General features: G+C 39.5%; 2 protein-coding genes and 1 long non-coding RNA gene across 5 annotated transcripts; 1 reads left to right on the top strand and 2 right to left on the bottom strand.

Annotated features, from left to right (window-relative positions):
* Positions 1-21,600: 21,600 nt before the first annotated feature.
* Positions 21,601-28,204, bottom strand: LOC107789980 (putative NAD(P)H dehydrogenase subunit CRR3, chloroplastic). Of its 2 annotated transcripts, XM_075246729.1 has the most exons (4): positions 27,755-28,204; positions 27,505-27,632; positions 23,609-23,676; positions 21,601-21,760 (listed from the first exon to the last, which is right to left on the bottom strand). In XM_075246729.1, the coding sequence occupies exons 1-4, from the start codon at positions 28,003-28,005 to the stop codon at positions 21,629-21,631; spliced, it is 579 nt and encodes a 192-aa protein (XP_075102830.1). In that variant the 5' UTR covers positions 28,006-28,204; the 3' UTR covers positions 21,601-21,628. The 2 variants fall into 2 exon arrangements, with proteins under 2 accessions (XP_075102830.1, XP_016467348.1); XM_016611862.2 differs by lacking the exons at positions 21,601-21,760; positions 23,609-23,676 and adding an exon at positions 27,232-27,431 and having other exon boundaries at positions 27,755-28,197.
* A 333-nt stretch (positions 28,205-28,537) lies between these two features.
* LOC107815129 (uncharacterized) lies at positions 28,538-60,035 on the bottom strand. Of its 2 annotated transcripts, none has more exons than XM_075246130.1 (9): positions 59,595-60,035; positions 57,436-57,786; positions 57,138-57,353; positions 55,703-56,349; positions 54,652-54,748; positions 54,514-54,567; positions 54,321-54,421; positions 30,809-31,017; positions 28,538-29,389 (listed from the first exon to the last, which is right to left on the bottom strand). In XM_075246130.1, the coding sequence occupies exons 1-9, from the start codon at positions 59,814-59,816 to the stop codon at positions 28,758-28,760; spliced, it is 2,529 nt and encodes an 842-aa protein (XP_075102231.1). In that variant the 5' UTR covers positions 59,817-60,035; the 3' UTR covers positions 28,538-28,757. The 2 variants fall into 2 exon arrangements, with proteins under 2 accessions (XP_075102231.1, XP_075102230.1); XM_075246129.1 differs by having other exon boundaries at positions 58,857-59,998.
* Positions 60,036-60,377: 342 nt separating this feature from the next.
* On the top strand, positions 60,378-68,509 carry LOC142177444 (uncharacterized). Its single transcript, XR_012705876.1, has 2 exons — positions 60,378-60,526; positions 68,022-68,509. It is a non-coding gene; the product is annotated as an uncharacterized LOC142177444 (long non-coding RNA).
* The last annotated feature ends 3,580 nt before the right edge of the window (positions 68,510-72,089 follow it).

The raw sequence follows: 72,089 nt of genomic DNA, 5'->3' as shown, positions 1-72,089 counted from the left end.
TGAAAGATATTGAGGTTAATACAATTGTATTTATGTTACCTTTGTGTGCAAATCAAATCAAAAATGTTTTTGGGAGCATCATTAGCAAAACCGAGGAAGGGTGGGTCATAAGGCTCACATCTGAAACTACACATGCCGGTGTAGGGGTGGATTAGGAATATTCCCCTTATTTCAGATGAAATTGGAACCTTTGGGAAATTGTGATATTATTCCCCTTAATTGGGATGAAACTAGAACCTTTGTTGATTGGAAAAGTCAACCCACACGGCATATGTGGGAAGGTGGCCTAGCCGATCGGGTGGAGATCGGACGCCATATTGCGCACATGGTGGTACTACTCTTGGTAACAACTTTCTTTCTCATCACTTGTCAAACCACATTGTCCGTGGGGAGATGGCCTAGCCGATCGGGTGTGATCGGACTCTGTGCTAACAAAGACGATGGAATATCGGTGCTAATGATCTCCCGACCAAAATTATATATGAAGTACGTATTTTGAAAATTATTATGTTTTTAACTGGACATTTGTATATTCTATGTGTTGCCTTTTCTTAAATGGATATTCTATTTTGAAAGAGGATTTTTAGCTATACATACTAGTGCTATTCGACAGTACTAACGTCCCTTTTGTCGGGGGCGCTGCATCTTTAATGGATGCAGGTGGTTCTACAGCAGGCGGCATTGATCAGTGATAGTAGTACACTCATTTTAGCTGATTTGGTGAGCTCCACTTCATTTCAGGGTCATGTATCTTTTGTTTCTCATGTACTGTATTTTGAGGTATAGCCGGGGCCTTGTTACCGGCATTTCCATATTACTCTTGTATTGTACTTAGAGGCTTCGTAGACAGGTTGTGGGTTGTGGTTGATGTTGGGAATCGAACTAGAAATGTTTGTATTTGGAAATCATATTTTTCATTAATTCTATAAACTCGTGATATTTTGGAAATTATGAATGAAGCTGCTAATGGGAATGGAAAGGAAGGTGTTATTAAAAATCTTTTCAGTGTTTGATTAATGGAGTACATCTCCTCTTTATTCATGGATGATTTTGATAGAAGGAAATCTAACAGGCTTGCTCGGCCGGGTTCTCTCGATTGAGCGCCGGTCGTGCTCCCCGAGTTTGGGTGACATTCTCATCTATTGCAGCACCTTTGACTAGATTGACCCAGAAGGGTGCTCCGTTCTGATTGTCCGATGATTGCGAGACAAGATTTCAGAAGCTCAAGATAGCATTGACTACAGCACCGGTGTTAGTGTTGCCTTCCAGTTTAGAGATGTATATTGTGTATTGCAACGCTTCACGCGTTGGCCTGGGTTGTGTATTGATGTTGAAAAGGCGAGTTATTGCATATGCTTCACGGTAGTTGGAGCTCCACGAGAAGAATTACCCCGTAGATGATTTGGAGTTGGCCGCGATAGTTCATGCTCTCAAGATCTGGAAGCATTATCTTTATGGGGTGTCCTGTGAAGTTTACACCAATCATCATAGCTTGCAGCATTTATTCAAGTAGTGGGATCTTAATTTGAGGCAGCGTAGGTGGCTTGAGTTACTGAAGGACTATGATTTCACCATCTTTTACCATTCGGGCAACGCGAATATGGTTGCGGATGCCTTGAGCAGAAAGGCCGAGTGTATGGGTAGTTTGGCACTTATTTCAGAAGAGGAGAGGCCATTGGCCTTGGACATTCAGTCCTAAGCCTACAGACTTGTGAGGCTGGATATTTCAGAGCCCAGTCGAGTTCTTGCATGTGTTGTGGCTCAGTCTTCATTATTTGAGCGGATCAAGGCTCATCAATACGATGATCTGCACCTTCTGCTTCTGAGAGAGACGGTACTATGTAGTGGTGCCAAGGAGGTTACTATCAGCAAGGATGGCATTATGCGACTCTAGGGTTGCCTATGTGTTTCTAATGTTGATGGCTTGAAGGAGATGATTCTAGAGGAGGCACAAAGCTCTCGATATTCTATTCTTCCAGGTGCTATAAAGATGTATCGCGACCTGAGGCAGCATTATTGGTGGAGGTGAATGAAGAAGGACATAGTTGAGTATGTAGCGAAGTGTCTAAATTGCCAGCAGGAAGTATGAGCACCAGAGGCCATGTGGCCTACTCCAGCAGATGGTTATACCAGAATAGAAATGGGAGCGGATCACTATGGACTTTATAGTTGGGTTTTCGCGGATGTTAAGGAAGTTTGATGTCGTTTGGGTCATTGTCGACAGGCTGACCAAGTCAGCCACTTTATTCTGGTTGTGACTACGTACTCTTCAGAGAGATTGGCCCAGATTTACATTCAGGAGATTATGTGGTTGCATGGTGTGCTTATATTCATCATTTCAGATAGAGGCCCTCAATTGACTTCGCATTTCTGGAGAGCAGTACAGAGCAAGTTGGGCACCCGAGTAGAGCTCAGCACAGCCTTTCATCCGCAGACCGACCAGCAGTCGGAGTGGATAGTTCAGATTATGAAGGATGTGCTCAGAGCGTGTGTGATTGACTTTGGAGGGCAGTGGGATCGATTCTTGTCTTTGGCCAAGTTTGCTTATAACAACAGTTATCAGTCCAGCATCGAGATGGCTCCATTTGAGGCTTTATATGTTCGACGATGTCATTCGCCCATCGGATGGTTTGAGCCCAGAGAGGCTAAGCTATATGGCACTGATTTGGTGAAGGATGCCTTGGAAAAGGTAAAGTTGATTCAGGAGCGGCTTCGCACAGCACATTCTAGATAGAAGAGTACGCGAATCAGAAGGTGCACGATTTATCATTTATGGTGGGCGAGAAGGTTCTCTTGAAAGTCTCGCCGATGAAGGGTATCATGAGGCTTGGGAAGAAGGGAAAGTTGAGCCCAAGGTTTATAGGGCCATTTGAGGTGTTGAGGAGAGTTGGGGAGGTTGGTTATGAGCTTGCTTTGCCTCCCAGTCTATCGGGAGTTCATCAGGTCTTCCATGTGTCTATGCTCTAGAAGTACCAAGCCGATAGGTCGCATGTGTTAGATTACAGCACGGTTCAGCTAGATAAGAGCTTGGGTTATGAGAAGGAGCCAGTTGCTATTGTTGACAGGCAGGTTCGCTAGTTGAGGTCCAAGAAGATTTCTACGGTAAAGGTCCTATTAAGGGGTCAACCAGTCGAGGAAGCGATTTGGGAGACCGAGGAGGACATGTGAAATGTCCGCATTTATTCAGCACTCCAGGTATGATTATAGACTCGTTCAAGGACGAACGTTTGTTTAAGAGGTGGAGAATGTAATGACCCGACCGGTCATTTTACTTTATAGATACATGTTCCCCTAATTAAGACTTCTCGTATGTGTTTTTACTGTTTTATGACTTGCGGGGATGGTTGGTTTAGGTTTGGAAGGGTTCGGGTTAAAATCGGAACACTTAGTTCCTTAATAGTAGCATATGATGGCCAAGTTTGACTTGAGTCAACGTTTTGAGTAAACGATCTCGGAACCGGGATTTGATGGTTCCAATAGGTTTGTATGATGATTTTGGACTTGGGCGTGTATTCGGATCAGGTTTCGGGTGATCCGGGAGCGTTTCGGCACTTAATGTTGAAAGTTGGTTCATTGAAGGTTTTCTAGTTCTTTACATTTGGTTTGGAATAGAATTTGGTGTATCAAGGTCCATTTGGGATTCCGAGCCTGGTAATAATTCTGTATGGTGATTTATGATTTGTACGCAAAATTTGGTGTCATTCCGAGTAGTTTAAGTATGATTTGGTGCTTTCGGAGCTAGTTGAGAAGTTTGAAGTTCATAAGTTGATTCAATTTGGTTTTGGATTCTTAATTTCGTTGTTGTTTTACGTGTTCTGAGAGATCGAACAGGTCTGTATTATGGTTATGGACTTGTTGGTGCAATTGGACGGGGTCCCGTGGGGCTCAGGTGCGTTTCGAGCTGCCCGGAGCTAAGTCCAAAACTGCTGGTCTATTGGTTTTGGTTTCCTTCTTCACGAACGTGGAAGGACCCCCGAGTTCGCGATGAAGCATTTGGGGACTGGGTGCTTTTTCTCTTCGCGTTCGCGAAGAGGAGGCCGCGTTCACGAAGGACCTGTGGCATTCGCATTCATTATGGCCTAGAAGCGTTCGCGTAGAAGAAGTTGGGTCTAGGGGTCACTGGCCAGTTGCCCTTCACATTCGTGAAGGTATGGCCGCGTTCGTGAAGCTTTGGTTAGGAAAGCCTTCGCGATCGCGGGGCTTTCTACGCGTTCGGGATGTATATTTATCTGGGGCCTGGGCAGTGGACTTTATTAAAAACGGGACTTTGGCCTATTTTTCTCATTTCACTCATTTCTTGGTCGATTTTAGAGCTTTTGGAGAGGGGTTTTCACCTAACTATTGGAGGTAAGTGATTTCTATATGATATAAGCTAAATGCATAGATTATAGGTAGATTTTAACATGAAAAATGTAGAAATTTTAGGAGTTTGTTGAAAAACATAGATTTTTTATTAAAAAATGAGATTTGCCCATGAAAATGGTTATGGAATTGAGTATAAATTATATGTTTGTGTTCATGAGGTTATGGGTAATAATTATTTACAAAATATTTTAGAATCCGGGCATGTGGGCCCGGGGTGAATTTTAGGAATCTTCCAAATTGGGTTGGGTAATTACTCTAATAGTTAAATTATGAACTTTTGAGCAATTATTGATTAGTTTATACAACCTTTGGCTAGCTTCGGATTGTTTGGAACCGACTTGAGACTCTTAGAGTGATTTGTAGACCGCAAACGTGGACTTGGGGACGAGGTAAGTCTCTTTTCTAGCCTTGTATGTGGGAATTAACCCCATAGGTGTTTAAATTCGTTATTTGCTACTAAATGTGGGTGCTACGTACACACAAAGTGAAGATAGTCGTGTGTATCTAAAATTCATGTTATGTCAGGGTAGACTTAGGCCTTTATTATGCTATTACTTGCACTATTTGAACTCAATTTGCTAATTTAATTGCTTTAATTAATAAGTAAAATTTGGTTAAAGATTATGATAAATCAAGCTTCATTACTTAGAGATTTGGTGGAGTGTTTAATCATTGATGGAAATTTATATTCTTTTATGGGCTTACCCTGAAGTTGTAATTACAAAACTTGTAATCCGAAGAGTTTTCCTATTCCTGTTGTAAGGCCCCGTGAAATGTTTCCTTAAAACCGGGGTTCCGTGATGCCGGGGTAGGCGTAGAGGTTAATAATAAGTAAACTTTTTGGATTGAACAGTACGCTGGAGAGTTGAAGGAAAATATTTGGCAAAAATAGGCATTTCTGCGGCCCATTATGCGGCCACATAAACACTCTGCGGGCCGCAGAATGAGTGGAGCAGCTACTTGGGCCATTTTGATGTCAATTCGCGGCCAGTTATGTGACCGCACAACCATTTCGCGGGCCGCACTTTTGTCGTATAATCAGCCTTAGAATGTTTGCGGAGGGAGGTTCTACGGCGCATTATGCGACCGCAGAACAGGCCTGTGGGCCGCATAACTACCGCAGACCCAGGCAGATTTTTTCCAGTTTTTGGCACCAAATTATGCAGCCGATATGCGGAATGCATATCCATTCTGCGATTGCATATGCGACCGCATACCCTGTTCTGAAACTTCATTTTTGGGATTTTTAAACCCGACCCTATTTTGTTAAAACATATGCTATAGTCCATTTTTGAGCATATTTCTGATATTTTTAGAGTGATAAAAAGTTCTTAGAGTGGGGAAGTAACCTTCAACCTAATATCCAACAATTCTTTCTCAATCCTTGAAGATCATCAAGAAAGTCCTCATCTTAAAGGTAAGAATCTATGCCCTAGCTCTTAATTTCGAAAATCTACTAAAGGGGGGATAATTAGAAAGACAATTTTTTGGTGTGGGAGTTGTTACCTTGCATGCATGTGTTATCAAATAATGTAGGAAGGTTGTGAGCTAAAAATGGTAGAGAATGGGTTGAGGAATGATATAATCTTTCCATTAAGGGCCTTAAAAATATTAATGCATATCTAGTGTTTGATAATGTGCTCAAATGAGCTAGAATCATGATCATCTATCTAATTTTGGTCCAACTTGTTATATTTCTAAAATAGATCGAAGTGCTAAGAATTCCGGAACGTTTTAAAAGTTTAAGGAAGCTCAATTGAGGTATGTTAGCTAAACCCCCTTCTTCTTAGAATCGAACCCCGCGGTGTTCATGTAATTGGTGTAAGTCCCAAATTGATCATTATAGAATTGGCTATTCCTAATGTGTTTGTGTTGAAGGATGTATGCTCAATGTTTATTCTAAATGCTTCATCATGTCATCTTTCCATTTGAGAATGTGTTCCAAATGTGGAATATGTGCTAGACATGTTAAGACTTCATGTCAAGATCGAATAAAGGTTGTTATGCCAAATTGTATGAAAAGTCTCTATGTGCTTAGGATTCCCAAATTGCTCATATGTGTTCTAGTGACTTAAATGGTAGGCCTTATTGTTGTTGATGATGATAATGATGTTTGAATGTGGAAAGAGGAAACTAGAATTATGAAATACGGCCAAGTGCCAAGAATAACTTTCTAATTCGGGCCACTCGTGCCAATAAATTGAAAAGATATGAAATAAGTATGAAGTGAGATGATTGATTGAAAAGGTAATGTCTCGGGTGAGACGGCCTAGCTGATCGGGCCGTGATCGGACGCCATGCCGCACACATGGTGGTGACTTTGCTGGAAATTATAATTGAAATTGTGGTTATGGTTGATGTCTGAAATGAGATGACCTAGCCGATCGGGTCGTGATCGGACTCAGTATAAGAATACGGTGGTATTGTGAATTATGGTATATCGACTCTAAAGATCACCAAGCCTAATAACATGGAAATTGACTTGAGAACTTATGTGATCCTAACTTGATGTTTTAGTATTGTTTGAAGCTCTTATTGAACTCATGACTGTTCCCCCCTTGTATTATTATTCATTCTATTGAGATGGTGTTTAGTTTTATATACTAGTACTATTCGACAATACTAACGTCCATTTTGCCGGGAGCGCTGCATCTTTAAATGGATGCAGGTGGTTCCATAGCAGGCAGTGTTGATAAGCGGTAGTGGTACATCCTCTTCCCAACAGACTTGGTGAGCCTGACTTCATCCTGGGGTCATGTATAGTATCTTTTGTTCATATTATTATCATGTTTTGAGGTATAGCCGGGGCCTTGTTTCCGGCACTATCATAACACTCTTTTGTATCTTTTAGAGGCTCCGTAGATACTATGTGGGTTGTACATGGGTGCTAAAAAAGTCAAACAGATTATGTTATATTTTGATCTCTTGTTCCACTCGAATCATATGAATGTGTGTATCTTGAAACTTAAAAATGATGTAACTAATGAGACGATTTAGTATAGTATATATGATCTTCCTACTGTCTAATTAATGAAATCATGTCTTATCTTGATCATGGGTAAGTTGGGTAGAAAGTATTTAACAGGCTTGCTCGATCGGGTTCACTCAGTTGAGCGTCGGTCGCGCTCCCCGAGGTTGGGGCGTGACACCTGTAGATTGGGCTGAACGCCTCAACAATATTTATATATATTATGGGATGCATCCATGGATCGGGTCGTGCGACCACGGTAGTGTATGTACACGATTATTATGGATTGGGTTGTATGACCTCGGCATAACTCGTGCGTGTTGTCACTCGGAGTCCGATTATACTTGATATGTCTTTCATGACTTGAGGATTTATAAATACGTGTTGAGCCTTTACTTGTTGAGATTAGTATGTGATATTTTGGGACTTTGAATTGTTATTTGTTAAAAGATCATTTATTATTGCCTCTTATTCCATTAGTGATATTGTATTTCATGCCTATTAAATATTCTTGTACATTATGTATATTGCCCAATAGTAAGTGTCGATGCCGACCCTTCGTCACTACTTTTTCGAGGTTAGACTAGATACTTATTGGGTGCACTTTGTTTACATACTCACGCTACACTTCTTCACATATTGTGCAGGTTATGAGGCAGGTGCATCTGGAGTTCGTCCGGGCGCGCATCCGCATTACCCGGAGGCTTAGTTGTGAGTTGCTTCTAATTCTCCATTCTGCAGCACCCGGAGCCTTCTCTTCTTATATTTTATCATTTCTCTCTATTTTGTTTCAGACAGTAGTTCTTAAAGAGTTTTGTATATTCTACTAGATGTTCGTGCACTTGTGACACCGAGTTTTGGGAATTCTAGTAGACACTCATAGGTTTTGATTATTTAATTCACTATCTTACTTTCCCGTTTAGTTTATGCTTTACATTACTATGCTCACTTACTATTTTTTTCCGTATTAAATAAAAAAAATCAAAGACTCTAAAAATATTAAAATGAGAAATTAAATGGGTAGTTCACCATTGGCTTGCCTAGCGGCAACATTGGGCGCTATCACGGCCTATAGTGGAAATTGGGTCGTGACAACCTCGTGCCACAATATATATTGTATCTGTGTCAAGTACCAATAAAATGTTCAAAGAGTTAAAGTAAAGCATGACAACCATTTAAATAAAGCAAAGCATCAAATGAGATAATAAGTTTTTTTTAAGAATCAAATAAAGTAAAGCATGATAAGAATTTAAATAAAGTAAAGCATCAAATGAGATAATAAGTTTATTTTACGAATCTAATAAAGTAAAGCATGATAACTATCATGACCCAAAATCCAATTAGTCGTGATGGCACCTTACCCAACCCGTCAGGTAAGCCAATTAACAACTATCCAATTTAATGAGATTTATTAAGAAAAGAAATAATAATACAACTGCTTTTATACAAGAATTTCCCAAGGACTGGTAGTACAAATCATGAGCTTCTAAGATATAGAGTTTACAAAGTTGGTTTAAAATAAAATACATCATCTGTTTGAAATATACATGAACAGATCTGAAATACTAAAGCTACCAAGATCAAGAGGCAGCTATGACTGGAACGCTGGTACATCTTCAGATCCAGTTCCCGCCATACACAGCTACATCAGCATCCAACACCTGCACGCAAGGTGCAGAAGTGTAGTATAAGTACAACCGACCCCATGTTCTCAATAAATAACAAACCTAACCTTAGGTTGAAAGTAGTGATGAGTTGGGCCAAGGGTCATAGTCCAACTCCAATAACCAGCAACAGTTCATAAAAATATAATAAGAGGGTACATGAAAATAACTCAGAGGTAAGATGCCCAACTCATTCACTGTTACGGAAAAATAGACATGCTTTTCAAGTATAATAGTAAATCCCGAATCTTTCACTGAAAACCCCAAAAGCATATGAGTAAGTTTGAAAACTGTGATTTCTCCAAAAATCATTTAACGATAAATAAGATGTTTCATTTTCAGATAGCATGAGGAGAATACATCTCTATGCCTACATGTTAATATACAGGTGAAATCATGAACGTCATCAAAACCGGGTAGCAGAAGGGAATGTATCTCTATGCATGTATCTCAAGTACGCATGTCAAATGCAATGTATCTCAGTGATGAACTCATGTACTCACACTCTCAGAGTACTCAATCTCGCATTCTCTTTTACCATGCTCAATATGCAGCACACTCAGTCACTCAGCACTGTACAATACATGTTGCGACGTGCAGCCCGATCCATAAATAGCCATAAGGCTTGTTGCGGCATGAACCTGATCCACATATATATAGCCATAAGGCTTGTTTCGACGTGCAACCCGATCCACATATATATAGCCATAAGGCTTGTTGCGGCGTGCAACCCGATCCACATATATATAGCCATAAGGCTTGTTGCGTCGTGCAACCCGATCCACACACATATATATATAGATAATACTTGCTACAGCGTGCAGCCCGGTCCCTCAGGCCCCAACTCAGTTATCAATCTCTCTAGTCTTTCGGGCTCACAAATCTCATGCCAATCAGCCCAAACTAAGTCACCAATATCTCAAGTATCTCGGGCTCACAATGCTCGTACTAAGCATCCTTAATCAATGATACGAGATGTGACAATATACAATAACAGAGACTGAGATATGATATGAAATGATGAATGCGACTGAGTACATAACTGCAATTAAGAAAATAACGCAACAGCGAAGAACGACCATTGTGGGTCCCAATAGTGCCAGCATATAGCCTAAACATGATTTCTAGCATAAATTGCAGCTCAAGTGCTCTAACACATAGTGTATAGTAAAAATGTTCAGATAAGATGGTACACAGTTCTATGGAATCAACTAAATCACAATTCACACAGTGCACGCGCACACGCCCGTCACCTAGCATGCGCGTCACCTCCACATCAATCACATAACACGTAATTCGGGGTTTCATACCCTCAGAACCAAGTTTAGAAGTGTTACTTACCTTGAACAAGCCAAATCCAATACCGAGCAAGCCAAGTAATGCTCTAAAAATGCCATCCCGTGCATACCGGCCTCCGAACAGCTCGAAACTAGCCAAAAGCAACTCAAATACATCAAATAATGCCAAAGGAAACAAGACCAATCGATAAAGGTCGAATCTTTAATCAAAAGCCCAATATCAACCCAAAAGTCAAACCCGGGCCCGCGCCTCGAAACTCGACTAAACTTATAAAATCCAACAACACATTCAATTACGATTCCAACCATACTAGCTTCACCCAATTCCAACTCCGAATCGATATTCAAATCTAAAAAACTCACTCAATGAAGCTTTAGGCTAAAACCCCCATATTCTTTTTAAAATTCATAATCCAATTGCCAAAAATGAAGATAGATTCGTGAAATATACTCAAAACCGAGTGCAGAACACTTACCCAAATCCACGTGATGAAAATTGCTTCAAAACTCGCCTCAATCCGAGCCCCAAATCTCAAAATATGATAAAAAGAACCAAACTTCGATATATAATGAGTCTGCCCAGAACACCCGTATTTGCGGACAAAATGCCGCACCTGCGGCCTCGCAATTCCGAGCTAAAACGTCGCATCCGCGACTTCAACCTGAAGCACCATGATCGCACCTGCGGAACACCTTCCGCGCCTATGATTCCGCAGAAGCGTATGCACCACCGCAGAAACGGACTCCCAGCTCACATCCACTCTCGCAGAAGCGTTCCAGACCCCGCAGAAGCGCTTGCGCATCTAGGCTTATTCCTCCGCAGAAGCGAAACTCACCAAGACACTTCCAATTCACAGAAGCGAGAATTTCATCGCATAAGCGCGTCCACACCTGCGGCCAATTTTGCGCAGGTGCGATGAACCAGCACTAGAACTGCTAATATAACCAAAATAAGCTGAAACTTGTCCGAAACATGCCCGAGCCCCCTCGGGACCCCGTCCAAACATGCCAACAAGTCACATAACATAACACGGACTTACTCGAGTCCTCAAATCACACCTAACAATATCAAAATGACAAATCGCACCTCAAACCAAACTTGAATGAACTTTGAACTTTCAACTTCCAAAACTTGTGCCGAAACATATCAAATCAACTCGGAATGAACTCAAATTTTACACACAAGTCCCAGATAACATAATGAAGCTATTCAAATTCCCAGAACCACAATCCGAGTCCGATACCATTAAAGTCAACTCCCGGTCAAACTTGTAAACTTTCGAAACCTTCAAGTTTTCTACTTTCGCCAATTAGTGCCGAATCCTTCTAGAAATATCCAAATGCAAATCCTGGCATATGCCTGAGTCCAAAATCACCATCCGGACCTAACGGAACCATCAAAACTCCATTCTGGGGTCAAATTCACAAAAGTCAAACTTAGTTAACTCTTCCAACTTAAAGCTTCAACAATGAAATTCATTCTTCCAAATCGATTCCGAATAACCTGAAAACCAAAATCGACGATTCACACAACCCATAATACATCATACGAAGCTACTCATTCCCTCAAACTACCAAGCGAAGTGCAAATGCTCAAAACGACCGGTCGGGTCGTTACATCCTCCCCCACTTAAACATGCGTTCGTCCTCGAACGTGCCGAGAGTCACTCCAAAGCCATCAAACCGTCGTGTAACCTTACCATGCACATACCCTGGGGTGATCCCACATCACCTTATTCCATATAAGCCCGACAACACAACATAACTGAAGATCATTACGTCGACCTTAGCCCGTAAACCTTAGAATCCAATTTACAACATACGAAATTTCCTATAAGACCTAAATCTCGCATCTACACATTGTATAAGTCTGAAACAGCTGCATCAAGTCATAACCATAACCCAATACAAAATCACATGATATACTACATAACTCAAATACTCATAGCAATAACTCCTGATCACAGTAGCTGCTAAAAACAAACATGGTACCGGTAATAAACCTCATATCAAACAAAACCTCGCTCTAAATCCTTTGTACACTGCCGATGATGAAATAAACATACAGAAACTCATAACAACTCATCAGATCAACAAGCCATGGAGCTCCCTCTCCTTCAACAACAACTATAGCCAATTTGTAAGCTTATCAGCAATGTTGTCCTTTCAAATATACCGCAATCAAATCCGATAGCACCCATTCTAGATCCAACGGCCTCCTCTTATCAAATACAAGCTACTCTACTGACACGCCACACCAATACTACATAGAGCCACAAACCAAGAAATATGTACACCAATACGCAACAATTCAAATGTATTCAATCATGGAAAAATGACTCAAATGAGACAACCGTCCCGCAAGTTCAACAAGTACCACTACCTCCACAACGCCATGAGTCCATCATAAATGGTAGAACCAAGACACACGAATCCAACACAAAGGATCAAATCTCAACATAACTCTGTTGTTGTCACGCCTCAAACCTGGGGGGTGAGACCAGCACCCGGTGCCTCACTTAGACTAGCGTACCAACTTGCGACTGAGGGACTCTGAATATACAATGTCATACTTTGGCCATGGTGCCACATTGCAAGAAAATTTGTGAAACAAAATATAAAACTGAATGGAAACTAGCTCTGACTAAACATCAATATAAAGCTGGGTTGACAAGGCCGTCATAACTACTACAGCTGACAAACCAACAAAATATACATACAAGGCCTACAAGCCCAACATACTGCAATAACTGGAAGGATATGTCTACAAGACTCTATTGATGGATATACTGTGATCGGAACAGGGCCCCGACCTACTCATATCATATATACATATATACATAATATGTACTCAAAACCCTAGACCCGGCAACTCCGAAGGACGTGGAGCTTACTGATCAAGCTGATCACGGATAGCACCTATGGAGGAGGTCTACCAAGCTGTTTATCCAAACCTGCATACATGAAATACAGCGTCCCCAGGAATGGGACGTCAGTACGAAATAATGTACCTAGTATATAAGGCAATAGAATAACTGAAAGCTGAAACTAAATTGATAATATAATATCTGAAAGTAACTGGTAGTCAAAGATGATCTGGAGATATACTTACCTGTTGATACTAACTCAACTCTCTCAATATAGTAAGTAAAATAGTTGTCCGGCCCTATAAGGCTCGAAACTTGAAACTGCTTTGCGGTAGTAGGCTCGCTCATAGGTGATTGGCCATACTAGACTCTATATATCGGCCATTCTGGGCTCTCTCATAGGCACTCGGCCAATGAAGGCTAGGTATATAACTTACCATCTGATCAGAGGTTGCCCAATAAGGGCCTGCCCATCGATTATAGCTCGATGGTGGTGAAAATACTGTAATACTGTATATATATATAGACCCTCTGTTCTCTTGACTGGAAGGAAACAATACTTAACTGAATATAAAGTCCCGATAAGGGAGAATACTGTAACTTCTAAAACTAGTGTAATGTGAATAAATTCATGAATTAACATACCTTATCACAATCTTTCCAATCACCAAGTTGAACTCGACTCTTCGCACCTTAATCTACAACAACGATAATAATACTATCATTAAGTTACGAAAGGTAAAACTAACGCATAATGAACGACAAGCTTATTTTGTATTAAAACAGGCAGCATCTCCCCTATAATCCTTACTCCCTCCAAATTCAAGATAATACCAACAACACAAGAAAACAATAATAACAACATATATACATTATTTTCCAACCTTATATACACCACAAAATACTACAAAACAGCCCAAAACATCCCAATCTCTTCATACACAAAACGATCACCATAGTAATGTCACATCCCGAAAGTGTTACGACGAACGACCAGCCCACCACCGTGAATTTATGTGGTGTTTCTCCACACCATTTATTCTCAAAAAATCCATAAAACAGGAGCAAAACACGCAATCCAATAGCAATATGAAATAGTCCACAAAACAGTCCGCTACAAGTGAATAACTCGAACTCACGGCTTCCGATCACCGTCCCGTTAGTTCTTACAATTATAGAACGACTTTGCATACATCTCCAGCAGAAAAAATGGATGAAAGAGATAAATAAACTTACCTTATTTGTTGAATAACTCAGCTCCTATCTTGGTTCTTCAAACTCTAGGTTTTACCTGCAACTAGAACTTGAAAAGGAGAGAAAATCAATTAGGGTTTCTGTGCAAATTATGGGAGGATTTTTGCAGGAGCTTATATCTGGTTATTATGCACTATTATTAGTGTAATATATGAAGTAAATAGGCCTTTAAAAGGTCTCTTTGGACGACCCGAACTAGCCCATTTTTGGACATATATAATCCTCTCATTTAAGCAAGTAGGTGACACACCTACTTGTCACCTAGCAGTCTGCGCAGTCTCGCAAAAATGTATATATCTCTCTACCCCAATGTCGTTTTGACAAACAGTTTAATGCGTTAGAAAATAGAATCATAGATCTTCCATTTGATGGGTGGAACACCCCGTAACTCTAAGTATATTGGGATAAAATTGCAGTTATATTTGACCCCAAATTTTGGTAAAACTTATGAACGTAACTTGTGATGACTTCCATCGACTTTTGTTCCACAACTCGCTTGACCTCAAAACATAACACACGACTATCATACAACTAACATAACTCATAACATAACCTTATTATTATGTTAAGAACCCTAGTCTCACCCCAAAGGTACAGGTTATAACATTCCTAACTTGTCGACTTTCGACGAAACATTATTTTCTTTAATTCCTTAGCTTCTGAACCTTCCAACCCTCTTTATACTTGTTGTTCATGATCTTCAATATTTGTAACCTCTGAGGTAACATGATAAATTACTTTATATACTTCCAAAGATGATCTCATTTTGGGTCTTACATTAGTTTGCATACGACGCACTTTTACATACGAATATATGGGGTGTAACATCATTCCCCCTTAGGAACATTCGTCCTCGAATGTCTACTCTTAGAGACTTGGGAAAATTTTTCCAGAGTCTCCTCTGTACTCTAGAGTAAAACCAACTTGCACGCAGACAAAAAACATACTTTACATGCCACACATGGCCAATGTCTATCAATAGCAACACTTGGCCTCACACAGCCGTTAATTATAAATACTGAAAGTCAAAAATAAGAGCTTACATGATGACATACTGGCCTGAATAGAGTTGTGCTGAAGTATCCCATCTCGAGCCATATCTTTAGTTTGAAATAGGTGGGGATATTTAGACTTCATTTCTTCCTCCACTTCCCATGTCATATCTTCCACGTTCTTGCTTCTCCATAAAACTTTCATGGAGGTTACCTCTTTTTTTCGTAACTTGCATATTTGTTGGTCTAGGATGGCAACCGGAACTTCCTCATACAATAAGTCCTCCGTGATCTGTACATCATCAGTGGGCACCACTCGGGTATGATCCCCAATGCACTTCCGTAACATTGATACGTGAAAAACCGGATGGACAGACTCCAATTCCGAGGGCAAATCTAACTCATAAGCTACTCGTCCCACTCTTTGAATAATCCTATAAGGCCCAATATACCGTGGGCTAACCTTGCCTTTCTTGCCAAACCTCATCACGCCCTTCATAGGCGATACCTTTAAGAATACCCAATCATCAACCCTGAACTCCAAGTTTCGTCGCCGCACGTCAGAATATGACTTCTGACGACTCCCCAAAATCCTAATCCTCCACCAGTACCAACTCCTCCATAGCATCATCATCATCTGACCCAGCACCCACAAACTACCACCTACCACACTCCTCAAAATGCACCACAACCTACTCCTGATCCCCAGAACTCAACCAATGATCTCCACTACATCCAAATCCCTGGAGTCTACCAATGTAACCCCATATACGTAGAAACCTTACCCCACATTTCACAACAAACCCCGTATGCACCAGAATCTGCCGAGAAGGACCTGCTCATCAAGAACATGGCGGAGGAACTTAAGAAGCTTACAAGTCAAGTCCAAGGTGTCGAAGGTGGTAAAGGCATCGAAGGTTTGAACTATGAGGATTTATGTATTCAACCGGACGTAGAACTATCATAGGGTTACAAACCTCCTAAGTTCGAAATGTTCGAGGGGATAGGTGATCCAAAGGTATATCTAAGGACGTATTGCGACAAGCTCGTAGGGGTTGGTAAAGATGAAAGAATCCGCATGAAGCTGTTCATGAGAAGCGTCACTAGAGATGCCTTATCTTAGTACATCAGTCAAAATCCAAAGAAGTAGATTAATTGGGTAAGCATGGCGTCAGATTTTATGGATCGGTTCAGATTCAACACAGAAAATGCACCAGACGTCTTCTATATCCAGAATCTTAAGAAGAAGCCGGCAGAAACATTCTGCGAGTATGCTACTCGGTGGAGATCAAAGGCTACAAAAGTAAGGCCAACATTGGAAGAAGAACAAATGAACAAATTCTTTGTCCGGGCCCAGGATCCGCAATATTATGAGAGGTTGATGGTTATTGAAAATCATAAATTCTCCAACATCATCAACTTGGGAGAAAGAATAGAAGAGGGAATCAAAAGTGGGATGGTAACAAATTTCGAGGCACTCCAGGCTACGAACAAAGCCTTGCAGTCGGGGGGCATATCTAGAAAGAAGGAAGTAAAGACTGTGATGGTAGCCCAAGGTCTGAAGTCTCCTCTCACATAACAAACACCTCCACCCACATATCAGCCTTCACCTCCTAGATATCAATAACCTGCTACCGCCTACCACACTTACAACACTCAGCCAGCACATTACCACTCACCACCAGCCCGCCAAAACTACCAGAAACCCAGGTCAAATTTTGACCGTAGGCCGCCCATACAATACACTCCTATTGCCGAACCTATTGACTAGTTGTATGAGAGATTGAAAGCTACCGGTTATGTCACTCCCATTCCCGCTGTCGCCATGAAAAATTCCTCTCAATGGGTCAATCCGAATAAGATGTGTGCTTACCATTCGAGCATGATGGTTCACACTATTGATGAATGCCGCACTCTGAAGGATAAGATCCAGATGCTGATTGATACCAAAGTTATACAAGCAAAGGAGACTGCACCTAACGTCCGCAACAATCCCCTCCCGGATCATAGGGGCGAGAGGGTAAATGTGATAGAAACTGATGAAGAATGGGACCCGGAGGGGTCAATTGGGCTCATTCGAGAAGTGGATGATCCCAAACTGCCTCCAGTCACTCTCACGCCTATTGTGGTACAGATACAGTCACCGATTGAAGTTGAGGTAGCCGCACCGACTCCGTTCGAGGTTGAAGTAACAACACCCTCAGCCACGCCAACTCCGTTTGAAGTAGAAGTGACCACACTATTCACCGTAACGGTAGCACCCATACCATCCTTTAATTCCAGTGTTGTGCCTTGGGACTATACTGTAGAAGCAAGAAGAAAAGGAAAGGGTAAAATGTAAGAAACTGGTACAAGACAAGGTATGACCAGAACCGGTAGGATTTACACGCCAGAGCATTTAGGGGGAACAAGTAAAGAAGCCGCTTATAGGTTGCCCTTGCGCTTCTGTGCACCATTTGCTGCTTCTGCGGCCGTTCTCAGCTCCCTCTTCAGTCGCTTCTGCGATGGTCGCACCTGTGCTAATACCGCAGGTGCGATTCCAATAGCTGCTGCCATTTTCCAGCAGCTTCCTTCAAGTCCAATTTGCTCCGTTAACCATCCTAAATCTACCCGAGGCCCTCAAGACTTTAACCAAATATACCAACATGTCCCAAAATACAATACGGACTTAGTCGAAGCTTCAAACCACGTCAAACAATGCCGAAATTATGATTCGCGCATCGAATCGAATTATGAGTTTTCAAATCTTCCAAGGTCTATATTTTTGCGCCAAAATGTATCAAATCAATCCGGAATGACTTCAAATTTTGCACACAAGTCATAAATGACGTAATGGAGCTATTCAAATTTCCGGAATCAAAATCCAACCTCGTTATCAAAAATTCAACCTTCGGTCGGACTTTCCAAAAATCTTCAATTTTCCAACTTTCTCCAAAATGTGTCGAATTGTCCTACGGACTTCCAAATCCAAATCCGGATACACGCCTAAGTCCGAAATCACCATACGAAGCTATTGACATCATCAAAGTTCCATTCTGGGATCGTTTTCTTAAAAGTCAACTCTTTCCATTTAAGCTTCTAAATAGGAATTGTTCTTTTAATTTAATTCTGAATCTTTCGAAAACCAAACTCGACCACACCCGCGGGTCATATTACATATTACGAAGCTGCCCGAGACTTAAGTCACTAAACGGGGCTTTAATTCTTAAAACAACAAGTCGGGTCATTACATTCTCCCCCTCTTAAACATACGTTCGTCCTCGAACGTGCCAAGAATCTTTCTGATGACATTAAATTACTGAGTGCATTATTTCACACATACTCACCGCCGATTCTACATCACCGTAAATTTAACAAGGGTCCGACAACATCATCTCAGTGGAGATTATTTCTTTTATTCACACTTATAAGCCTTTATCCCAATTCCTTACACTCCAAATAAATTTCGACTTCCTGACATCAACACACGGTATTAGTCTCAACCGGCTATAGCAGTTCATGCTTACGCACGCATCATATGTATGCCCATAACCACATCTCTGGTCATAATAGTTGTTCATAATTAATTCCAGCATCCTCAATTAATCTCATATTAACCAAAATCTCATTTCAAACTTTTACAACACTGACAGCAACACGCGAGGCATGAAGACCTCATAATTACTTACTCGGATTAATGAGTCACATTTAACTCCACCTGGAAACTCTTCTCGTAGGCTAAAACTCAATATTTACAGCACGAATATGGCTAAATATGCACAGAAAAATATATAAGAATTATCAAATAATCCTAATAGGTATGACTCCCTATTAATACTATAGTACAAATTTAATTTCACAAAGGGAGAATTTAAACTCATAAATTTTTCACCACAAGGACTTCGTCCTTATATAACTTCCACCGCAGCTTGTAGCCCAGTTTAAATATTTCACATCATATAAAAATGCGAGAATCTCGTCCTCAACTCCGAATCACAAGTATTTTGCACATTGTGCCAACTGAAATTTTTAATTTCCTTTCTTACTTCTATTCCATAAATTCCGTAAACAATTTTCACAACACATAATGAACCCCCATTCCAATAGGGCATAAAATTCATAAAATTTGAAATCAATTATTCCGAAATCACATCAAAACCCACTGTAGTGAGAAATAAAAAGTCATTTTTGGACTTATAGCCCTCAATGGTGTACAAAATAAAATGATAGACATGGCCTAACATCATCAAACCTTCAAACAGGGATAAACATATAAGTGATTCACAAAATTACGAAGCTCACCCATAAGCGGAGCATAATAGGAGGACTCACCTCAATATTCAGAACCGAATCAAATTAAGGAAAAATATCCTTTTATAACAAATCAGGATCATACCTGTAACGACACCATCTGGTGTAGTGGACCCCTCCACACCACAGCAAATAAATCAATGGGATGGGCCTCCCTCTCTAGGACGCCCTCTACCCGCCTGTCCTCCACCCCTAACTAGTTGTGCACGTGGGGTAGTAACTGCATTGGGGCCCATAGTCTGAGTGTTCTGATAAAATTCACCCCTCCCAAGTCTGGGACAATCTCTCATAATGTGCCTAGTATCACCACACTCATAACAACACCTCTGAGGTCGCGGCTGCTCGTACTGAGTCTATGTCGGATAACTAGAATAACCACTGTAAGAATCTCGTGTCGGTGGTGCACTACAAGAACTTACTGGAGCACCTCGAGTAATCTGATGTGCGGACTGAGCTGGCCGACTACTCGACCCTCCGCCATAATGGGTCATAGCTGAAGAGTAAAATCCACTGAACCCTCCAGAGCTTCGAGACCTTTTGGCCTCCTTAGACTTCCTTTCTTCACCTAGAACACCCTCAATCCTCCTCGCAATCTCCACTACTTGCTGAAATGGAGTATCAGTTTGCAACTCTCGAGCCATGCATATTTTAAGATCATAATCGAGCCCCTTAATGAATCTGCGAACCCGTTCTCTGACCGTAGGTACCAAGATATGTGCATGACGGGCTAATTCACTGAACCTGATAGCATATTCTGACACTATCATAGTGCCCTGACGCAACCGTTGAAACTCTGTGCGCCACGCATCTCGGAGAGTCTGGGGAACAAACTCTTTCAAAAACATTTCCGAAAATTGAGCCCAAGTTGGTGGTCTTGCATCGGCTGGTCTACCTTCTTCATAAACTTGTCACCACTGATACGCTGCGCCTGACAGCTGAAATATAATAAAGGCTACTCCGCTCACTTCCACAATACCCATGGTACGGAGAATACGGTGACACTTTTCTAGAAATCCTTGGGCATCCTCTGAAGCTGTGCCAATGAAAGTAGGTAGACTATACCTTTTAAACCTCTTAAGTCTCTTTTGTTCTTCTTCTGATGCCTCTGGCCTGACCTCAGGCTGAACCGGAATAATAGGTTGTACCGGTACTACATCCGGAACCTGGCCAATGTGAACCTGTTCCTCTGGAGTCGAAGTAGCAGTCTGAGCTACTCCCCCAATCTGCGAAATATTTGGTGCAACAGAGATCAATCCTGCTTGAGTTAATGTACCAAACATACTCAGGAACTGTGCTAAAGTCTCCTGAAGTCCGGGGGTAACAACAAGTGCTTCTGGTACCTGTCCCCCAACTGGAGCTACTGGCGGCTCCTCAACTGTTATTCTGACAGGTGCTCTAGTCGCTGCACGTGCCCTTTCTCGGCCTCTACCTCGGCCTCGGCCTCTTGCGGCCCTAGCAGCATGTGCAGGTGTCTGCTCAGCAGACCCGGTAGCACGTGTCCTCACCATTTGTGAGAGAATAAAGATACAAAGGCTTCAAATTCCAAATTCAACAAATTTCGCACGACAAGAATGAAAGAAGTGGAAATTTTCTAACAGTTCTGTAGCCTCTCAAAGATAAGTACAGACGTCTCCGTACCGATCCGCAAGACTCTACTAGACTCATTCGTGACTCGTATAACCTATGAACCTAGAGCTCTGATACCAACTTGTTACGACCCATAATCCACCACAGGCGTCATGATGGCACTTAGTTTCTAAGACTAGGTAAGTCAAGTAAAATTACATTTCAAGCCATTTGTTTTTTGAATATGAATTAAATAGGTAATCAAAATCAACAGCGGAAACAAATATGAAAACCTCCCAAGACTGGTAGTACAGAGTCACGAACTCTAACTGAATACATGAAATGATCTCAAGGATCGAATACTCTATACTTTTTGAATAATAATTAACAGTACAATAAAATGGAAAGACTCCAAGGAACTACGACGACCAAGCAGCTCTATCTTGAATCCTTGCGATCCCACTCTGACTTTGTCCGAGTCTGATATCTCCAATACCTGGCTTTGCACAAAAATATGCAGAAGTGTAGTATGAGTACACCACGGTCGGTACCCAGTAAGTATCAAGACTAACCTCAGTGGAGTAGAAACGAGGTACAGTCAAGACACTCACTAGTCTAATAACCTGTGTAATATGATATACAAAATAATAGGAAACAAATAATAATAAGGGCAACACAAATCAACTAGTGATATGCACAGCAAGGCAACAAGAACACCATTAATATCGCTCAACAAATGATAAATACAAGTACACCCAATTAAATCAAGTCCTTCAAATAAATACCTTTCACATATAATTCTTCCAAATAAATCTCTTTCAAATATAATTCCCTCGAATAAATATCTTACAAATATAAGTCATTCAAATAACTCTCTTTCAAATATAATTTCCTCAAGTAAATATCTTTTAAATATAATTCTTTCAAATATAATTCTTTCAATAAATCTATTTTAAATATAATTTCCTCAAATAAATATCTTTCAAATATAATTCTTTCAATAAATCTCTTTCAAATATAATTTCCTCAAATAAATATCTTTCAAATAAAAGTCACCCTGTGACACCTCATTTAAGAACAATCATAAAATACCGGTCTCGGCCCACTTTCATATTTTCACTAATTAAATCATCATATTTCTCCGGCACCTCGTGCCCACTTTTCATATCACATCTGCACGGACAGTTCACGTGCCAATAATAAAACCATCATAATTTCCCCGACATTCCGTGCCCATGTTTCATATCTCAACTGCACGGACAATTCACGTGCCAATATCATTATTATTTACTCACGACACCTCGTGCCCACGTTTCTTTTCATAATCCGCCTGGCAATAGCCATAGGCTCCCAATTTCAACATAAATCAGACTATTATCAATTTACCAACAACAAGATAAATTGCACAAGGTATAAAAATAAACATAAGGAAAATCACAACATCACATAAAAATTACCAACGCAATAACTTCACATCATCACATATCATCCCTGACAATAGTCACTATTATCTCTCCTATAGCCACCCTTATCACTTTTATAATAGCCTCCCTTATCCCTCCGCCCTGACAATATCAATAGCCACCCTTATCGCTCCTATAGCTACCCTTATCTCTCCTTTAGCTACCCTTATCACTCCGCCCAGACAATATCCCAACACACATAACAACAGTAAAATGCCACCCTTATACCCATACAATATCAACAGTAGAATGTCACCCTTATATCCTCAAAATAAAAACTCAAATAACACAATAATTTACACGGAATATTATCACGGCAACATAACAAAATCAATTCATATCACAATTTGCCCAATGGCAACAACCAATTCCAAAGATATAACAACTCAATTAATTTCACAACAAATATCCGAAGGTTCCTCACAATGTGCATAAAACCTCAAAACAATCAATAGAGATAGAAATTACTCAGCATAGGGCAACGCCTTCATTAACCCAAATTCTTAATAATTATATAAACACCTCTTCTTAAGCTCATTTAATTAATTATTTGCAGATGAAAAATCCATAATGAAATTTAATTCCAAGAAATATCAAATCATCAAATTCACGGAATCCACATAAATATACAAGTAATAATCATATCAAATTGTCATATAAAAATAAATTCAACAAACGCGGATTGAGGCATGGCAAATAGATAATTAAATGAATGCCAACAATTATCCAATTTACTACACAATATGCCTAAGACTTTAACCCAATATATTTTGCACATATAAACACGAGTACGTACACGGCTTTTCACATTTCACAAATGCCACATAAGACTCGATGCATAAGGGGTAATTCCCCCACTCAAGGTTAGGCAAGATACTTACCTTTTTGAAGTTATGCCGATATTTCAAAATCGCCTTCTTGTTTGAATTGACCTCCAGACAGCTCAAATCTATCCAAATTAATTGTACAACTTCATTAAAATTCATCAAAAATAATTTCGGATAATAATACGCTCGACTTAAATTTTATTCCAAAAATTCAACAAAAGTCAACGCGGGGCCCGCCTCTTGGAACCCGATATAATTTTCATGAAATTTAAACACCCATTCTGATACGAGTTCAACCATACCAATTTTATCCAATTCCGATAACAACTCGACCTCCAAATCTTAAATTTTCGTTTTTGGAAAATTTTACAAAAATCTTGATTTCTTCCATTAAACGATGAATATAATCATAGATTCATAAAATATAAACACTTTAGGATATAGAACACTTACCCCAACTAAGTTTGTGAAAACTCCTTCCAAAATCGCCTAAATCCGAGCTCCAAAATTTCCAATACGAAATGGCAAAAATGACCAAGTTCAATCCTTATGTTGCTGCCCAGTTTTGCACCTGCGGAGTGCTTCCACGCTTCTGCGTGCTCGCTTTTGCGAGGAAAATCACGCTTCTGCGAAAGTGTACTGCCCATTTGACCCTCGCATCTGCGAGAAAATTTCTGCCCAGTTTCGCACCTGCGGTTGCCCTTGCGCTTCTGCGCACCATTTGCCGCTTCTGCGGCCCTTCTCAGCTACCCCTTCAGTCGCTTCTGCGATTGTCGCACATGCGCCCATAATTCCGCAGGTGCGATTCCAACAGTTGCTGCCATTTTTCAGCGGCTTCCTTCAAGTCCAAATTGCTCTGTTAACCTTCCAAAATCCACCCGAGTCCCTCGGGACTTTAACCAAATATACCAACATTTCCCAAAATACAATACGGACTTAGTCGAGGCTTCAAACCACGTCAAACAACGCCGAAATTACCAATCGCGCATCGAATCAAATTATGAGTTTCCAAATCTTTCAACTTCTATATTTTTGCGCCAAAATTTATCAAATCAATCTGGAATGACTTCAAATTTAGCACACAAGTCATAAATGATGTAATGGAGCTATTCAGATTTTCGGAATCGAAATCTGACCTCGTTATCAAAAATTCAACCTTCGGTCGGGCTTTCCAAAAATCTTCAATTTTTCAACTTTTGCCAAAATGTGTCGAATTGTCCTACGGACTTCCAAATCCAAATCCGGACACATGCCTAAGTCTGAAATCACCATACGAAGCTATTGACATCACCAAAGTTCCATTCCAGGATTGTTTGCTCAAAAGTCAACTCTCCGGTCAACTCTTTCTATTTAAGCTTCTAAATAGGAATTGTTCTTTTAATTTAATTCCGAATCTAATTTTCTAAACTTAGTGTAAGTCCTATGGAGCTACCTCAGGTAGATTCTAGGGGGTGCCTAACACCTACCCCTTAGAAGAACAAGAATCTTACCCCAAATCTCACCGGTTAGTAGACTAATAGGATAATAATCTAAATAGGTACCCTAGTATACCTTTAAATATTAGGTGGTGACTCTTTTTCATCAACAACAGGGAAACCACTAGTTGAATCTTGTTTTGACTCGTGCAAAATAGGGTGCAACACCAATTCCACAATATTTCTCAAAGAACAACACCAATGTCACAATAATATATAACCCACGGCTCAACAACAAGGTGTACAATAGTTTCAACAACAACAAAAAGAAATGGGAAATAAATCAACAATGAAAGGTGTTCCATATAATAACAAATTCAATTAAAGGCATAAAAGTCTAAATCGGTCAAATATCACATATAAGCCCGTGTACATACTCGTCACCATCTTTCACATAATTCAAGTAGTGCAATTAAACCAAATTCTACTGGGAAGTTCCCCCACACAAAGTTAGGCAAGATACTTACCTCAATCCAAGTAGTGAAAATTCCCTCCAAAATCGCCCAAAACGTAACTCCAAAACCTTATGAGAACAAGTAACTAAATTTCGAAATAAGTAAAAACACAGCAGTTGTCCCAGCCCGAATCAGATCTTAGATGATCTTGAAACTCACGTTTGATAAGCCCAACATGATCCTTGCGAGATTACACCCAAGATAGCTTTTTGAATCACCGAATTTGGCCTTAAAATGAGGGAGATATGATATTTTGAAGCTTTAAAGGAAGTCTGAAAATTTCAGTGACATAAATGGCATTTTCGTAATTATTTACACCCAAAAAAACAGCAATAAGAAAATCATCATTTTAGCATCCAAAACACATTCAGAACCTCCCGAACACAAACAATAAATGCATTTCAATCATAAAACATGCTACAAACTTGCTCGCGCACTCAAAATATCAAAAAGAGGTCACCTTAACCCGATATTGACCATGATCAAACTCCAAATCCTTGACTTAACTAGTTTCTTAACCAATGATCCAAAACACACCTGAGCACTCGAGATCCCATCCAATCATACCAACAAGTACAAATATATTATCCAAACTTATCCAAAGCCACAAAACACCCACGGGAACATCACAACAAAGAATCGAGGCTCAAACCGAATAGAATTTCTCTAAAGTTGTTAAATCTCCATTCTTTCAAAAGAATGTCTGAATCACACGTAAATACTTCAGATTACTTTCAAACTTTGCACACAACTTCAATTCAACTATATAGATCTATCCAAAGTCTCGGAACACCAATTGGAGTCCAATAACATCAAACTCAACTCTTGGTCAAACTTATGAACTACTAGGTTCTTCAAATTGCCAACTTTCAACAAATAATGTCAAATCTTCCAAGAACCTCCGAAACCAAATTCGAACATATGTACAAGTCCAAATCATCATACGAACCTATTGAAATAATTAAAACCCGATTCCGAGTCCGTTTAAAATCAAAACTTGGTCAACTCTTCCAACTTAAAGTTTCCAAATCAAGAGTCATTCTTCAAAATCAATCCTGAACCACTCGAAAACAAAAACCGACCATACACTCAAGTTATACATCATATGAAGCTACTCAAAGTCTCAAACCACCAAATGAAACGCTAAAGCTCAAAACGATCGATCGGGTCGTTACATCAATCTCATTAATACAAAGAAAGATATCATTGTAATGATAAAGCTTGTGACATTTTAGCATTTTTTTGAATCCGTCTCTAATGCATGAGTACAAGCCATTCTCATTTAAATACGACATTTAAACATAATGTTTTCATGTAATTTGTGAGAAACACACAAAATGGTGCAAAGAGGATATATATATACAGAATCATATTTCTCAACACATTCTCTTCAAACGCGCCAGAATTGAAAATTCTGCCAGAGGTAGAAGAAACTACTATCACTAAACTATATAGATCGCGATAACTACGTCCAAGCTTAGATCATATTCTTTAGATATCTACAAACCATGTTTCTCTTGATTTTTTTAAACATCAGGAGGAGGAAAAGGGTTTGGGGGGAGGGTAAGAGGGGATACAACGCTACTAATGAGTTCTGAACCCCCCACCTAAACTGCGGAAAAAAATGAGCTCACCAAGTCAGCTAGCTCTCAACCCCTTCTCTTATTTTTTTCAACATTGGCTTCAACACATTGATCTTTTGAAATTATTTTTCAGCTTTTAAGTAGTTTATTGTCCAGATTTCCTCTTTATTAAGGAAGAAGTAGTACATATATTTTATAAAAGAGAAAGTAACATAAAGTCTCTATGAGTTTAAACTGCTTTACAGAAGTAAGTCATCAAGAAATGGGGTACTAAATGGTAGATTGACCATCCCAGAAGCCACAAGAAATGCAAGAATCCACAAGGGTAGAATCCATTTAAACACAACAACTAAAATCTTCTTTCCTGTGACAACAAACAAAAATTTAAGATTGTTAAGTAGTTAATAAAAGATGTAAATATAAAAGGAATTTACTACCAGCAGAGGCAGATATGTCTTCAGTTTTATCAATAAGCCATTCATCAGTTTCCCTTAGCTTCCTTTCCACATCTCCTTCAGAATTTGACAAAATTGAATCAAACGAGGTCTTGCTCTCCTTTGCTTCCCTTAACAAATCAGAGCAATGAATCTTTTCTTAGATTAGCTTAGCTAGACAATATTTTTGAAAGATCCAGCAAAATAGCAACACCAAGATAGTAGTATGTTGGAAAAAGTAAAGGATATTTGCCTGCTGGTATCTCTGTCTCGGAAAATGCCAGCACCAATGGCTCTTTCAATCTCTGCAACTGAAAGTTGCCTTTGATTCTGCTTCTTTTTCTTCTGCAGCTCCAGTCTTGGTTGGGATTTGAGGAGTGGAGGGTTTAAGTTATTAGAAGAAGGAGAAGGAGATGGAAGAGAAGGTGAAGGGTCAGTGGGTCGAGATGAAGATGCAAGTATTTTCCGAGGCTTTGCCATAGAGATGAACTTTAGTCCAATCATTTTGGATATGTTTGTTTACACTTTTTTTGTTATAGAATGAAATTGTCTTTGCAGTTGTATTTTGTGAGGAATTCCTCAAAAATATCCCATGGATTGTCTTCTTTGCAGGGAAAAATTCAATATTCTTATTATCGGTTTTGGACTATTTCTCAATTTGCATGTGTTATCCTTGTACAAGACGCCCCAATTTTCTCTCTATCATTCTAATTTCCTTCCATGTAGGGAACTACCGTATTTTAGGGTATATCTTTTTTATACTTTTACCATATGTTAAGGTTGTTGAACATGTTATTCAACTAATAATTGTAATATTTTACGAAACCATAAGTAATTATGGAAATCTCCGTGGATGTCAATTAATGGATTTCACAAGATAATGATTTTGGAACATATTTCAGCTTGTAACCACTTATTAAATTATAGAAGTTTGAAAAATAAGTATGGGTCTCATTTAATTAATGATTATAAGAATAATAATCTCTCTTTTTTTTGGTTTAGCTTTGGAAAAACAATTTAGTTTTCAAACAAAAAATAAAGAACTAAACCCAATTCTTTGAAGGCCACACAGTTGTCTCTGTATAAGATACATAGCATTAAATATCTGTTCCTGGCTCAATTCACAAAATTCTCTCATCGCAGAAGAGATCAGCTTGAAGACTAAATAGAGGGTTTTGTATAAAGAAGGGTTATATTACTAACAACATGAACTCATAATTTTTATATTACAACTGGTAAGAATTTAGCTGAATTCATCATGTAGGTAAGCATCCAATGTGACCTTGCATCCAATGTGACCTTTGCGTTAGTACAAGTCTTCTCAAAATTGGCACAGCTCCTGCAGCTATAATCGCAGCATGATTCTCACTGTCCATGCTCAAATTATACAGTATTGCTAGAGATGCTTCAACAGCTCGTTCACTCCCATTTTCGAGCAGCTTCACCAATGTAAATATCCCTCCCTCGGCAGCCACGGCTCTGGTGGAATTCACCACCTCTTCAGAGATTATTCTGTTGAGTTCTACAACAGCAGCCTCTTGTACTTCCGGTGAATATGAAGTCTTGATCTGTTCTACCAGCCTTGGGATCGTCTCATAAAGAGTTACCTCTAAGTTGATCGGAGTATCATAGTCAAAATATGGACCAGAGAGATAGCGGAGCTTCACAAGACAGGCAGCAACCCAGTCTTTGTGGTAAAGAGGGATGTCTGATTTGAGAACCTTTCGCAATAACTTTGTGAAATGAGATGCATTTACTTTACGACAGAACTGCTCAAAGTCCAGCAGTCTTGTAAGTAGCCGGGATGCTGCAGATATCGCATGACCAGCCTCTTCAACCTCAAGCGCATGAAGTTCCGGGTTCTGCAGATCTATTTCAGATTCTGCGTCTGCAATATCATGATGAATCCAGCAAGTTATTTATTTCCAATAGAATTTAAGGCAAATATTCTCAAGTCTTGATAGAGGCTAGTATTTAGCATAGGATCCCCACACCACCAAAGTAAGAAAATTGACTAAATATCATCAGATCATCCACCGTGCTTCTAAGTTTTCTTCGTTTAGCCAAGTAACATAAATTAGGAACGAGCTATTAAATGGCTAACAAGTCAAACTGTGGAGAATCATCTTTTAGAAACTACTTGAAACAGCCTCCAGTATGCTGGCTACGCTATATAAATCAAAAGACTAAAGCAAGTCTCTGCAGCCCATGAATGTGAAAACCCTATGCTAAAATTTTCTTGTCTTAGATAAACAGATTAAGGCAGATCACTGACCACCAATTTATCTTCCAGTTTCCGCTTAAAGAATGATTTACTCAGTACCGACCTGAGGAAAACAGTGAACTGGTCACAAATGTAAGAACTCCCAAGTCATCTGTAAGTCTACAGGTTTACTCAGTTACAAAAATCAACTTGTGGTGGTTAAGAATGAGCATTTCCACAGAACTGAAGAGAAATATATACTACGTAACAGTAAAGCAATGAACACAAAAGGCACACCACTATTGTCAAGAACTTAGTATATGCTGAGCACTTCTGGAGTTTGGGCATTTCCTCACCAAAGAAGCTCAGAGACACATGAACAGTAATATTGGTGAATTTGCTAAGCATACTCAGGGTATTTGAAGCATAGACAAACAGGATGAATGAAAAAACTGAAAGGTGGAAAGTAGAATTGTACATGTACCCAGAGAGAGAGAGAGAGAGAGAGAGAGAGAGAGAGAGAGGTGATTGGCAAGTGAGTGATAATAATTTGGTGTAAATGGAAGGTAAAATGTTGTGGATCACAACTGAATCCAAAATGTAACCAGTACAGGCCTGGGGTGAACTAGGAAAACTATTAATTGTAAGCTATGTTGCTCGGACTCTCCGAAAATTTTGCCGGGTGCGTGTCGGATCCTCCAAAAATAGTGTATTTTTGGGGGGATCCGACACAGGTGCGGCATCATTTTGGAGAGTCCGCGCAACATAGATTGTAAGTTCTTGGGGCATAATTTGTGGCTTAAATGCCAGAAAAGAACATCCTAATCTCCTACTTTGGTAGTAGGAGGCACTACTTTTGAAATTTACAAGCACATTGACATTCCTTGAAATCAAACAGAAACCATGGTTTCCTTCTTCAAGGTAGTATTCTCCAGAAGATTTCCTAAGACTTCCATATTACCATGTAATGTTGAACAGCAGCAGTTACAGACTACTACGTACTTCAAAGAGGGATCAAGAAACCTACTAAAAAGGGAAAAGTGAAGCCACACTTTCTGACAGACTGGGCCTTAATGAGGATTGCGGGAAAGTAATCTCTCATACCATTTAAAGTTTTCTGCTGGAAAACAGCATCCAGCCCACTTTCTAGGTCAACAGACAGGATCTTTTCCGTGCATGGCTCAATAACTGCGGCGAACTCAAGGATTGAAGCAGATTTCCTCTGCAAATCTGCGGATGACGTCCTCATGATATCAACTAGGCGAGATAGAACAGCAGAATCTAAGAGATCCACCACATTGGCAGTTTCCAAGCTGCAAAAATGAAACTCAGAGTTTGATTCACCATGAAATAGTGAATTGATTCATCTTACATCTGCTGTAACACCAACTAGTATGAAGCACTTAATACAGTCCTACATTTTGAAAATCTCAAAACTGGTGAAGATGATCAACTGCTCGTCTGCAGCACAAATAAATGCCTTTTTGATGAAGTAAAGATAATTGCAACATGAACAATGTTGTTATTATGCAACTTTAATTACACAATGCATTTACCATGTCAACAAAATTAATTGGAAGAATACTTCCACCAAAATTGAGAAGGAACCGAAACTTCCCCAGATATGCCCTTTACCCTTTGTCTAGTCAAAATAAAAGGATGATGAAGGAATGAGTCTTTGTACCTAAGAGCATAAAATTTACACAATCATTTTTAATCGTAACCTCCGAAATCCCAATAATGCATGTAGACATGATGACCATCACCTTTATATATTGCGAGTTACAAATCAGCATCAACTCAAACCACAATAACGCAAGTTCCAACTAGTGCCCCAACCAACTTAACAGTTTCGTCCTTGTAGACATATAAAATTTATTAAGTTTAATCCATATAAAATTTGGATTGAATCTTAGTTTTATTTGGGTTGAATAATTAATTTGGACTTTACATTAAATTAGTCCATTTTATTATTTTCAAGCCCAAGGTCCATTTCATCTTAAGGCCCAGACTCATGCCATGTGTCAAGTGACATGGCATATCCAGTCAAACTCAAAGCCAACAAGATCACGCCACGTGTGAAATGATGTGGCAATCCCAGCCTAAAATAGTGACCAATCAAGAGTTGCCAAGTGTCTAAAATGACATGTCTTGGCCAATTATCACATAACTTATGTGATAAGTTAGATGACTCACATGAGCCAGTCAGAATCAAGCACGAGAGTTCATATGTAGCTGGATTGTCCATCCTCTACCATTATAAATAGAGGGGTTACATAACACTTTAAGGACATTCGGAGTTGGAGAAGAGAATTCCGCTATTGGTGAAGGCAACCGCAAACAGAGAGATCAATCATCAAGTGCAAAGTTCTTCGACAAAGGAGTGATTAACGGAGTTATTCCGGAGATCAACCCGAAACAACGAAGCGCTGCTCGACGTTCTTGACGATTAAATACATCACAAGGAGGTTTGCATCATCCTACATTCAAGAAAAATATTTCTCAAGCCCTCGAATCACGGAGAATTTCAAATAGAAAAACCAAGGGATACATAGAATTGTACTCACAAATATTCATTAATAAAATATCTTTTTTCTTCATATTATTTTTGTTGCAATTTATTTTCCGTACTACGAAAATTTGTTGCGAACAAATTTTGGCACGCCCAGTGGGACCAGTTCTACCCTTCATCTCTTCCTTTTATAAGTTGAAAACTACAAACTTCAGATCTACTGCTGCAGTGGCCTTCCGGAAGTGTGATGATGTTCCATGCAAAGATGTTACTGCCGCATCCGTTGAGCTCCGTCATGTTGGCCCGATCACTCGAAGCAAGTTCAAGTGATCTCAAAGAAGAGCAGATCTCACATGACATCTGCAACTACAATCTTTGGGGGCAACACCCCATTCTTGCTATTTGACGAACTTTTTCAAACAGCCTCCAACCTTGGTGGATTTGAGGATTTTGTGGATTCTTCAGTTTTAACGAAAGTCAACGCCTTAATGACTGACGCAACTAACGTGGACGAAAAATTTGCCATGATGGAACAGACTATAGGAGTCTTGAAGAAATCTGTTGAAGACAAAGACCTTCAAATCGCTCAACTCATGAACAAATTGGAGGCCTATGCACCTGGAGAGTCGAGCCACGTCCCTCCTCGTTCACCTGTCTTCACCTCGCAAAAAATGGTTGTTGAGGAATCGCTTGCCAAGTTCAGCATTCAGAAGGAAAAACAATCCACTTCGGTTGTTATCTGTCCAACAATTGAAAGACATAATAACAAACACCATCACAGCTCAATATGGCGGACCATCACAAAGTTCGTTGTATTACTCTAAGCCTTATACTAAGAGGATTGATTGTCTAACTATGCCAACCAATTATCAACCACCAAAGCTGCATCAATTTGATGGCAAAGGAAACTCAAGGCAACATATTGCCCACTTTGTCGAGACTTGTAGCAATGCTGGAACGCATGGTGACATTTTGGTAAAACAATTTGTTCGTTCGCTGAAAGGGAACGCATTTGACTGGTATATTGATTTGAAGCCCGAGTCAGTTGATAGTTGAGAGCAACTTAAGAAGGAATTCCTCAATCGTTTTTACTGAACTGTAAGCATGATAAAGTTGGCAGGCACCAAGCAAAGGAAAGACAAGCCCGTGGTAGATTACATCTGTAACGACCCGGCCGGTCGTTTTGAGAGTTATAGCCCCGTTTTCCCCATTTCTACTTCTTTTTGTGTTATTCAGCTATATTATGTTATATCGGGTTAGTTGGTTCGGGACCGGAGTGGTTTTAGAGTGAATTGAGACACTTAGTCTCTTAAGTAGAAACTTAAGTTGGAAAAGTCAACCGGATGTTGACCTATGTGTAAACGATCTCGGATTTGAATTCTGATGGTTCAGTTAGCTCCGTTAGGTGATTTTGGACTTAGGAGTACGTCCGGAATGTGATTTGGAGGTCGCATCTGCGAGCCCGCAGTTGCGAAACCTGGGGCGCAGATGCGGAAAGGGGAATGCTGGGCAGGCTTCGCAGAAGCGGAGGAAACGCGCAGATGCGCCTTCGCAGGTGCGACGGGTTTGCCGCAGATGCGGAGTCTGGGCGGATAAGTGAGTTACGCAGGTGCGGCTCCTTGGACCGCAGGTGCGGTCGCGCGGGTGCGAGAAAAGGGGCCGCAGGTGCGAGATGCCTGGACAGAAGGTATATAGGAACACTGCGCGAATATTTGGGCATTCTTCACAATTTCTATTCGGATTTGGAGCTTTTTGGAGAGTTTTGAAGAGGGAATCAAGGGGGTTTTCATTGAGGTAAGTTACTTGAGCCTAATACTCGTATATATGGTGATTTTCCCGTTGTTTAATTATTGTAATTAGTGAAAATGAGGGGTTAAGGCTTGGAATTTTTGGAGAGTAATTTAAGGATTTGAAGGACCAAACGATGTCGGATTTTGATGAATTTGTTATGGTTAAACTCGTGAGTGAATGAGCTTTCTAGTTTTGTGAATTTTGTCGGATTTCGAGACGTGGGCCCGGGGGGCGGGTTTGAGCCAATTTCGGGTTTTGGTCTAATTTTGAAGCTTTTCTTGTGGAATTCATTCCATTAGCGTATATTGATGGTATTGTACTGATTGTGAATAGATTTGGAGCATTTGGAGGCCGAGTCCAGAGGCAAGAGCATTGCGAGGTAGAGATTTGACCGGTTTGAGGTAAGTAACGATTGTAAATCTAGTCCTGAGGGTATGAAACCCCGGATTTTTTAAAACTGTTGGAAAAATATCTTTAAATGATTTTTTTTACTGGAACCGGGTTTAAACGAGATGATTTGATTCAAATACTGATTTTTAAAGCATGTTGTACTTTACTAAGATTACATGATATGAACGTTATATGCTTTATTGCTTGTCACTACTGCTCAATCTTTATTTATTGTTGTTACTTGCTGAGTTGGCGTACTCACGTTACTCCCTACACCTTGTGTGCAGATTCAGGTGTAGCTGGACACGGTAGCGGTTATTGAGTGTTCTGGTTGCAGATTTTCTTGGAGATAGCAAGGTAGCTGCTTGGTGACCGCAGCCCCTGCTCTTCTCCCTCTTATCTTCCTCTAGTTGTATTTAGCTATTTTCCAGGCTGAGTTAGCCTTGATATTATTAGACAGATTGTAGTAGATGCTCATGACTAGTGACACCCCGATGTCAGGCTTTTCCTTCCGCACTTTTATTTTGATTGGAACTCCTTTACGAAGGTTTTTATGTTAAATAACCTTGAAATTATCGGCTTGCCTAGTTCCACGATAGGCGCCATCACAACAGGGGTTAGTTTTGGGTCGTGACAACATCAATCGTTGGAGAGCGTTAAGTTTCGACTGCAAGGATCGCTTTCAGAAGTATCTGATGTGGAGATGTGCATTCAAGGAATGCACTGGGGCCTTTTGTACATCCTACAAGGGATCAAACCGCGAACTTTTGAAGAACTTGCAACGCGAGCGCACGACATGGAGTTAAGCATCGCAAGTTATGGAAAGGCATCTCCATTTGCTGATCAGAAGAAGTTCAAGAAAAATGTTGCATCAAAGAACCAAACCAAAGAATCTATGGCGGTGAAAGCAACTTCTGTGAAAGCCACGACCAAGCAAAAGGTGAAGGAGGATAAGACCGCGAGTCAATATCCCAAAGAGGAGAAACGTCGTCCCACTTTGAAGGAATTCGAGGATAAGGTTTATCCGTTTCTAGATTCAGACGTACCCACAATCCTTGATGAATTGCTGGCCAAGAAAGTCATCGATCTCCCTGAATCAAAAAGGCCTGAGGAAATTGGTAAAGTTGGCGATCCGAAATACTGCAAGTTTCATCGCGTCATTAGCCACCCTACAGAAAAATACTTGCTCTTGAAGGAGAAAATCATGGCTCTTGTAAGTGAAAGAAAAATCATCATAGACATAGATGAAACAGCAGAAGCAAATCATGCAAGTGCCGCCCTCAAGGAAAAGAAGTGTTCAAGGTTGCAGAACGTGTCAAGCACTGCACTCTTACAATTTGGAAGTTTCGAGCCCGTTGAAGTTGATCTTCCAAGGAAAACTCTTAAAGGTTCACTAGAGCTGGACACTGAGTCCAAAGACAAAGATGATGAGGGTTGGACTCTAGTCACTCACAAGAAACGAAAACATCAAGCAATTACGAGGCTACGACTTCCGAAGCCAAGAGCAAAAATGAGCGATATGGAATAGCTACAAACACCAAGAATTATCAAATCTTCTATTAGCAAGAAGATTAACGGTACCTTATCGCCGAAGTTCCGAAAGACTATCACATTGCATGAATTCTTTCCTGGAAAATTCCTTTATGGAGGTCATGTTGGTGCAACTCGTGTATTTTCTAGTACCGATGAAACAAAGGAAAGCAACGATGAGCTTGGTCCAATGAAAACACAAGAACATCATGATAACAGAAAAATTGTCACAATGTTGTGCAACAATTTCCTTCACAGATGATGACTTGATGTTGGGTTCTAAGCCACATAACAGGCCTTTGTTCGTTGTAGGGGCCATTCGGGAACATCTCAATCGTATACTTGTTGATGATGGTTCGGTTGTCAACATCATGCCGAAGATGGTGCTAAAAAGGCTTGGGATCTCTATGGATGAGCTATCCAAAAGTAACCTAACAATCCAAGGTTTCAACCAAGGAGGACAACGAGCCATAGGTATGATCCGCGTAGTGAGATGAAGTCAAACACCACGATTCACATCATAGATGCTAAAACATCATACAACTTGCTGCTTGGACCTCCTTGGATTATGAGAATGGAGTGGTATGGTCTACTTTGCATCACTGTCTGAAGTACAGAAGGGATGGAGAGATAGTCAAAATTGATGCAGACATCAATCCTTTCACGGGGACGGAGTCATACTTTGCAGATGCAAAATTCTACTTAGATTCTTGAGAACAGAGTGGAGAAACCATCATCAGTCGACGAAGCTGATGTCAATTCAGAAGAAGAAAATGAGGCTCAATGGACTGCCGCCAAGCTGTCTAAGAAGAGAACTAAAGAAGTCTCCATTAAGCTATCATCATCTGAAGGTGACATACAGACAAAGACCGATAAGGAGCATCTAGTTTTTCGCCACATTTCGAGTGAGTCAAAAAAAAGGGCAACCTTTGTTACAGGAATGTTTTCCAAAGAAGCAAATGAGTCACAAAGTAATCCAAGATTTGAAGGAAAATATGACTGTCCCAGTTGCACAAATCCCATCCGTGACTTGTGAGTCTACTAAAGGCAATCTCCAAGCTGATAAAATAAAAGGACAGTTTGATCCTAAGGCCTTCATACTGCTTGAAAAGTCTGGTTACGACTTCTCAAAATCCATCAAGACTAGGAGAACTCAAAGATGAAGTCATTGGTGAAAAGATGCATGGGCTTACTGAGTCCCAAATGAGGTTGAGAAAGCAAGGGCACTACGTCGCCACTCCTAAGTTTGGGTTAGGATTCAGTTTGGCAAAGCCTCTTCGAATTTCATCTAAGAGAAGCAAAGCTTCATCACAACACACCTCGGCAGAGGAAATGACGGAAGTTAAGGATAAGAAAATAAAACAACGGGCTTCAGTGTGTGATCGCATTGGAGGCTCAACCCCTCGGGTCTCGGTGTTTGAAAGGCTAAGTCACAAAAGTGAACGTGTATCTTCCAAACATCTAAAGGAAGTTTCCACTACCTCAAAGACCTCCGTCTTTTGTCGCCGGGGAACCATAAGGAAGTCACCATCTAGAAAGAAATTGTCGAAACATGAGGAGCAAGTCCATGAGGAGCGAGGTCATTGTGAAGTTGATGCCGACAAAGAAATTTGTAGTGCTTTCCCATCACGTATGAAGAGGAAGTCTATTTTGTCAGTATCCATAGATAGTCCATTGAAGGTGCAAAGGAGAACTGATTACACTTTCCAGCCTCGTAAAGAAGCAGAGAAAGAGAAAGAGGCCATGCCGACCATCCAAGGAAGTCAAAGAGAAAAGTCACTTTGTGAAAACATCCTATCACATAACTGTGGAAGATAGGCCATGCCTTGACGTTAATGATGAAGTACACGAGGCTCCCCCTCATCTAGAGGATGGCGGGCAATCAAATGTAGATGAACTTAAGGAACTCAATTTAGGCACTTTGGAAGATCCACGACCCACCTTCATTAGTGCGCTTCTTACACCTCAGGAGGAGGAGGAATACTTCAAGTTATTGACCGAGTACAAAGATGTCTTCGCTTGGCCGTATAAAGAAATGCCCGGACTCAGTCCTAAGGTGAGAAGTCGTCGCTCTTGAAAAAAAACTTCAATCACCGTGGGAGCCGCCATTGATGAACTTCAAGACTATCAACAAATCAAGTGCAACAGTTGGTGAAACGGTGGCTTCGCATGACGATCTACTACAATAATTCTTTCTTTCTCATAGAGATTTTGCGTGCTCAAAACTTCAACATATCCGCATCTTATATGACATCTCAGTCTGATATCCGGACCCTTTGAGCCCCTTTGCGAGTCTGCAAAAGAAATAAATGAAGAGATAAGATTTGTGAAGCATGATAGCTAGAGTTACTACATGCAAGACTGTAGAGCCGATTTCAAGAAAACAACAACATTCGTAGGACAACTCAGAGAGCATAGAGATGGAAAGCGAGCTCAACGGATGACAGGATCATATTTGGAAAACTACTGTGGTTCATCTGGAAGACATTCTGCCCCTAACATTTTATATGTTGTAGATTTGGATGTCTAGTTTACAACAACACAAACCATTTCCAATTTTGAGGCTCTTAGCTCAAGATACGATGTTTTTCGCCGGAACTACACGAATCTTAAAGTTTACTGCAGTTAGGTCGACTTTAAGAATTTTTTGTTTCCAGCTCGAAAGGAGGTCTGTCGTGAAATTCATATATGTTGAAGCTCTATGAGTTTACTTTCTAACAACCTGTAGCTCGAGATATGAATTTCTCGACGAGAGTGCACAAAGCTGAAAAGCAGCAATGCAGACATAAGGAGCGACTTCAAAATAATATTGCAGCCAACCTAAAAGGAGTTCTGCCACGATATTTTCAGGTGTTGCAGGTCTCGAACTTGTCTTTCTGATGGCGCAGACGTCTCACTATTTGGACATAAAAGCTTGAAATGTGTACTTTTTAATGACAGCATGCAGTGCTGTGAAGTCGAAATGACAGACGTGTGCATCGCCTTCGAGAGTTTATTCTAACTTGTCTTGATGGAATTTACCCCTAAATTTTGGATATGTCGATGTGGTGCAAGTTCTGATTCGGTAGAATCAAGCGGATTGCAGTTTGGACACTCCTAGGTCGAGATACGATTTTTTTCAATGAACATGCAGTGCTACGAAGTTGAAGCGGCAGATATTTGAGTTATGATTCTTTAGAGGATGAAGCGGCTTGTGATCTCATCGCGCCTACGCCAAAGAATGGATATTTTTGCGGAGATGTGCCAAGTGCTTGCTCGTCAAGATTGGAAAGGACTGCTCCAAGTAGTGTCAATTTCGCCAAGCCGCAAGAATGAGTACGCCAAGGTCCACCTCATAAGCTAGCTTTTGGGGTTGAGTTAGGCCCAAGGTCCATTTATCAGCTGCAAATTTGAGTACACCAGCATCTGAAACGAAATTTCAAAATAATACCTAAGAAGCTACAAAAGGAATTTCGCCCCAAATTTTTGATATGTTGAAGTATTTGAAGTGTAGTGTCAAGTGGATCAGACGGCTTGTGTTCCCGATGTTCCTACGATAAAATATGATGGTTTTCTCCACATATGCCTAAAGATGACTATCTCAGACACATTCTGCAGCGAAAGGGAAAAGATTTTGGAGGCCTCGGTGCCAATGGAACGAAGCTTTTGGTTCTGTCTAATTGATTGGTGCCAACGACATGAAGCTTTGATTCAGCAGCAGGTACGGTGTCAATGACACGAAGCTTCAACTCGTCACGATAGATAAATATACTCGCGACTCGAAGTTCGGATTTGTGTGACAGGTAACGGCGCCAACGGCACGAAGCTTCAATGGCCAAATTCAATGCCAAAACAACAATCTCCATTGCTCAAGGTTCGTGGATTTGCTGGTGCGGATTCGAACTTACTTTGTTGGCGTTGTCGATTCCTGGAAAAAAAAATACAGTGGAGAGCACTTGAAACGAAACTTGAAAAAAAAGAGCACTCAGTGGAGAAACAATTGCCTTGTGTTGAAAATTGTCTTGCCCGTCAAGAAACAGTAGTAGTTTCGAAGTTTCCTTTCGGTAGTCAAGGATTGCAAGGGCTTCCTTATATAATTGTTTAAGGCGGCTGATACTTGGAGTCTTAGACTTCTAGACATAATTAATTAAAGAATTAGTGTTGGAAAAGGAGTTGGACTTTACATATGTAGCTGCGAACAAGTAGTTGCTATTTGGCCAACACTACTTTTTGGTATCCTACTCAAATTAGGATATACGTGATAATGTTTTCCCAAGCGACAATAGCTAACCCTTCGGTGTTTGAAATCTTGGCTAAAGTCATGTGCTTTTAGAAAAAATTATAACTTATCCAAGTAGTCAAATTCTTCATGCGGTTAAAAAAAATGGGATTCTCTTCATCCGGTACTTCAAGCTTCGTTGCTAAGGCTCATCAAGTTTACACTTCGACAAGACTTGAAGTAGGGGGCATCTGTAAACATATAAAATTTATTAAGTTTAATCCATACAAAATTTGGATTGAATCTTAGTTTTATTTGGATTAAATAATTAATTTGGACTTTACATTAAATTGGTCCATTTTATAATTTTCAAGCCCAAGGTCCATTTCATCTTAAGACCCGGACACATGCCATGTGTCAAGCGACATGGCATATGAAGTCAAACTCAAAGCCAACAAGATCACACCACGTGTGAAATGATGTGGCAATCTCAGTCTAAAACAGTGACCAATCAAGAGTTGCCAAGTGTCTAAAATGACATGTCTTGGCCAATAACAACCAAACTTATCACATAACTTATGAGATAAGTTCGATGACTCACATGAACCAATCAGAATCAAGCAAGAGAGTTCATATGTAGCTGGACTGTCCATCCTCTACCATTATAAATAGAGGGGTTACATAACTCTCTAAGGACATTCAGAGTTGGAGGAGAGCATTCCGCAATTGGTGAAGGCATCCGCAAACAGAGAGATCAATCATCAAGTGCAAAGTTCTTCAACAAAGGAGTGATCAACGGAGTTCTTCCTGGAGATCAACCCGATACAACGAAGCGCTGCTCAAGCCCAAGTTGGCGATCATAGAGCATGTAAGCCTTGGAAATGATTTGATAATCATACTACTATCAAATGTGGGATGGTTACCTTGTTACTTAACACTATGTGCTAGCATTAAGAAAATCTAAAACTTAATATCTAGATCATCAAATGCATTGAGCACTGCTGGAGATGTTACAATTGGGTTTTGCAGACAGACAAACTCAGGAACACTCTTGAAACATCTTTGAGCAATGAACTACCATTTAAAGCTTCACATGACCACACATATAGAACCTAGGGAGAATCTAAAAAGGGAAAAAGTCTGAATATACCCCTCTACTTTTGAATATTGACTACATCTAACCTCCGTTAAACTATTCGGCCAAATTTACCCCTACCGTTATACTATCCCGCCAATTTTACCCCTACCATCAATAAACTTTTAAAATCACCCCTCAATCCGTCAGGTGACCCAAAATTTCCCAAATCATTTTAGTTAAGTCACTTATTCTTCTTCTTGATCCACTATTTTCAAAATAGTTGGCATTTACCTGCTTTTATAATTGGAAAAAAGAAATAAGAGAAAGAAATATTAAAATAACTCAGCGGTTAGTAAACAAAGTATAGTAAATTGAAGAATCTAAATTAGGTAGCTTGTCTAAGTTTCAAAAGTATTTGCAACACCCCAGCTTTAATGAATTCGTTCCACCAAAGGTATGAAGACTTTGCGAGTATTAGTGAAAGAAGTTGAAGTTTCTTGGAGATTTTGCATTGTCGAAATCAATTTTGCTTTAATCAAATGCCTACGCATTGTGCACTCCTAAGTTAGTCGACCGAACTAAATACTAACTAGACAATTACAAAATATATTCGAATATACATGTACATACATGAGGAGCAACCGCATATAATACATAACAAATAGACCCATGGAATTTTGCGGTGTCTATATGGTTGAAAAATAATAAAAATTCTAAACCAATTCCAAAACTATTATTAAAAGAAGAGAATTGGGTGCAAAGGTAATTAAAAATATCCATGAATAATTTATATAATTTAGTACCTTTAGCATTCACATTAATAGTAATTTTTGAAAATAGTGGATCAAGAAGAAGAACAAGTGATTTAACTAAAGGGATTTGGAAGATTTTGTGTTACCTAACGGACTGAGGGATAATTTTTAAAAGTTTACTGATGGTATGGGTAAATTTGGCCGAATAGTATAATGGTAGGGATAAATTTGGCTGAAGATTATAACGAAGGTTAAATGCAGACAATATTCGAAAGTAGAGGGGTAAATTTGGACCTTTTCCCATCTAAAAAAGATATAGACCAAGTCAAGTTTGCAATCAAAAGGAATCATGACTTAGACATTAGCAGCTCACAGCATCAATTTTCTCATTAGAGAGAGCCTCACTTCCATCTACAATTGTCTAGAGCGAGTCCACACAAACTTAGTGCATATCTTAATGTTAAGTCTTGTATATGTGAAAACTAGCTTCTCTTGTGCACACATCAGTTAGGTGCCAAATTACTTGACCAAGTAGCATCAAAGTCAATTATAGGCAAGAATAAAGACTTAACAGCTCAGCTTCTATCCTTTCAACCCTCCTCGGATCCAGGTCAGTTGAAAGAACCTCTTTTTCCCCTTTACTGAGTCATGTTAACTAATCTCACTTATCAAAGCTTACTTTATGAAGACTGAGTTCTTTGTAAACAATCTAACACATGTTTAAAGAAATGTCATATAACCTAAACGTTCTTGGTACTCGACATTTTTTTGATCGGGATCTATGATTCAAAACTAGTGGGGATGAGTTTGTAAGTTCAAGCTCCTTCATATGACTTATCCGTGGTTTTAAAAGTGAAAGCGGAAGTGAAGTGCACACTTCTTTAAAGTGAAGCGCACAAATTACGGAAAATTAAAAGTATCAAAATATATGAATTTAGTACTATTATTATTGTTATTATTATTATTATTATTATCAAATTTCAATTAGAATAACTAATATCAACATTCAATAAACAGCACTATCAATATTAATCTAACTCCTCAAATTTGAGATTTACCGCTTCTCATTGAAATCACTTTGCGCGTCATTGGCTGAAGCACAAACCTCTCTGAAGCGCATTGCTTCATCCATAAAGCAATGAACCTCGGTTCATCGTGTGAGAATATACGGGAGAAAAATATATTATTGCTATATTTTATTAAGTGTTTTACAATAGCCCTATTTATAACTATACACAATACATATTCTACTCCCATTCCATGTGGGACTAGGGTTATTTACATAACTACCTAACACTTCCCTCACGCCGGTGCATACAAGTCATATGTACCGAGCTTGTTACATATGTAACTAATACGAGGACCGGTGATGGACTTGGTGAAAATATCTGCAAGTTGATCATTCGACTTCACAAACTTTGTAGCAATATCTCTTGAGAGTATCTTTTCTCTAATGAAGTGACAGTCAATCTCAATGTGTTTAGTTCTCTCATGGATCACCGGATTTGATGCAATATAAAGGGCAGCATGATTATCACGCACAAGTTCCATCTTGCTGATCTCACCAAATTTCAACTCCTTAGAGCAAATGTTTGATCCAAACTAGCTCACATGTTGCCACAGTCATTGCTCGATATTCTGCTTTTGCACTAGACCGAACAACTATATTATGTTTCTTGCTCTTCCAAGACACCAAATTACCTCCTACTAAAACACAATATCCAGACGTAGAACGTCTATCAGAAGGTGATCCTGCCCAGTCAGCATCTGAGTATCTAACAATTTGCTCATGGCCTCGATCTTCAAACAATAACCATTTGCCTTGAGCTGATTTTACATATCGAAGAATGCGGACAATTGCATCCCAATCACTATCACAAGGAGAATCTATAAACTGACTCACCGCAATCACAAGAAAGGAAATGTCAGGTCTAGTCATTGTGAGGTAATTGAATTTACCAACCAGCCGTCTATATCTTGCAGGATTGCTAAGCGGCTCCCCCTGTCCTGGCAGAAGTTTAGAATTCGGATCCATAGCCTGTCATTTTTTTCTCCTCAATAATGTCTAAGGCATACTTCTGTTGTGAGATCACAATACCTGAGCTAGACTGAGCAGCCTCAATACCTAAAAAATACTTTAATCTGCCCAGATCCATAGTCTGAAAGTGCGGAAAGAGATGCTGCTTCAACTTAGTAATACCATCCTGGTCATTGCCGGTAATAACAATATCATCAACACAAACCACTAGATAAATACTGAGATTTGAAGCAGAATGCCGATAAAACACAGAGTGATCAGCTTCACTACGAGTCATACCAAACTCCTGAATAACTGTACTGAACTTACCAAACCAGGCTCGAGGAGACTGCTTTAGACCATAGAGGGACCGGCACAACCGACATACAAGGCCACTAGACTCCCCCTGAGCAACAAAACCAGGTGGTTGCTCCATATAAACCTCATCCTCAAGGTCACTGGTTGCTCCATATAAACCTCATCCTCAAGGTCACCGTGAAGAAAAGCATTCTTAATGTCCAACTGATAGAGAGGTCAATGGCAAACAATAGCCATGGAAAAAAAAAAGGTGGACTGATGCTATTTTAGCCACGGGAGAGAAAGTATCACTATAATCGAGCCTAAATATCTGAGTATACCCTTTGGCGACAAGACGAGCTTGCCTTAAGTCTATCAACCTGGCCATCTGGACCAACTTTGAGTGCATACACCCAACGACAACCAACAGTCGATTTACCCGAAGGAAGAGGAACAAGCTCCCAAGTACCACTCGTATGTAAAGCAGACATCTCGTCAATCATAGCCCGTCGCCATCCTGGATGAGATAGTGCTTCACCTGTAAACTTAGGGATGGAAACAGAGGACAAACATGATACAAATGCACAATAGGATGATGACAGACGATGGTAACTTAAACCGACATAATGAGAATTAGGAATAAGTGTGGACCGTATACCTTTTCCGTAGTGCAATTGGTTGACTAAGAGGAGACAAGTCCGCAGTATTAGCGAGGTCAGGTGCAGGACGTGAATCAGCTGGGACTGATGCTAGGCGCGTACGACGATGATAAGTCAGGAGTGGTGGAGCCATAGAAGGTTGAACTGGATTAGGTGGTGGAATTGGAGCTAAAGGTGGTGGAACTGGAGCTATAGGTGGTGGAGTTGTAACTGGAGTTGTAGGTGGTGGAACTGGAGTTGTAGAGGAAGATGAATGGGAGATAGTGATTGAAGCTCCAAAAGATGGAACGGGTAGTATCTCAGAAATATCTAAGTGATTACCTAGACCTCTGAAGTATGATTTGGGTTTCAAAGAAGGTAACATCAGCAGACATAAGGTATCGCTGGAGGTCAGAAGAATAGCATCGATATCCCTTTTGCGTTCTCGAGTAGAAATACACACTTACGAGCACGAGGAGCTAACTTATCTTTTTCCTGGAGTAATGTTATAAACAAAACACGTGCTTCCAAAGACACGGGGTGGAAGTGAACAAAGGTAATTGGAGAAACAGGACAGAGAATGGAAGTTGATTCTGGATAGCTGAAGATGCATACGATTAATAAGATAGCGTGATGTAAGAACTGCATGCAACGGAACATGAGATTGTATGAGTAGGGTACGAGCAGTTTCAATAAGATGTTTATTCTTTCTTTCAACTACCCCATTTTATTGAGATGTGTACGGACAAGATGTTTGATTTCCCATGAGAGTTCATAAACTGCTGAAATGGGAAAGACAAATACTCTAGGTCATTATCACTACGAAATGTGCGGATAGAAACCCCAAATTGATTTGAATTTCAGCGTGGATGGTCTGGAAAATAGAAAACAACTCAGATCGATTTTTCATCAAAAATATCCAAGTGCACATGGAATAATCATCAATGAAACTGACAAAATAGCGGAATCCCAAGGTAAAACTGACCCAACTAGGACCCCAAACATCTGAATGGACTAAAGTAAAAGGTGACTCTGCTCGATTATCAAGGCGTCGAGGGAAATGGGAGCGGGTATGCTTACCGAGCTGACATGACTCACACTCTAGAGTGGACAAGTAAGATAAACCAGGTACCATTTTTTGCACTTTTGACAAACTAGGATGGCCCAATCGTTTATGTAATAAATCTGGTGAATCAGTAACAAGACAAGTTGTTGAAGGAAGACAAGATGTGAGTCTATGTGATTTTGTAAGGATAAGGTAATAAAGTCCATTTGATTCACGCCCGGTACCAATGATTCGCCCTGTACTGCGTTCCTGTATAAAAACAAGGTCATCAAGAAATAAAACAGAGCATTTAAGTGATTTGGCTAAGCGACTAACAACTATGAGTTTAAAATGACTACCGGGAACATAAAGAACTAAATCGAAAGGTACGGAAGGAAAAGGACTTGCTTGACCTATTCCAGCTGCCATGGTTTGAGACCCGTTGGCCATTGTGACTGTTGGAAGAGATTGAGAATATGAAATAGTAGTGAAAAGAGATTTGTTACCAGAAATATGATCAGACACACCTGAATCAATGACCCAAGACTCGAAGGATGAAGATTGGGAGACAAAAGTCACGCTATTACCTGTTTGAACAACGGAAGCTATCTCTGAAGATGTATGTTTACAAGCTTTGTACGGAAGGAACATAATATAATCCAGTAGAGAACCATCAACTATTCGTAGTATTGGATCCCATTTTGCTAACACCAATTTCTCAAAATCTTGACTACAAGTTGTACGGTTAACCTTGGAATGCCAAATCAAAACACCCTTTTTTTTTTTGGGAAAAACACTGTTCACTCGCCGGATAATAAAAAGGTTGCCGGAATTTGATGAAACTTGAATGGACAGACTCGGAATAACCTCCTAGGTAATCTGTCCAAAAGAAGCTTCGTCGGAAAAATCACTGTAGCCGCCGGAAAGTCAGTGTAGTTGTCAGAAAAATCTCAAAGTGATTGGAATAAAGAGAAAAAAGGTATGGGTAGGCTCAGAATTAGGGGACGATCAAATTTTCCTGAAGGAGCTTTGTCAAAAAATGGCCGGAAAAGGCTGCACTATCTGGCGCATGAACTCACGCGCACGCCGGGACCCTGGCTTCTGCCGGCGAGTGAAGGGGCTTATGTAGGAGAGGCCATCTGGGGTTTGGTCGCCAGACTATGGTGGACCTTGTGGTGGTGTTGGTTTTCGCGCAACATCGTTAGATATGAAGGTTGACGCGGACAGCGACTTAGGTCACCGGAAAATTGCACGGTGACTGAGTTCTTTCTTCCTAGATGTCGCTGAAATGACGCACAACGATCTTTTCTTACCGATGCTTGATACCATGTGAGAATGCACGGGAGAAAAATATATTATTGATATATTCTGTTAAGTGTTTTACAATAGCCCTATTTATAACTATACACAATACATATTCTACTCCTACTCCATGTGGGACTAGGGTTATTTACATAACTATCTAACACTCCCCCTCAAAGCGACAAAGAGATGACTTTTGTAACACCGTGACTAAGCCTAGAGTTTCACTGTAGGACCATGTTAAAGCTCTCAGTGAAGTATACTCATCGAAAAAAACTCTTTCCCCTTCCTCTCTGGCCATGTTAACAAAGGAAAGAGCCCGAGTACGGGGTGTTATAGCTTGGAAGGTGAAACGTGAAAGAAGATATAATTCCAAAACAACTTATTGATATCTCTCCGAAGGTGAAAAGCGAGGAATTTACTTTCTCGTCAACATTCCCGAAAATTCCTGCACTTTTCGCAATTATCCAGTTAAGCTAAAATCAGTTATGTTAGATATCAAGTGAATATGTGTCTAGATTTATACACGTCTAGATTCATTACACTTGAATAACAAAAATCTTATCGAAAATTCTAAACGCTACTGTAGCATATTCTCTATTTAATTGTAGAGGAATATTTACTAACTTAAAAGGATAAAGAACGATTAACTACCATCATAGCTAAGACTCCTATATAAGAAGCACCTCTAGTACATTGTTAATCAAGTCAATGAGAAGTATTTTTTCTCTATTTTGATATGGTATCGGTGCAACTACGATCTTGGTAAGGACACAAATAGCTTCTGCTCCCCGCGGTGGCACCGACCAACGTGTGCTACTGGCCGAGCCAATGCTTTTTCATTTTGGTGCCCAACCCTGCTCCTCTTTCCAGCAACTAGTGCCCCTACTCTCTAGACGATTGATCAAGTGTTTCTTCTCTCTTTAGGATCATCCAAGCACCGTTCATTTCTCCAGCGACCGGAACTGCAACTTTTTTACACGACTGGCAAACTCTTTTGATCTTTGAATATCTAGATCTACCAATTCATGTTAAACTGATACACCATATCTCTTTACAGTCATTGAGAATCCTTTCACTGTGTGTAGTGCACAAGAAGTACTATCTTCTTTGGTTATGCAGTTACCAGAGACTTTTCGGAGAAAAGAAATCTGGTACTGCTTTTCTTTTTGGTGATTGTGCACTATCATAATGGATATTTGCGTCAACATTTTGTGTACTCAAGTTGGTTTCCCCACTTTGATTTTGAGGGAACCAGTTAGAATATCAAGTCAATACGTGTCTAGATTCATCATATTTGAATAAAGAAAATCTTATAAAATATTCTATAGGATACCTTAGGATATTCTTTATTTAATTATATAATATTTACTTACCTTATTATCATAAAGATTGATTACCGACCATATTATACACAGCCTAAAACACTTATATAAGGAGTGTGAGAAGGCACGGGAGAAAATATGCTATTGATATTGGATGATCAATACAATACAAGAGGTCCTTATTTATAGCTATACTATACAAGGACATACTACTCTTCTACCAATGTGGGACAATACTACACTATATACATGCTGTAAACTAACACTCCCCTTCAAGCAGGTGCATACAAATCATATGTACCGAGCTTGTTACATATATAACCAATACGAGGACCAGTGAGGGACTTAGTGAAAATATCTGCAAGTTGATCATTCGACCTCACAAACTTTGTAGCAATCTCTCCTGAAAGTATCTTTTCTCTGACGAAGTGACAATCAATCTCAATGTGTTTAGTTCTCTCATGGAACACCGGATTTGATGCAATATGAAGGGCAGCTTGATTATCGCACACAAGTTCTATCCGACTGATTTCACCAAATTTCAACTCCTTGAGCAATTGTTTGGTCCAGACTAGCTCACATGTTGCCATAGCCATTGCTCGATATTCTGCTTCTGCACTAGACCGAACAACTACATTCTGTTTCTTGCTCTTCCAGGACACCAAATTTCCTCCTACTAAAACACAATATCCAGACGTAGAACGTCTATCAGAAGGTGATCCTGCCCAATCAGCATCTGAGTATCCAATGATCTGCTCATGACCTCGATCCTCAAAGAGTAACCCTTTGCCTGGAGCCGATTTTATATATCGAATAATGCGGACAACTGCATCCCAATGACTATCACAAGGAGAATTCATAAACTGACTTACAACACTCACAGGATAAGAAATGTCGGGTCTAGTCACTGTGAGATAATTTAATTTTCCAACCAGCCGCCTATAGCTTGTAGGATCGCTAAGCGGCTCCCCCTGTCCTGGCATAAGTTTAGAATTCGGATCCATCGGAGTGTCAACAGGTCTGCAACCTATCATCCCCATCTCCTAAAGAATATCTAAAGCATATTTTCTTTGAGAAATAACAATACCTGAGCTAGACTGGGCAACCTCAATACCTAGAAAGTACTTCAATCTGCCTAGATCCTTAGTTTGGAAGTGTTGGAAGAGATGCTGCTTCAGATTGGTAATACCATCCTGATCATTGCCAGTAATAACAATATCATCAACATAGACTACCAGATAAATACAGAGACTTGAAGCAGAGTGCCGATAAAACACAGAGTGATCAGCTTCACTACGAATCATGCCAAACTCCTGGATAACCGTGCTGAACTTACCAAACCAGGCTCGAGGAGACTGCTTTAGACCATAAAGTGACCGACGCAAGCGACATACAAGGCCACGAGACTCCCCCTGAGCAACAAAACCAGGTGGTTGCTCCATATAAACCTCATCCTCAAGATCACCGTGAAGAAAGGCATTTTTAATGTCCAGCTGATAGAGGGGCCAATGACAAACCGCAGCCATGGATAGAAAAAGGCGGACTGAAGCCACTTTAGCCACAGGAGAGAAGGTATCACTGTAATCGAGCCCAAATATCTGAGTATATCCTTTGGCAACAAGACGGGCCTTAAGTCGATCAATCTGTCCATCGGGACCAACTTTGACTGCATAAACCCAACGACAACCAACAGTAGATTTACCTGAGGGAAGAGGAACAAGCTCCCAAGTACCACTTGTATGTAAAGCAGACATCTCGTCACTCATAGCCTGTCGCCATCCTGGATGAGACAACGCTTCACCTGTAGACTTAGGGATGGAAACCAAGGACAAAGAAGATATAAAAGCATAATGGGGAGATGACAGACGATGATAGCTCAAACCGACATAATGAGGATTAGGGTTAAGTGTGGTCCGTATACCTTTCCGAAGTTGCAATCGGTGTACTAGGAGCAGGGTCCGCAGCAGGAGCAGGGTCAGGTGCAGGACGAGAACCAGTTGGGCCTGATGGAAGACGCAAACGACGATGATAAGTCAAGAGTGGTGTTCCTGTGGCTGGGGAACTAGGGGGAACAACACTAGACTCCTCAACGGTTGGTATGGATGAAACCTCTGTGGTCGAAGGTGGAGGAGGAGCTATAGTAAACTCCTCAAAGGTCGGTATAGGTAAGACCTCAGATATATCATGGTGGTCAGCAGAGGTAAAGAAAGGTTTAGACTCAAAAAATGTGACGTCAGCTGACATAAGGTACCTACGAAGATCTGGAGAATAACAACGATATCCCTTCTGAACACGAGAATAACCAAGGAAGACACACTTGAGAGCACGAGGAGCTAACTTATCTTTCCCAGGGGCTAAGTTATGAACAAAACACGTGCTCCCAAAAACACGAGGTGGAAGAGAGTATAAGGGTGACTGGGGAAACAATACTGAATGCGGAATCTGATTCTTGATGGGAGATGAAGGCATCCGATTAATCAAATAACAAGCTGTGAGAACTGCATCGCCCCAAAAACGCAACGGAACACGAGATTCAATTAGAAGTGTGCGAGCAGTCTCAATAAGGTGCCTATTCTTTCTCTCAGCAACCCCATTTTGCTGAGGGGTATAAGGACAAGATGTCTGATGAATAATTCCCTGAGAAGTCATTAACTGCTGAAATTGAGAAGATAAATATTCTAAGGCATTATCACTGCGAAAAATGCGAATAGAAACACCAAATTGGTTTTTGATTTCAGCACAGAAACTCTGGAATATAGAAAATAACTCAGAACGATCTTTCATTAAGAAAAGCCAAGTACATCTTGAATAATCATCAATGAAACTGACAAAATAACGAAATCCCAAGGATGAACTGACTCTACTAGGACCCCATATATCAGAATGAACTAAGGAGAAGACAGACTCTGCATGACTCTCAACACTACACGAAAAGAAGGCTCGGGTATGTTTTCCAAGTTGACACGACTCACAATCTAATGTAGACAAACTAGATAAACTAGGCACCATCTTCTGAAGTTTGGATAAACTCGGATGTCCTAAACGTCTGTGGATTAGATCTGGAGGATCTGTAACTAGACATGTTGTGGAAGGACTGAGTGAGTTATGGTAGTAAAGGCCTTCTGATTCACGTCCTGTACCAATTGTCTGTCCCGTACTGCGGTCCTGCATAATAAAAGAATCGTCAATAAAATATATACCACAATGGAGGGCACGAGTCAAACGACTAACAGATGCAAGACTAAAAGGACATCCAGGGACATAAAGAACGGAATCTAGGGTGATAGAAGACAAGGGATTAGCTTGTCCAACTCCTTTTGCCTTAGTTTGACATCCATTGGCTAAAGTAACAGTGGGAAGAGACTGTGAATATACAATATTTGACAAAAGTGATATATTACCAGAGATGTGATCAGAAGCGCCGGAGTCCATGACCCATGGGCCAAGAGTGCTAGACTGGGAAACACAAGCAAAAGAATTACCAGAAACAGAAGTATCAGTCTGAGCAACTGAGGCTACTTGTGGAGATGTCTGCTTACTTGCTCGATACTGAAGGAGCTCATTATATTCTTCTTTAGATAAAGAAAATCCTTGGTTACCTGGAGTCTCGGTCTGAGCAATGTAAGCATTTTTGGGTGGACGACCATGTAAGGAATAGCACATTTCACGAGTGTGTCCAAGTTTGTGACAATAAGAACACTTGGGTCTAGATCTTCCAAAACGACCTCCTCCTCGTCTATGCTCCATAGTTTGAGATGCCCGAACATCCATTGTCTGGGATGCAAGATCAGAGGAATCAAGTATCTGTGATGAGATCACTGGTGGACTTGGTGCTGTAGTAAGGCGGAGTAATCGAGAGAATAATTCATCAACTGTCGGGACAGACGGACTAGCCAAATCTGGTCGCGTACTGAATCAAGATCATTAGGAAGTCCAGCGAGGGTAAGAACGAGAAACATCTTCTGTCGCTGCTCTTGTTGTTTTTCCACACTAGCAGAAACTGGCATCAACTTCTCAAATTCCTCCATGACTGTCTGTACTTGACCCAAGTAAGTAGAAATATCCAATTCCTGCTTCTTTAAGTTTGTCATCCGTGATATCACATCATAGAAGCGAGATATGTCATTAGTGTATAAGGTGCGTGCCTTTGCCCAAACCAAATAACATGTCTGGAATGGACGAAACAAGGGCATCAACTTGGAATCAATAGATCGCCACAAGATGCTACATAACTGAGCATCGATTTTTGCCCAAAGTGCTATTGCCTTTTCATCTCCATCGCTAGACTGTTTGATTAGATGATCTTGAACACCTTGACCTCTACACCATAACTCGACAGATGAAGCCCAAGCTAAGTAGTTTGAACCTCCCATTAAAGGTTCCGAGGTAATAATAGCACTAGAGCTTCCAGAACTCATGTTTCTAAACCCAAAAACATCAAATCCCAAAGACATTGTTGCAAATTATTACCAAATAGGAGAAAGAATCAATTGTAATCCACTGAAACAGTGTACGGAAACACAAAAACAGAATACTGAAAAACTGTAGCTGCCGGAATCTACTGTAGCTGTCGGAATAGTACTGTAGCTGTCGGAATAGTACTGTAGCTGCCGGAAAAAACTCAAAGTTGTCGGAATGAAATGAAAACAGTAGGGGTAGGATCGGAATTACCAGGCGACCCAACTGTTCTGAAGGAAGATTTTCAAAAAATGGCCGGAAGTGGTCGTACGCGCCGGCGCGTGAGCGCCGGCGCGTGAGCTTCTGGTAGCGCGTGGAGGCGCGTGAGGAGGCTGCTGCCGGAGTTTTTCACTGGGGTTTGGTCGCCGGACAGTGACGACTCTCGTGGTAGTGTTGGATTTTGCACAACACTGACAGAAATGAAGCAGATAGAAAACAGCCTTAAAAAATACTGATTTCTCTAAAACAACCTTAAAAAATACTGATTTCTCTTTTCCGGAATCGCTGGAATTTATGCACAGCGATAAGTCTCTCACAATTGCTCTGATACCATGTGAGAAGGCACGGGAGAAAATATGTTATTGATATATTGAATGAATGAATAATACTACACAAGAGGTCCTTATTTATAGCTATACTATACAAAGACATACTACTCTTCTACCAATGTGGGACAATACTACACTATATACATGCTGTAAACTAACAAGGAGCACCTCTTGTACATTGTCTAGATATGTATAATTCTAGACACGTATTCACTTGATATTCTAACAAGTTACATCTCGGTGACTTTAGATGTAGATTCCACTGGGAAAAGTCTCAATTCTCAAGTATTGGACTAGTAGAGAAAGTGATCCACATCCCTTAAGGTGAACACTCCACTTTATATAATGGGCTACGGAAACAGTGTGTGCAAGGGCTATTAGACAACCTGTTACCCTCTTCCAACCCCACCCCTCACCAAACCTAACTGGCTGTCTTGTGAGCTTCTTAATGTTTAGTCTCCCTTCCTGCCCAGCTCAATCAGCCACACCATTCCCTCCCTCCCACTCTTCGGCATCAGATATCCAAAATCAAGAGCCTGTTAATGTAGCAAGTGATTGTTCTTATAATTAAGAATCAGATCTCCCAAATAAATAATTGTAGGCTCATTAAAAATCTCTGCAAGACTGATATCATGGGAAGCAGGTATTCATGAACTAAACAATTCAAGATCGGCATGGAACACATAGATATAAAAGGGAGGGGAGGAGTACAAAACATGGAAACAAACATGAAACCTGGTTGTTGATGCAACTTTCTCATTTTCATTTCCAGTCAACCCTGCATTTCTTGCTGCACTCCATTCCTTTGTCAACCCATTAACTGGTCCATAATAAAACTGAAGATAACCCAGAAAGAAAAGAGTCACTCAGAGAGGTTGTAGAACGAATTTGAGCTCTCTCGAAGAACTAAAGAGTGATAGCTCCAGACCTTTGATTTCATTTCTTTGCTAGGATCTAGGATCCGAGTAAGAATATCCAATATCTGTGTAGGAAATAATATCATTTTACTTCTGTGGAACAAGAATATGACTAATCAACATTTTAGATATAAAATAAATTGCATTACCATATTTGTCAAGCTTTTAGAGATCTCCGAGTTACTGAGCAAGTAAATCAAAGAATGCAAGACATTTTCTGCTTCCATTCTTTGGCATACGTCATTACTTCATCCAGAAAGACATGAAACAATATAATTAGCCATAGGTGCACGTTGAACAGGATAGATTAACTTAATCTTAAGCCAAGGAGAGTACAAAACAGGAACACAAAGTGCATAATGAATTCTGTTCCAAACTCTTTCAAGTTATAGTGTGAACTTTAAACCAAATCTAATACAATATGGAAGAACTACACTTAACTGCAAGAATGAGGGAATGAAAGTTGTGACAAGCCGAAAAAGTACTATGACGAAATTAGTAAAAGTCTGGGTGTCAGCAACATCATAATTCTAAATAATCTTTCTAACAAATGTTGCTCTGGCTTCAAAGAAACATTTTTAAAGAGTTTTGGTTAACATCAAAGCAACAGAGTCATTCACTCAAAAAAAAACACATTATGGCAGAAGAATTTTGCTCTCTCCAAAATGCATAGACCCGATCACTAGGCCCTTACATTAAGATCCAAAGAAGGAAGTTAACTTTTTCTGCTAGGTGCTAAGCAGAAGATTTCTAGACATTAAAGAGAGTCATACAGATTGAAATATTTAGCTGCAACAAGTCAGTTATGTCTCATAACCATGGAAACACAAGAATTACAAGACAAATTTAGCAAATAACAGCAAATCTAATAGAATCACAAGGATTGTTAATTGAACAAGTTGCTTTATAGCCAGATCCCTTTAAGAGCTTAGTCCATTACCAGAGCCATGAATCATATTTGCTTCCAAGTAAGCACATAATGGAGGAAGAATTCACCTTTTCTAGGGTGCAATTATCAGATGATTACGCCCCTAACATCAATATTAAATAAAGGAGAGAAGTTTCACGGCTCACTGCTGAAAGTAAATCAATGAACCTTTACCACAGAGCCATAATCACATAGGACATAATTAGATAAGTCATTAATGTGTCTTAACTACATGGAAGAGTATAACATGTTAAAGTTAATATGATAACTACCTGATAGATAGCCTCTCCAGAGCCCGAACAACAGCTAATTTAACAGTGTCACTAGGATGGTTAATTAGCCGAACAAGAGGGTTTATAGCACCTGCTTCTTTAAATGAAACCCGCATTCGCTCATTAATAGATACATCTGCAATGGCCTCTGCAGCTCTAGCAATAGCTGACTCATCTTCAAGTCCAAGAATTAAAACCAAGCGAGCCACGCCATCCATCCACGGCAACAGAGTAAACCTTGGATTTGATGAAAGTTCACCACTGGATATATTATCTTCTTCAATTTCTATTGCCCCAATACGTGCAAGAAATTGCTGTTGAGTGCGTCCTACCATTGCCTTCATTTTTGCTTCCTCAATGTTTGCATTCTTATCCTCAATATTTAATCCAAGAAGTAATTCAGAGGCGCCATATCTTGAAGTTTTTGGGTTCTGGTCAAGTTTCGTACCATCAGGCAAAGAAGGCCATGAATACAGAGCTGGCCTGAAGGACTTGTAGGCAACTGCACCAACTAAAGGGACCAGAAGAAGATCTTCCTCCTTGATAAGAATCTTGCTGTACTCATCTTTAGCAAGTTCCAGCAACGCATTCCTCGCTTCTTTTTTAATGACCTTAGATCCCTCCACCTCAGTTTTCAAGAGCATTGCCTGCACAGCTCCAAGGTAATGAAATTATCTGAGATTCAGTTTTGCGGCATCAAAGACATTAACCACTGAAAAATGGATTAAAAAATCCAGCCCTAAATATGCCACAAACTATAATAAAAAATGATAAAAACTAACTTCTTTTCTGGAGCACATTGCAGTAGACTTAGAACAGATTCAACAAATTAACAATGTTTTTATAGATCAAATCACCTACATGTTATAAGCAGAAGATGAGACTAAGAAGCGTTAGACATTCTTGCTTAATCCAACTGCGTATAACAATCTCTTCATGAATGCCTTACTAGTTAATTACATTGTCAACTTGGCTGATCTTTTACATGGTTTGTAGAAGTAAATGTATATCATGCACCATGGCCTCCATTTCTTTCGATTCTACTCTGTATCTATTTGGTTTCCCTCCCTATACTTGTTCAAGAACCAACTAATTATATTTTAGATCTTTCCTGTATCTTTTTTTTAGAACCGTGGTGTCCGGGCCAGCTTGCACGCACCTTGACTAATTCCACGGGATACCTACTACCTCCCACCATCTTTTCTGTATCTATTAAGTTCTATTAGGTTCTTTCCTCCCTATCCTTGTTCAAGAACCAGCAAATTATATTCTAGATCTCTTTTTCTTAATGGTACATGGAAAATCCTGGAGTTCCAGAAGGTAATTGATATAAAAATTTTGCAATTCTTAAGCACTCATAAATATATTCAAGACCAATTGATATCTACCCAAAAAAAAGTGTAAGAACACGAATCAACCGATCTTAGTGTCTTACCAGTTTTGGGATGACACCTGCTTCAACCATATTCTTGTGATTAGAAACAGTCAATGCTAAATTAGCCAAAACCCTTGTAGCTGCCTCCTTCACTTTCACTTCTTCATCCTCCAGGAACTTTATCAGTAAAGGCAAGAGATCAGAGTTGGCAATTTTGTTTCTGAGTTTCTCATCCACAGATAAATTCCATAATGAACATAAGCTTTGCTCCTTCACCTGCAGAAATAAATTCAAGCTTGTGCCTCAAATGCTGTATCAAAAAGACATGAGGACAGAAAAAATGAGGTAGATTTTGCACATTTGGGGAGAGGGAAGAACGTCTCAAGAGGCCGTTTATCTCTTCTATTGCACCACTATCTGCCACAAGCTCTCTGTACATATTCACTGAGGATATCATCCTCAAAAGACCAGCAGCTGCTTCACAAGCAGCATCAGACTCAGACCTTAGAAGGTTCACAGCCAGATTAACAGAACCCCGGAACTTCATTAACATATCAACACACTGCTTCCCTCCAAGTGAATACTTCCAGAGAGCAATGACTGCCTGTTCTCTATCTAGAGGGTCATGGTCCAAACCAAGCATCCGAACAAACAAGGCAATGTAACTGTCACCTGTGTTAGATGAGCTATCCTTTAACATATCAACATCCTGTAAATGAAAGAGGAAGATTCATCATCATGTAAAAAACATGCTTTAACTTGATGCAGATAAGCTCTGAAAGAGTTGGTGAAAGAAAGATCACCACTAAAAATGGAAGTACTCTCAAGGCTTAAGTACACATTAAGCAAACAGGTTTATATTTGTTTATCTCTAGGATTAAGAACTGGAGGTTAACAGCTTGTTTGGATGGTTGTTACTCGTTGTATCGTATTGTATTGTTATCTCAAAACAATGTTTGTTTTGATTGTTTCATTAAAATTGGTTGTATTGTATTGTTAAATTCACTGTTCCGAAACAATGAAAAGTCCCATTTTTGAAACAACCGATTTGCTGTGGTGGGATTGTTTCCTATTTTTCTTTCCAATTATGCCCTAACTTATTACTCCATAATTCTATTTTACCGTTTACCTTTTTTTTTTTAAAATTTTACTCCAAATCTCCCACCTATAACCTACTTTGTCTTCGTCCCTTTTTTTTTCAGAACTTATGCCTTTTCCAACTTCAACCTAAAATTGCTAATTTTGTTAGAATTTGCATGAATTTAATTGTTTAATCTATTTTTAAGACATATTTGGTGATAAATTAGTAGAAAGGGGGTTTTTTAAATTATTTTTATGCGTAATTATTGATAAATTTAATATTTAAACAATTGAGGGTATTTTAGTAAACTTATCAGTTACAGTACAGTACCATACCGTCAAACCAAACAGCAAAATGTTATTTAACAACTGCAAACAATACAATCTATCCAAACATTGTATTTATAAAACGATACAATACAATACAATACAATACAACACAATACAATACAATACAATACATCATAAAACGATGGGTAACAACCATCCAAACAAGCTGTAAAGTTGTGTTTTGTAAACCGAAATTTCCTATAAGAGACAAATATGACCCACATAACATTCACAAATGAGTTTGAAAACTCATAGCATGATGATCAAAATGCTTAGTGCAAGTAAACCGAAATCCAGCATGACAGAGTAGAGACTAAAAGCAATAAGAAACTAAAATACAAGCAACCCAGTAGGAGAAATAAACTTCACCTGGTGAGGGTTAACATAAACTTCACCCCCTCCATCACTGCAGGCCGCCCTTGTCCTTGTGAGACCTGAATACAACCTAGGGTTGTCTCCATTATAAAAACACAAGTTGGAATTATTAGCTTTTCTTGTTCTAACTGTGACACTAATAACTCCTTCAGGGGTTTGCAAGACTCGATAATTGGGTGGCTTGAGCAAGAGCTGTGCTGGGATTGGTAAGGCCATGTTTGGTATATTTCAACAGAATTGGAAACTAAAGGGTTTTTAGTTTGGTTTATTGGTTTGTTGTCATCCTCAAGTTTGAGTTCACTATACTTTTTCTAGTGATAATGGAATGTACCAGTAATTTCGAAAACCAGAGTGAGGATGTTGTAAAAGAGATTTTTCTCTCTCCACCAAACTCCCTCAACTTCTCAGAGATTTTTCTCTCTCCAAACATTGTATTTATAAAACGAAACGATACAATACAATACAATACAACACAATATAATACAATACAATACATTATAAAACGATGGGTAACAACCATCCAAACAAGCTGTAAAGTTGTGTTTTGTAAACCGAAATTTCCTATAAGAGACAAATATGACCCACATAACATTCACAAATGAGTTTGAAAACTCATAGCATGATGATCAAAATGCTTAGTGCAAGTAAACCGAAATCCAGCATGACAGAGTAGAGACTAAAAGCAATAAGAAACTAAAATACAAGCAACCCAGTAGGAGAAATAAACTTCACCTGGTGAGGGTTAACATAAACTTCACCCCCTCCATCACTGCAGGCCGCCCTTGTCCTTGTGAGACCTGAATACAACCTAGGGTTGTCTCCATTATAAAAACACAAATTGGAATTATTAGCTTTTCTTGTTCTAACTGTGACACTAATAACTCCTTCAGGGGTTTGCAAGACTCGATAATTGGGTGGCTTGAGCAAGAGCTGTGCTGGGATTGGTAAGGCCATGTTTGGTATATTTCAACAGAATTGGAAACTAAAGGGTTTTTAGTTTGGTTTATTGGTTTGTTGTCATACTCAAGTTTGAGTTCACTATACTTTTTCTAGTGATAATGGAATGTACCAGTAATTTCGAAAACCAGAGTGAGGATGTTGTAAAAGAGATTTTTCTCTCTCCACCAAACTCCCTCAACTTCTCAGAATGTGCTATTTAGTTTTTATACGGGTGAGCAAAAATAGTCGCTACTCTCTTAAAAATTAATACGAAAAGACGATTTTATCCTTAATATTAAGGACATTAACACTCATGAAATTAAGGACACGAAATCCTAAAGTTTAACAGCAAATACAAGACACTTTGGGTGTGTTTGGTATGACTTTCCCATTTTTTACTATTTGGTTGCACAAAACAGTTTGAAAAATATTTTTCTACATATCACATTTTCCTAAATATTGGAGTAAAATGACTTCCCTAGAAAACGTTAGGAAAACATTTTCCGAAAATTCCACCTACCCTCACATCTAACCCCAACCACTTTGGTTTGTTCTTTGCATAGCTACCTTCCGCTTAGTTAAAAATGTAGCGAAAAGACGATTTTTCCCTTTCTATTTAAAAGGCGTCTTTCGTCTGTATTTCTGGGTTTCTAGTTAAATTTTCAGATTTCTCTGACGAAAGAGCAGCAGTCTTCTTTTGCGACAAGGTTTAGTATCCATTACAGGTATGATTTTAGTATTTTACATTTTTTTTATGCTTCAATTCGCCTATTATGTTGTAATGTAATGATGGTTTTTCTATTTTTGTTGATGTTCTGTATATATGTTTAGTCTAATCATGTTTAATGTTTAGAGTAAAGGCAATTAGTTTAAACCCTAGTGTTTCATTGATTAGTGGTAAAATTACTAGTTTTTAGGGTTTAATTTGTATTATTGGAGCTTTAAGCTCTTATTTTTTGTTATAATTTATTTCTATATGTGTTTTTGGATTAATTGTGATGAATCTAACGATGATGAAATATGGCATTGTTCAAAACTTCATATTTTGAAGTATTTCGAAGTAAGCTCTTTTCAGAGGCTAACTTAAGAGACATGATTTCTAAAGTATTTTGAAGTTAGCTCATAGGCTAACTTCAGATACATAATTCATGAAGTTATATATTTTATTCTGTGATTTCTTGTGAGGTTTTTTGTTTTATGTTTTGTACATATGTTTATTTTAATCATGTTTGGTATTTAAAATAAAGACGAATATTTTAGACCCTTGTCTTTCATTGATTGTTTTTTAGGGTTTAACTTGTTTTAGGTTTTGATGCATGTTTTAGTTTCAAGCTATCATTTTTTGTGATACTTTATTTGTGTGGGTATTTTTTGGATTTTTGTAATGAAGTTAATGATGATGAAGTATGACATTGTTCAAAACTTCATATTCTGAAGTATTCCAAAGTAAGTTTTTTCCTGAGGCTATCTTCAGAGACATGATTCTTGGAGTGTTTTGAAATTAGCTCTTTTCAGAGGCTAACTTCATATAAATATTTTTATGAAGTTATATATGTTTATTCTGTGATTTCTTGTGAGGTATAATTGTATTGAACATTGTAGTATTTTCTTAAAATGATGGCACCTAGAAGTCAAGAAAGCGGCGTATATGAAACTGGTAGAGAGCAAGAACGTGGAGGAGAAAAGAACGAATAAAGAAGGGTACAAGAAGGCCAAGAAGGAGGCGAAGTTAGCAGTTACAACGGCTAAGACTGTAGCGTTTAGACATTTGTATGAAGATCTTAGGGATAAAAGTGGGGACAAGAAGTTGTACAGGCTAACCAAGGCGAGAAAAAGGAAGGCTCATGACCGAGACCAAGTGAAGTGCATCAAAGATGAGGAAGGAAGAGTATTAGTGGAAAAGGCACATATTAGACGTATATGATAAACATACTTCCATAAACTCCTAAATAAGGAGGGGGACAGAGTCATTGAGTTGGGTGATTTGGAGTACTTCGAGAGTCGTCGAGATTTTAGTTATTGTAGGTGTATAAGAATTGAGGAGGTCGAGGGGGCTATGCATAAGATGAGTAGGGAAAGAGCGAGTGGGCCAGACGAGATCCCGGTGGAAGTTTTGGAAGAGTGTGGGTATGGAAAACTTGGAATGGCTCACTCGGTTATTTAACAACATTTTTAGGACGAAGAAGATGCCTGAAGAATGGAGGTAGAGTACGATAATTTCGCTGTATAAGAATAAGGGTGATATACAAAATTATAACAAACTACAGGGGTATGAAGGTACTGAGCCACACTATAAACGTTTGGGAGAGTGTGATGGAAGCGAGGGTGAGAAAGAGTGTATCTATTTCTGAAAATCAGTTCGAATTCATGTCGAGGTGTTCGTCTACGAAAGCTATTCACATTGTAAGGAGGTTGGTGGAGCAGTATAGGGAGAGGAAGAGAGACTTACATATGGTGTTCATTGACCTAGAGAAAGCATACGCCAAACTCCCAAGGGAGGTTCTATGGAGATTCTTGGACGTTAGAGGTGTTCATATTGCTTACACTACGGTGATTAAGGATATGTATGATGTATCTAAAACCCAGGTGAGGATAGTGGGGGAGGGGGTCTCGGAACACTTTCCAGTTGTGATGGAGTTGCATTAGGGGTCAGCTCTTAGCCAGTTCTTATTTGCCTTCACGATGGACATACTGACGCGACATATTCAAGGGGAGGTGCCTTGGTGTATATTATCTGCAGATGATATTGGATTGATTGATTAGACACAAGGTAGTTTAAATGAGAAACTAGAGGTCTGGAGACAAACCCTGGAGTCTAAAGGTTTCAAGTTGAGTAGGACCAAGACAGAATACTTGGAGTGCAAGTTTAGTGACAGGCCCAATGAAGAGGACATGGACGTGAGGCTTAATACACAAGTTATCCCTAGGAGAGATAGTTTCAAGTACCTTGTGTCTACTATCTAAGAAAATGGGGAGATTGATGGGGATTTTGCACATCGTATCAGAGCAGGGTGGGTGAAATAGAGAATCGCATCTGGCGTGTTATGTGAAAAGAACGTACCACCTAAACATAAAGGTAAGTTCTACAGAGTACTTGTTAAACCGACTATGTTGTATGGGGCAGAGTGTTGGCCAGTCAAGAACTCCCATGTTCGGAAGATGAGAGTAGCATAAATGAATATGTTGAGATAGATGTGCGGGCATACCAGGATGGATAAGATTAGGAATGAATATGTTCGGTCCATGGTAGGAGTGCTCCGGTGGAGGACAAGATGCGGGAAGCAAGGCTTGGATGGTTTGGGCATGTGAAAAGGAGGAACGCAGATGCCTCGGGGAGGAGGTGCGAGAGGTTATCCCTGGTGGGTTTGAGGAGAGGCAAAGGTAGGCCAAAGAAGTATTTGGGAGAGGTGATTAGGCAAGATATGATGTTGCTTCAGCTTACCGAGGACATGACCCTTTATAGGAAGGTGTGGAGGTCGAGAATTAAGGTAAAAGGCTAGTAGGTAGTCGAAAGTATTTCTTCTACATACCAGTAGCATTAGTGTTAGTCTGGTGCGATATTATTGTTAGATATCTAGTTTTACGTGTTGTCCCCTTTACTTTGTTATCTTGTTGTTGTTAATGCTTGTGCTACTGCTTTATTTTCATCTTGCCTTGAACGGAGGATCTATTAGAAACATCCTCTCTATCTACCAGGTATGGATAAGGTTTGCGTACACACTATCCTCACCAAACCCTACTTATGAGATTATACTGGGTTTGTTGTTGTTGTTGTAATATATTGGTGTAATCCTTATAGATCCCATCCGATGGGTCATAACTTGAACCAAGTTCTGAGAGAAAAAAGTTATCCTCCCCTAGATTGTATTGATGTCAGTGATATCCCTCAATTCGATATTTGCTCCTTTTCACTTGGCACTACAAGAGAGCCATGTAGAAGGCGGATCTTCTTTTGTTGCTACTCAAGTAACACAATAATGTCATACGCAAGAGGTTATTGCAGAGCAATTTGTTTCCATGTGTATGGATGGTTCAGCTACATCTGAAGCAGCGATTTAAGTTGAGACCGAACAACAGCAGGAGGAAGCACATCCAATACCAGCTGAAGTAGGTGCTTTAGTGTCACGACCCAAAACTAACCCCCTATCATGATGGCACCTATCGTGGAACTAGGCAGGCCGACTCATTTCCAAAACAAAATGATATTTTCATTTCAAAGATAATTTCAAGGTTATTTAACATAAAAACCTCCATTTAAAGAGTTCAAATCAAAGAAAAACAGAAGTGCGAAAAAGAAAAGTCCGACATCGGGGTGTCACTAGTCATGAGCACCTACTATAATCTGTCTAACAATATCAAGGCTAACTCAGCCTGAAAAAATAGCTAAATACTACTAGAGGAAGATAAGAGGGAGAAGAGCAGGGGCTGCGATCGCCAAACAGCTACCTTGTTATCTCCAAGAAAATCTGCAACCAAAACACTCAATAACCGCTACCGTGTCCAGCCACACCTGGATCTGCACACAAGGTGCAGGGAGTAACGTGAGTACGCCAACTCAGTAAGTAACAACAATAAATAAAGACTGAGCAGTAGTGACGAGCAATAAAGCATATAACGTTCATATCAGGAAATCTCAGTAAAATACCACATGCTCTTAAAAATCAGGATTTGAATCAAACATCTCATTTAAACCCAGTTCCAATAAAAATCATTTTTATTTTCCATTAGTTTTTCAAATAAAGGCCCAATGCAAAGGTGAGCAAAAATGATAAAATCATAAACAGCCACTCGGGCAGACCTCACAGTCACTCGTGCCACTCGGGCATATCTCACAATCACTGTTGCCATTCGAGCATGCCTTACAATCACTCTTGCCTCCCAGTCACTCAGCACTCGGCACTCGGCACTCGCGCTCAGTAGGTACCTGCGCTCACTGGGGGTGTGTACAGACTCCGGAGGGGCTCCTTCAGCCCAAGTGCTATAATCTACACGGACAACTCACGTGCGATAATAATAAAGTATGCTGCAGGCGGGCAGCCCCGATCCACACTCATCCTCGCCAATCAGGCCCTCGGCCTCACTCAGTCACAAGTATGTTGCAGGTGGGCAGCCCCGATCCACACTCGCCCTCACAAATCAATCCACTTGGGCATTTCAGTAAAACAGGGCATTCGGCCCAAAACATTTATATGCATCAAATAGAGTCATAAAACTGAGTTATGCAGTAAACAAGTATAAACATGACTGAGTATAAATTTTTTTTTCAATCGAAAACAGTGAGAGGATGATACGAAACAGCCCCTAAGGGTCCAAACAGCATTGGCGCAAGGCCCAAACATGGCATTCAGCCCAATTTACATAAAATCTTTCTAAATCATATAAGTATCAATGGTTTCAACAAAGTATGCAACTTTACAGTTGCTACGGGGCGGACCAAGTCACAAATCCCCAACAGTGCACGCCCACATGCCCTTCACCTAGTATGTGCATCACTAAAAATAGTAGAATGATACAAAATCCGGGGTTTCATACCCTCGGGACTAGATTTATAATCGTTACTTACCTCAAACCGATCAAATCTCTACCCCCAATGCTCTTGCCTCTGGACTCGGCCTCCAAATGCTCCAAATCTATTCACAATCAGTATAATACCATCAATATATGCTAATGGAATGAATTCCACAAGAAAAGCTTCAAAATTAGACCAAAACCCGAAATTGGCTCAAAATTCGCCTGTGGGACCCACGTCTCGGAACCCGATAAAAGTTACAAAATCCGAAAGCCCATTCAACCACGAGTCTACCCATACCAATTTTACCAAAATCCGACCTCAACTCGACCCTCAAATCTACAAATCTAATTTCCAAATTTTTAAGTTTCAATCTCTGATTTACGCCTCAAAATCATATAATCTAGTCGGATTACTCGATGATAATTTAATATTATGGAGTAGAAATGATCAAAAGGGACTTACCTCAAGTTTTTCTTGAAAATATATCAAAAATCGCCTCTCCCCAAGCTCCAATTTGTCAAAAATGGCAAATGGGACGAAGTCCCTGTTTTTATAATTCTGCCCAGACATCCTCGGTTCTGCCTCGATCTTGGCCCTCGATCTTGGCCTTTGATCTTGGCCCTCGATCCTGGTCCTCGATCATGGCTTCGATCGTGCCTTCGATCGTGGCCCTCGACTCTGTGCTCGATCTGGGCCTCGATCGTGGCCCTCGACCCTGAGCTCGATCGTGGCCCTCGACTCTGTGCTCGATCTAGGCTTCGATCGTGGCCCTCGACCCTGAGCTCGATCGTGGCCCTCGACTCTGTGCTCGATATGGGCTTCGATCGTGGCCCTCGACCCTGAGCTCGATCGTGCCTTCGATCGTGGCCCTCGACTCTGAGCTCGATCTGGGCTCGATTTCTGGGCAGAAGCAATTTCCAACAGAAGGAAATTGCAGCAGCTGTTCTAGTTCAATTTTTGATCCGTTAACCATCCGAAACTCACCCGAGGCCCTCGGGACCTCAACCAAATATACCAACAAGTCCTAAAACATCATACGAACTTAGTCGAATCCTCAAATCACCTCAAACAACGCTAAAACCATGAATTACACCCCAATTCAAGCCTAATGAACTTTGAAATTTCTAATTTCTACAAACAACTCCGGAACCTATCAAATCACGTCCGATTGACCTCAAATTTTGCACACAAATCCTAAATGACATAACAGAGGTATTTCAATTTTTAGAATCAGATTCCGACCCCGATATCAAAAAGTCAACCCCCAGGTCAAACTTCTCAAAAATAAAACTTTCGGCATTTCAAGCCTAATTCCTCTACGGACTTCCAAATAATATTTCGGACACGCTCCTAAGCCTAAAATTACCATACGGAGCTATTGGAATTATTAAAATTCAAATTCGAGGTCGTTTACATATAGGTCCATATCCGGTCCACTTTTCTAACTTAAAATTTTTAATTATGAGACTAAGTATCTCATTTCACCCCGAGTTCCTTCCGGACTCGAACCAACTAATCTGATATAACATAATATAGCTGAATAACACAAAAAGAAGTAGAAATGGGGAAAACAAGGTTATAACTCTCGAAACGACCGGCCGGGTTGTTACATTTAGGGAAAAAGAATCGCAATCTCAGTCATTGGTTGAGATCTCCATATGTCACTCGTAAGACAAAGATAAATGGTGCAGATACAAAAAAAGATAAGCATGTAAGATGATGTTCATTCCATTATGTGAAGCAAGATAAACAAATGTTATAGAGATTTACAAAATGGTTGAAGGCGAGCAAGCGGGAACATTAGTGTACGTTCAATTTGGGTTCACTCACATTGGATAAGTCGTTCTTTTTAGAACTTACAGACCCTAACTCTGATCTTGTGGACGAGGTATGTGACCGAATCCCAAATTAGTTGTACACTTCAGATGTCATACTTTATGTTTTCTTTTATGTATATGTTTTTAATATTTTCTAGTTTTTTTTGCTCTGTTGAGCATATCGATATTGGTGTATACTATTTGCACAAGAAATATTGCTATCACCTTTTGGATTATCCATAATCAAAATGCACTACAACTGATTTGGTTTTCAATAAGTTTGTGGTCAAACTTGCTATAGAGTGTTCGTTAGAAGAGGATGCGTCTAAGCAGTTGAAGAGTAAACCAAAGACGAAGAGGGATAGGAAGAAAGAAGTTGAGGTAGGTGTACCCACACAACCGAATGAACTTAATGAATTCACTTGGTTTGAAGAATAATTAACTAGGTAGAAGATGGCTAATTACGTAACAAGCATTGAACACTCATGTTTAATCTCGTGGGCGTATGTCGATAGAGTGTTTATTTCAATGTGTCTTGATCAAATAGCTAAAGATCAATTATAAACTCATTACTTGTTGGGAGTATTGGAATTTAAAACAAAAACAATATATGTGTATGACTCCTTACACAATGAACCGTACGAGAGGGCAATAAAGCTCATCAAACGTTTTACTCGGCTTATCCCGTATATGCTCAAATGTATGAATTTTTGTGGTGAACATAAAGACTACAGAAACGATGTTACTGAATTTGAGATCAAGTAAATGGTTGCACCCCAAAAGGAGAACAAGTATGCACTGGCATATATTTTTCGTTTTAATTTACATGCAGCTTACATTTTTGTGTGTTTTTTTTGTTGAATCTTTCAATTTTCTTGCATGTGTTTGCAGTTTTGATTTCAGTGTATTCACCCTCAAGTTTATTGCGTTGCTGATGAAGCAGGAAGATGTTCACAAATTCCAACAGAGTGATGCTGCTCTTCAGAAAATAATTGGCTATCAACCTTTAGGCACACGGGAATTGGAAGGTAGATACTGGGTATGAAACTCTAGAAGAGCAAGTCAGTCATGACTATGGAGATTATGAAGATACCTACTTTGAATTTGCTTAGTATTTTTTGATTGAGTTGATGAAATATTTTGTGTAAATCTATTTTTTTTTTTTGGATTTTGAGGAACGCAAATAATTTAGTGTTTATAAGCTGAAGCACCCTGATACTTTAGGTTACTAACCTGCATTGGTTATGTTAGTGTGTCGATAATTCTGAAGTCCCCTGAAATTTGTAGGTTACATAGTATAAAATTTCAGAGTTGTTACTCTGAAGTACCCTGTGGGGTGGAATATTGTTTTTATGTGAAAATTCATGCACTTCAGAGATACTTTTCTGTAGTTAGTTCTACATTTTTCAAAACTTTAGATTGTTTTTCCAAATTATTTTGAAGGCTCATGTGGGGTGGAATGCATTTGCTATTTTGTGTGAAAATTCATGCAATTCAGAGATACGTTTTTGTAGTTAAATTTACATTTTTTAAAACATCAGATTGATTTTCCAAATTATCTTGAAGCATTTTTTTATTGAATTTGATAAACAAATAACTAAAATCAAATTGATAGATTCGAATAAGCATCTGAAGTCTATCTGAAGTTATATGAAATATTCTTTCTATTTCGAATAAAGGAATCTGAAGTTATTCATTTTATTTCAGTTTTTGGATTAATATATTTTTGCCCTTTCTAGGTGCCCCGCTGATTCCATCCGAAGTTTTCTGAAAGTACATGCAATATTTCTTCTACTTCGAACAAAGGAATCTGAAGATATTCATTTATTTTAGTCTTTGGATTAATATATTTTGCCCTTTTTAGTTGTCCACTGATTCCATCTGAAGTCTTCTGAAATTACATGCAATATTCCTTCTACTTCGAATAAAGGAATCTTAAGTTATTTATTTTAGTTTAGTTTTTAGATTAATATATTTTTTACCTTTTTAGTTGCTCGCTGATTCCATCTGAAGTCTTCTGAAATTATATGTATTCCTTCTACTTTGTATAAAGGAACCTGAAGTTATTCATTTTTTTTTCCAGTTTTTGGATTAATATATTTTTGCACTTTCTAGGTGTCCCGCTGATTCCATCTGAAACTTTCCGAAATTACATGCAATATTCCTTCTACTTCGAACAAAGGAATATGAAGTTATTCTTTTTTTTTTTCCAGTTTTTGGATTAATATATTTTGCCTTTATTAGTTGTCCACTGATTCCATCTGAAGTCTTTTGAAATTATATGTAATATTCCTTCTACTTCGAATAAAGGAATCTGAAGTTATACTTTTTTTTTAGTTTTTGGATAAATATATTTTTGCCCTTTTTAGTTGCCCGCTCATTCCCATATGAAGTCTTCTGAAATTACATGCAATACTCTTTCTCATTCGAATAAAGGAATCTAAAGTTATTCATTTTATTTCAGTTTTTGGATTAATATATTTTTGCCCTTTCTAGGTGCCCCGCTGATTCCATCTGAAGTTTTTGGATTTTACCCCTTTAGTTTCCCGCAGATTCATTTCTTAATGAAATTTGTTCTTTAATTTATCTATAGTGGGGGAATTTAAAGTGTGAAAGGTCGTGTCTCTTCCTATTTCAGGTGCATAAGTTACGATGGTAAATAAAAGGTCATGTCCCTTTTGGATATCAATATGATTTGCTTATAAATAGGGCTTTATTCTTAGTCTGATTTGTAATAAAATATCTTTCAATTATAAGCTTTTATTCTACAAAACTAGCACACAAAAATGGTTGATGCTAATGCTCCTGCAGTTCCCAACCCTGGACCAAAAGATTGGAATCCTAAGAAAATACCAATAAATAGGGCTGATATCAATCATATTAATCAAAGGATCGATGAAGTGATGGATGAACTGGAAGATTTCCGTCCGGAGATGACCAACAACCTGAATAACATCAAGGATACCCTTGATGCTATTCTTGAGGTGTTGGAGAATAGCCCAATTCATGGGTTTCCTAATGAAATTATCTTATTGTTATGTCTCCTTTTAATTTTAAGTATCTTTTCTCATTACTTGCTGCTAAGTTACAAATTTTATGGGAATGGAAATTAGTAGACATGCAAGGCAAAGTTTAATCTCATATGACGTTAATACACGAATTTTCACACCAACTTTAGATTTCGGATTCGAAGTTGGCTAACTTTATTAACTAAAGTTCAAGTAAAGAATCTAAAGTTGTGTTATATTCCAGACAACTATTAACTAATTGAGGCTTCTTTTCAAATGTAATAGTTATCCTCGATTTGATTAATGTATTTTTATCTGTCTTACCATTAATGTAGGGTTAAATGATGCCTAGTTTGGTAGTTGGCTAGGTTGTCTTTATTTGTGTAATGACCCAGCTAGTTGTTTTGTGTATTCGAGCCTCCTTCCGCTATTTGATGCAAGTGTGCTTAGTTGTTATTTTGCGACTTGCAGGGATGGTTGGTTTGATTACTGGAAGGTTTTGGAGTGAGTGAAACACTTACTTCCATTGTTGGAAGCTTAAGTTATAAGGATTGGCCAAGGTTTGACTTTTGTATTAACGACCTCAAATTCATGTTTTGATGATTCCATTGGGTTTGTATAATGATTTGTACTTAGGCATATATCTGAATTTGGATTTGGAGGTTCCTAGGATAATATGACTCTTTTAGCCGAAAGTGGGCAATTTGAAGGTTTTATTAATTTATAAGTTTGACCATGAGTTAACTTTGTGTAATGATTCGACCGGTCATTTTGAGTATTTTAACCCCGTATCCCCTATTTGATGCTTTACATATGAGTAATTTTCGTTCCGTGACTTGTGGGGATAGTTGGTTTGGTTTCGGAGAAGTTTTGGTGGCTTATTCTGTTTTTTATGATTTGATAATATTATTATTGTGTACTTGTGAGATTTATGAACTGAACAGGTTATTAGCGAGTATCATTGATAATTCTTGCCTTTATTACCTCGCCGAGGTTAGTTATGATACTTGCTGAGTAAATATGATCGGTTGTACTCATACTACACTCTGTACTTAATTGTGCAGATCCAGGTGTTGGATCGAGTCGTGAGTAACCGTGACTTGTTGCTATGATTATCTTCGAGAGATAAGGTAGAGCTATATCTTGACCACAATCTTTGGCGTCTGTTTTCATTTCTATACCGTTGCTTTCATTTAGACAATATTTTCATTTTGTATTTCATACTTGTACTTCTATTTTAGAGCTCATGACTCTGTATTACCAGTTTTGGGATATTGTTATATATCGTCGTTATTGGCTATATTATTGGTTTTAGAATTATACTATTTCTGTTAATTCTATTATCTTGTTCCACCCTTGTTATGTTTGGCTTGCCTAACAAGTGAGTTAGGTGCCATCACGATCGGTGGGTAGTTTTAGATCGTGAAACTTTGAGCCTATCGAGTTCCGATTGTTGTTCCGGGACTTGAAATAGGTCTGTTTTATCATTTGAAACTAGTGTGCAAAGTTTGGTCTCATTTGTCACGACCCAAATCGGAGGGCCGCGACGAGCACCCGGTGCCTTACTCAACCGAGTACCAACGTAATATATCTTTCTTATCATACCATCATGGGTAAGTGGTCCAGAAGGGCGGTCATGAGATAGCCGGAATAAAACATAAGGGAATACTAGACATAAGACATCCCAACATGATATAGAAACTTATACATGTGACATACTGGCCTATAAGGCCGACGTGATCATTTGTACACTTAAAACATAGGCCGACAAGACTATACAAGTATCCATATATATGACGTATGTCTACAAGCCTCTAAGAGTACATAAACATCATAAAGGTCGGGACAGGGCCCTGCCATACCAATCAATTCATGTATAAATCATACTGACAAAATAGGCAACTCCGAAGCAAGTGGAGTGCACCAACACCTTCTGTTGAGCTGATAGCCT

This window comes from Nicotiana tabacum, chromosome 23, assembly GCF_000715075.1.
Source record: "Nicotiana tabacum cultivar K326 chromosome 23, ASM71507v2, whole genome shotgun sequence".
Lineage (NCBI taxonomy): Eukaryota > Viridiplantae > Streptophyta > Magnoliopsida > Solanales > Solanaceae > Nicotiana > Nicotiana tabacum.
Note: the sequence above shows the minus strand (reverse complement) of the source record. Positions and strands in the feature narration are given on the sequence as shown.

Coding starts and splice junctions, on each gene's coding strand:
- LOC107815129 (XM_075246130.1), bottom strand. CDS start 59,816: ATGGCCTTACCAATCCCAGCACAGCTCTTGCTCAAGCCACCCAATTAT. Junction 56,350..57,137: donor CAGGTGTCATCCCAAAACTG/GTAAGACACTAA, acceptor GGAGCTGTGCAG/GCAATGCTCTTGAAAACTGA. Junction 54,568..54,651: donor CTAAAAGCTTGACAAATATG/GTAATGCAATTT, acceptor TTTCCTACACAG/ATATTGGATATTCTTACTCG.
- LOC107789980 (XM_075246729.1), bottom strand. CDS start 28,005: ATGATTGGACTAAAGTTCATCTCTATGGCAAAGCCTCGGAAAATACTT. Junction 27,633..27,754: donor CGAGACAGAGATACCAGCAG/GCAAATATCCTT, acceptor TGATTTGTTAAG/GGAAGCAAAGGAGAGCAAGA. Junction 23,677..27,504: donor AGACATATCTGCCTCTGCTG/GTAGTAAATTCC, acceptor TAATTTGGATAG/ATTTGAGCTGTCTGGAGGTC.